The 72,089-nt window shown below is 39.1% G+C and overlaps 1 long non-coding RNA gene across 1 annotated transcript; it reads left to right on the forward strand.

The window, feature by feature from the left end:
- The first annotated feature begins 26,631 nt into the window (after positions 1 to 26,631).
- On the forward strand, positions 26,632 to 56,518 carry LOC139678492 (uncharacterized). The gene is made up of 4 exons (XR_011699036.1): positions 26,632 to 26,972; positions 28,965 to 29,191; positions 52,407 to 52,567; positions 55,183 to 56,518. It is a non-coding gene; the product is annotated as an uncharacterized lncRNA (long non-coding RNA).
- The last annotated feature ends 15,571 nt before the right edge of the window (positions 56,519 to 72,089 follow it).

Genomic DNA, 72,089 nt, shown 5'->3' on the forward strand with positions numbered 1-72,089 from the left:
CAACATGCTCCAGACTGTGGAAAGTTTTGTACCATCTGGTCTGTTCACTCCAAATACAATATCCTCTGCCTTGTTCACTCCATCTTAACACTTGCCATTCTTCTGTCCTTCCATTCGGAGTTTGTTCTCCATACACAAGCATTCCCAGTGTCCCTTCTTCCACCACTCATTCAGTCTGTCAACCTTACTTCACAGACACTGGAGATGGGAGTAATGTCAACTGGCTTTCTGCATAAGCTTTTTGGATTTCTGTACTTGAACTAACTATCCTTTAAACTCAGTTGTGAGGAATGTGCATTTCTGGGATAAGACTTCTAGTGTCAATGTAGAAAACTAGCTCAGACACTGTGTAACTGACCTGGGTATCAGATCTTTGCTTTCTTTCCCAGTCTCACTGTTTAACCCAGTCCTCTAGCATGAGCTTCTTGACCAGCCGTCACTTTTCCAGCTCCTTCTTCAGAACCCTATGCAGCAATTTCCATATCCTGTCTCACAGTGGTGTTATTCATTAAGCCTCTTGATTTCCCTTCTCCTCCTGTCTTCACTGTGGCGCTCCATCCTACTCTCTCTTAGTTGCTTTGCCAAGTCAGTCTCTCTCAGCTCAGACCGATCAGGGTGCAGCAAGGGCTGGCTGTGGGGCAGGCTGGGTGGGGAGCAGAGCGGCAAACCAGGGCAGGAACCTTCCTGAGTGTCCCCATCCAAACATGCCTGGAGGTGGTGAGCAGAGCTGGGCTTGGGACAGTGACCCCACTTGGTACTGCTCCCCATGACGAGGCAGAGGGTGCTTAGGTGGAGGCAGCAGATGTGGCTCCTCACATTCCCTTCTCACATCTTGGCTAATTTCACAGAAATAAGATCTGTATCAGAGCGGACAATGAGCGTGGCCAGCCAGGCCTTGTTTTGGGCTAAGATACATAACTGGGGAGGGCTGCATTGAGGGCTCTGTCTCTCATACCTTTTCCAGCCTTCCTTGACTGAATCCTTCTCTGGTTCTCCATTTGACATTCTGTTCCTTAAGATCTAGCTGTATCAGTTAACAGATCTTTTAGGATTTAAAATCTATAAAGTGATGAACTCTCCAGTCTCTCAATTCAATGGTCTTCTTTCTACTCAGACTGAGCTCCCTGTGTTTGGTCCAGGTCCACCTTCTCCACTCTGCTCAAGTCTCAACTTGGCAGGTTCAAGTCTTAATCTTTGTTCCTCACTCCCACTTTCCTTCTTCATTTTATTTCCCTTGCTCCCTAGCAGTTCCACTTGTTTCCCCCTTTGCAATTAGATTTTGAAGTTCCTCCTTTTCCTGACACAGTATCAGAGCTGTGTCAGGCACCAGGGCTGCAGGTGATCCTCATGTTCTGCTCAGCCATACTGGTGTGCCAGTCAGACAGAACAGGGTTACAAGCCAGAGTATGCCAAAGATCCTGTACATCCTATGCAGAAAGGTTTCCTTCCTGTGAAAAGCAGGAAACAGGCTCTGATTTTCATTCTTGCATCTGTTTCATCTCAGGACATGGCTGAAGACCTGGGGTGCAATTATGGGGCTTGCAGTTTGTATTGATTTGAGGGAATGGAGAATGGGAGTCTCCCTCTTCTCTGTTCTGCTTCTCACAAGCCGCACCTGGCACCCATATTTGCAGGAAATGGCTCAATTCAGTACCTCGAAACTTAAGGCTGGAGAGCCTTAGTCCAAGAAAATTGTTAAGAGATTTTAGTCTTCAAGTCTGTACAAAGTATGCAGTACCTGATAACCTGGCACATATTGGAGAACTCTCACTCACAGGGCAAACTTAAGCTTTCCCTGCCCAATTTGTGACCCAGCCATAGCACAATGGAGACATTCAGTCATTTTAAAATGCAGAACTAAAATTTCCCTGGCCTCATTCTCAGAAATAACTGAATCTGTGCTAGCTGAGACTTTCAAACCCAAAGGAAATGAAGCGTGGGACAGACAATGACATGGAAAATTTGAGTCCAAATGGTCAGGCATAGTCTTGCTGATTTAAATTAAAAGTACCTTGTAAAACAATGTACCACTATAAAGGGCTGAAGGGCAGTATTAGACAACCTTTTAATGAACCTTGTGAACGGAGTGTGGTTTGTATATTATTGTAGCTACTATTATTAGTGGTGTTAGTAACATTAGAAGTAGTACAGCTGTTTAAACACTTCAATATATATGAAATATTCTTGCCTTCCCTAGGTAAGTGTTACCTCAGACAACTGCAGCATAGCTCAATCTTTAACAGAGTGGTGGTGGACATTGCTCTTTTACAGCTGTCAGAACTGCTGTATTGCTCTCTAGGTCAGCCTCTCTTCTCCCTGGCTTCTTGTCTAATCCAGATTTCTGCCGTGTCTGTACAGTGCTGCTCTTCCCTTTTAACAACATCACTTATCCTTTTGGCATTTACCCTGAAAAAAATGTAGCTAACTAGATGCTAAGCATGGGGAAATCATGCTTCCCATCTGCATCTGGTCCTGTCCTGTTCTCTGATTTACCTAAGGCAGGTGATGCCTGGCTTGCAATATTGAGGTGATCAGACATGAGGCACTTTGGCCACATGGCAAATTACATCATGATGGAATGCACAAATTAAACAAAGGTTTTCCTGTGTTGTCAAGCTGTCCCCTCTCCACTGTGTGGCATGAACAAGATCCTGGGCAGAGTGTCTTTCCTTCAGACAGTAAAGCTACAGCAGTTTACAGACACTGAAAAATCTGATCCATTTTATGCAGGGCATCACCTCAGGTATACTGAAATACATTATCAGTTAAGAATACTGCTTGGTAGTTTTAAGGACTTATACTGTGACATTACCAAGATAAAAAAGTGACTTTGCATATGCTTTCTTTTCAGACCAGAAAATTGTATCAAGCTAGAAATTATCATAAAACTGTTTTCAAACTTTTAATTGTAATGTCATTGAAGGTTTTAATAAATATTCTAATCAAAGTGAGTACTAAATTATTAACTAAAATATTCGTGCTTTTTAAAAAATGGCCTTTTAGAAATTGAAGCAACATTAAGTTATAAAAAAGGGCAAAAAGAAATTTCTTATTTTCATGCCCATTCAGCTCTTACAGATAAGTGTGTGTTTTAATTATATTTCAGGTTCAAACTGAAACTGTGATTTTTAGATCTATAAGCAGAATCAGATTTTTTTTCTTTAGACATACCAAGAAATCATTTGAAAGGGAAAAGAATAATGATGTTGTATCTTGTACAGATATCTTTATTACAAATCAATAAAAAATGCAATAAAATTATTCATGAAATTTGTCAATAGCTAATATATTGTCTTTGAGATCCTTAGTATCCTAATATAACCCCTTGGAACTGTTTTATATTGCTGTGCTGGGATTCTAGCACACATTGGAGAGCTATGCAGAATGTAAATGCAGTGTCAAAGATTACAGAAAACCACAGGGGAAATTAAGAGTTGTTTCTTATATGGTGTTATAGACCTTAAGCTATTTTGTTTTGGGCATCTTGTCGCTATTGTTTTGTATTTAAGTCTTTGATGGTGATAAGTGATACATTTTGAAGGCAGGAATCACTCCTGTGAAGTTCCAAAGGGATTATATTTAAAAGGTTGTCTTTTCTGAGACAATTTTCTCAAAGATCTGCAGAATTACAGAGAGAAATAATGGAAATGTTTGGGGTATCTTATGTTTGTGTGTAACTTCATTACATTCTAAGGATATATGAAACTCAGTGCATGTCTGAGAAAAATTTCTGCTAATTTTGGTAAGCACAGGTTGTTAGGTTGCCATTCATCCACACCTCTATGCAAACTCATGGTCACTACAGTTGAGAGTTTGCCAGTCATGCTGCTTCTGGAAAAGAAAAAAATGGTTTGGCAGTTTTCCTAGTAAAAACTTTTTTGTTTACTTTTATTTTTTTTCCAAATCAAACTGACATACAAATGTTTACACATTTTTCTTCCTTGTTCTCTGTATTCTGTCTCTTTTTCTTGCCTCTTTGCTTCTGCAGGTGGACTTGAATTTTTTTTTCCTTGTGAAACTCTGAACAAGAATATTTCATGTTTCCAGTAGAAATGGGAAAACACAATGTAAGGGAATGTTTCTCTGTTCTTCAACAATTTAAAAGCAAAGTTTAAAGATTGCTGCTGTTTAATTCAATGACTGTCAGAGGACATAAGACCTCCATGTCAATACCATACTGAACTTCCTATCCACATTTTCCAGTCAAGGTAGCTGATTACCTTTCTCATCATAACTTGTTACCAAACTCAGCATCTTGGCTGTACTGAATGCATTCACAGTTATAATGAGCAGTGATGACTAATGCCTATTTCTGTGTGAAGGATATTTGAATGAATCTTGAGAATACCACCTGTGTTCACAAAATTACTGTGCTCCAGAGCTTAAAGGGGTTCCAGTGGTTGGCTGCCTGCAGCTGGGGCCATGTAGTGCCACTTCCAGGCTAGTGCAAGGGAAAGCTGTAAATCTTCAGACTTTCTGTTCAAGTGGTAACATGTGGGCACAAAGTGAAAGCAGTGCTGAGAGCACAGCTGAGGGGAGCTGGAACTGAGGGGTTTGCCAAAAAGCAGAATGTGTCTTCTGCACAATTTTGTGGCAACTGTATGTCAGTATTTGTTTTAATGGTCATTATTTTCTGTCCTTATTCATGTGGCTTCTGAAGGTGGTTGGCTTCTAACACCACTTAAGCAGAAATAGTTTGCTAATCTGCTTCCCCAGTACTTTTTAATTGCTGTAGATTCTAGGCGTTGTTGATGTAAATCACAGTTAATATTACCAGTGATTAATTAATCCATTGATTATTGATCTGTTAAACCTTTTTCATTTTAAATTACAGGAATAAAGATTATGCTGCAACCTACATTTCAAAACCTCCATTAAAATTTTAATGAAATGTATGTAATTATGGAAGGAAACCATGATGAACAAATAAAGGCTTGGATTTTAACTCCCTATTTTTTAAAGTCCTCTCTTCAGATGTTCATGGTTTCTTTTAATCTTGGCTACTTCTACCACCAGTGGAAGAAAAAACAGCAAGTCCAAAAGGCAATTTAGGTTTTTTCCACGAAATGTGGAGGGATTGTAATTGAGTAACTTAGATTAGTTTAACTAATTCACACATGCCAAGAATTGGGCAAGGTGAATTTAATTCTAAATACCCTACTTCAAAAAATATACTCAGGTCAATTCCCAAGACACCTTTTCTTATGAACTAATTAAATGCTGAAGCAAAATAAGTATCAAACTCTCATTAACAGGTAAAAGTAGCAAAATATTAACCCAAAAGAAACTGTCCAACATTTTTATATTGCCACCTGGAAAAACAGGCAGCTTGTAACAGGAATGCTGATAGAAAGTAACCCTGGCAGAACAAGTGAGGGAGGCTGAAATCAAGCTGCACAGGAACTGAACAATGAAGGAAACCCACGGAAAATGTCACAAGTTTCAGTCAGTGAGTCTGCCCTGACCTGGAACACCCCAGTGGGGTACATGTGGAGCAAGCAGGACCATGTCCTGTTAGAGATCTACCCGGTCACTAAACACGAGTTAGACAAAGGCATATTGATAGAAGGTATCATTTTCTTAGAAGTTGTTAGGAAAAATGACCGGATAAGCACAGCTTCTTGGAACATCCATTGTTTGCTGGAAATATGCTTTAATAATAGGGTAATTTGTTTCTTCCACTGAATTTGCCAATTGACTGCAAAAACAGTTCTGTAAAAGTCATCCAAGCAAAATAACGAATGGGAACAATTATTCTTCTTGAGTAGACTTTCTAAATTAAGACTCCAGCAAAAAGGCTGAGATTGCTTGCTTTAGCTAATGCTCTCTTCTTTGGTTTTTTTTCATCTATAGAGTATATGTGGTTTTGCAGTGCACAGCTGCTAAATGGTGTATTCTTAGTTTGTTTAAATCTCTCAATCTCTGTCTCTCCCTCTGTATAGACAGATATAGATTAACAAGATAGGTTGATTGATTGAATTGCTTGTGAAAGGAAAACCATAGTTAGGAAAGGTCATTCCTGCTATTTCTTTTAAATCTGCCGTTTGCATGTATATAGGCACACAAATATTTATAATATAAATGTGTATCTTCATAGGTGCCCTTTTTACTTGAGGTCAGTGTGTTAAGTCTACAAGGTATTGTCTTTCCATCTACTGCCATGGCAGTAGACACCTTCAAATAAATTAGAATTTGCCTGACCTGACTTCTTGCATATGTAATAGGGCATCTGGGAAAAACTGGCAAGGAGCTGATGGTAATGAGCTTTTGACTTTCACACATGCTTTCTTTGCTATAAATTAACAGCACTAACACACTTATCTCATAGCATTTCTCAAATCACTCATTATGTAGGTGAGCTTTACCCAGACATCTTTGAGAATGTAATTCTTAAAGTAGATGTGTCCTAGTTCAGCAGGAGGGACCAGCTAACACTGTGTGGGGGTGATCAAAGCTGTGTATTCTACCCCCTCTATTCATTCCCCAAGGTCAATGGGCCATTAGCAGCAGCTGCCCAGGGAGCCATTATCACTTCACACTCAGCCTGAGGGGGGCGGAGCTGCTAATGGGCCATCAACAGTTCAATACCCCCTGGCTCCCAGAGTTAATCACCCATTGTGTGAGTCCCCGCCCAGGGGGAGGGACTGGGTGCTCCCTGAGGGTACATAAGTGGTGGGTAAGAAGACCTCAGGAACTTCTCGTTGGATCCAGAGGAGCAGCAGGACCTCGACAGGAGGAGATCACCGCTCTTGCCCAGACCACAGCCCTCACCTGCACCAACAGGTTTTTCTTTTCCTTTTGCTCTGGACTGGGGGGAGCCACAGGGGTCTCAGCACAAGGGCAAACAAACCCCCTTGAGTTTGTGCCCCAGGACACTGGGTTATACTGCTGGGGTTTTGTGAGTTGAAAGCAATTTCCCTTGTGTGTCAGTGTTGTTATTGTAATATTATTATTAAATTTTAGCTCTGACTTATAATCTCTCTTGTGGTGAGTTCATGTCCCCTGCTGGTTCGCCTTTAAACCAGCACAAGATGGTACATGGCTAATACATTCTGTTCTGGAAAAGCCATAAGTCATGAATCTGCACAGAGCCCCAGTATTAATTTTGAGCCCAGAGCACACAGAACTTCAGTCTTAGCTGAGGACTCTTAAGTTTACCAGTATTTGTATAAATACACATGTTATTTATACATGAACTGAAGTATAAAACAATGACTAGGTGAGGTAATGCCCCTGGTGAGGTAACCTGACCAAATAACTATGTAGAACAAATGAAGCAATGGTGACACTGTAAGTGAGTTGAGCACACCCTGATGTCAAAATTTAGTTTAACAAGAGGTATTTCATTTCTCAAAGCTGATTTCACTGGACATATTTGCATGAAAAATGCTTTAGAGGTTTTCTAGGTCAGCATTCTGAACCTCACATAACCCAGTAGTCCACTCTGGTTTCATCTTCTAGCAGAGAACTGGGAACTGCCAAGGCAACTTCCAAGGAAAGGGCAAACAAGCATTATCACTGAAACCTGCCAGGGAGTAGGGACTGGAGCAACCCTGTGGTCATTGATTTCTTGGTCTTTCTATTTACACTGCAAGGAACAGTGTTACCTACTACAAAACATGCTGGCACTTGGGAAATGCCACTATTTTCCTTGTCCTGCCTGACAACTGAGTGTCAGATCACAAGACTTTCAGGGGAATTTTGAGGCTGCCTCAGTTACCTTGTTCCATATAGAAGAAAAATCTAACTATTAATCCTCCGAGACGCTTATTTGTAAGGAGGCATTTAAAATCACAGTGGGAATAAAAATCTGTGTCATGGCATGTGGCACTGCTGTGTGCTAATTAGCTGTACTTGCATCACTTGACATGGTTTCAAGTGTCTCCTCACCCTTCTGCTGCAGACTATGATCACTGCAGTACTCCCATGGGTAGATGGGAAACGTTTACAGGAATCTGCTTTTACAGTGTAGGTAGTGAACCTCATTGCCACAGTGTAACAAAAATGAAGATGTTACCTTGTGCAGTGCACTAAGAAATCTTGTTCCAAGCCTGAATTTGGGCAAGATGAGCAGAGAAACTCTACCTGAATTTTATGTTATATGGAGAATAAAGGCTGCTTCTTAGCAATGTCAAAGTGAACAAATGTTTTCTGCACGAATCCTTTTCATTTCACAAAGCTCCTAGAACTCTCTAAGAATTGTAGATATGCCAGAGGAGAGATATGGCTGGAGCAAAATTGCTCTTATTTTTTATCTTTTCTTAAGCTGTATGTTTATTTTGCAGTAGGTAACATCATTTGGAAAAGACTTCATGGGTACAAAGAATTGTAATTTCTTCCCCAGAAAGGTAGCAATGCCAAAAAGGAAGGTTTTGAGGGTTTTGGGGGTGTTTTTTTGTGTTGTTGGGGTTTTTTTTGTTTGTTTGTTTTGGTTGGTTGGTTGTTTTTTGGTGTGTTTATTTGTGGTGAGTTTTGTTTTGTTTTTGTTTTGATGAGCCAGTAATGAGGGACATTAGGGACAGATCCTAAGATCATAAAACCAAGAAGAGAAAGTGATGATAGATATGGGCTTTAAAATGTGTATCTTCTTTAGTCGTGTTTGTTTTATTGCATAATTTCTCTGCTGTTGCTGATTTTCGCACAATTATTATAACTAGTCTGTAATTTTTTTTATACCTTGCTCATGAGGCTTTGACTATTGGCCTGTGTTTTTCTCTAGCACTGATTTCAGTTGAAAATGCATTCAACCTTCCTCCTCCCATTCTTTTCTATCTTGATTTTTCCTGGTGCATTGGGCTTGTTTATGGCTTAGTGGATAATTTTAGGTAGTGTTTGGGATTTTAAAAGTGGTTCCTTGGCTAGATTCCTTCAGTGCTGCACGGTGAAGTTGGGGCTTTTTTAATAGGATTGCCTTTACTCTGTACTGAATTCCTATCACACACAGAGACATCCTGCAAGTAAAATCCAGCATTTCTGAGAATTGAAGTTCTTGGTCCCCTACCAAGCTGTTCAGCTTGGAAAATGTTTTTATGATTTTGGCACCCAAAGCTGTCTTCTGTGAGACAGGGATGATAACTCTAATATATCTACATAAAAATAGCAATGGTCTAGAAATCAAAGCAACACTAAATAATATTCATTCATAGATGAAGCTAAAATCTACTTATAGTTCCACTCCTCTCTGAACATAATTTAGTCAACTTAATGTTGTCTCCATTCAATCATTGTCTCCAATGGCTACATGTCTGGTCTTTTGCTTGTTGTTTTTATATTGCTTGCTTGAGAAAACAGATTCACCTGCTAATTTTTTTCTTGCTTACTGACTAAATTCATGACTTTCAATACCTTGGAAATTGGAAAAAACTTTAATGAATAAAAATTAAACCAGAATTACTTCTAGTTCAGTTTGAAGTAGTACCTCCCACTTAGCTTTCAGCTCCACTTAATCCTAAATCTTTGTTCTCTGTATATATTTTTCTCTAAATGTAGTCTGGGTTTGGTTTATGACAAGCACTACTACATGACAGTTTTATATGAATCTTGTCATGTGTGAAATATGAATTTTGTAGATGATGACACCAAGATTGGAAATGTCTCACAAGGAAAAATAGAAAAATCCTCCTTGCCAGTTTTGCCCTCAAATAAATACAGTGTTTAAAAAGATGTTGGGCTGATAGTGCAGAAGAATGGTGTTTATTTACCTGTGAGAACTGCCAAGCACCAGTGACAACAACATCTTCTTCCTTGTTTCCATGCTGATGGACTTGACTCTGAGGTGAAGTGCCCTTGTCTAATGAAGCAGCTCATTAGTCTCTCTAGTCATGGCTTTCTAATGTTATTGATTGAAAAGGTACTGATGAGTTCCCGGTATGGATGTTTGACCATAGTAAAATTTACACAGATCAAAAGTACATTTTGCAAAGTAAATGAAAAACCACTGGGTTGTGGTAAGTTGCATTAGTACCAGTGATTTAGGGAAAGAGGATTTTGCATATCAGAAGCATTTTTATGATCTGTCAGGCAAATTAACTTTCTATAGAGCTAAGCCTGAAAACTTTGCTAAAGTAATGAATAAATACAACCAATAAAACTACAGTGGAAAGCTCTCAGTCAGTGGAGTGTGTCTGGAACAATGCAGGCATCAAAAGCTCCCGTATTCATCCTGAGCTGGAAGAAAAGATTAGGTGCTAGCTCAATTTTGGGTATGTACTTGAGTCGGTCCCTGTTCACCAAAGCACCTGTGAATTGCTTGAATCCCATAACAATCAGTGGGATGTTCACATACTTAAGTACAAACCAAACAACCCTTGTGGGCCTTATTGGGTTGTAGTGGTGTGTGGCTCCTGACTCGAATACACCACATAATAAAACCTGATTTTGCAATAAACTTGACTATGCAATTTGAAACTGTAAACCTGAACAACAGGAGGAAACTTAAATTTATTTTGTAAATTTGTTTACCCGTTTGAATGTCACATTCCAGAAAAAAAAATCACCAATTCAGTGGTCTGGGTGATTTGATTTTTTTTATTATTGGTGAGGCACTGGAGTGTTAAATGAAAAACCCACAGCTGGAGGAAAGAGGGAGAAACTCCTGACTGGGGGAGAGGATGAGAGGCAAACTCCTTAATTATAACAGAAATGGCTCCCAAGGAAGAACTGATCAAAGAGCTATTCTGTACAGTACAATGAACTTGTCTAACAAGGTTACAATTCAAAAATTGACTCCCTTCTTTATCACCACAACTATTGATTGCTTATAAAGTCTAGACACCCCATGGCAATCTATAATAAGATAGTCTGAGCTCATTGTTTACCAACTCCTTCCACCATTTTTATTGTATTATTCATCACAGAACATCAGATGGGTAACATCTCAAATGTCCATACGATGTTCCCCACCCATTCCCATCTTCTCACATCCATATGCTGACCGTAACAGCATCTGTGGCTTCAGAGTCTCTGATTTCTGAAATGAATAGAGGTATATATATACTTATTGGAAGTGTATGTACTTATGTTTGACTTTACAATGAACATTTATGTATATTATGTGTGTATGTGTGTGTGTGTATGTATTCTTATTGCTGGAAAGACATAAACTGATCAGGAGACTCACTTGCTCAGTCAGTAGCTGAGTGACAGCTCCCCTTATGAACAGAACTTTGTCTTTCTAAGACCAGCATCACCAGTTCTGTGTAACATGGTTTGCATTCCTGATGTGGAACCTTCTGGAGACAGTGTCTTGAGGGATCATGACAAGGTATCTGCCCAAACATGGCGACTCACAAGCATCCATGGCTGCATCTCTCCTGTGTTGGGACAGAGAAGCAATCCTGCCTGGGGAACACCAACATGGGAAGCAAGCACAGTGCCAGTGAGTGCATCAACTTTAACTCTGTGATGTTTTACAGTTCATTGCCCCAAGATTGAACATTGCCATTAGTTTTGATCTAATGAAGGAACAGAGTGATAGGATGTACCTAAACTACTTTTAGCTTTTTAGAATTGGGCTTTTTTCTTTTCATAATTTGAAGTTAGTTTTATTTTCCCACTGTTAACTTGAATGAAATATTTATTAGTTTTAACTGAGAAGAATAATTTTGAGATGGTTGTAGGGAGACTTGGTTTTACTTTGTTCTTTGCAGTCAAAAATCCTAAGGTTTCAAGAGGACTATCTTCCATGAAAAGAAGTGGATAAGGTTAGTTTTCTCCCCTTTTAATCCACATTAATGTGTTTATGCCTTACCACTGAGAGGAATAATACTGTTTCTTAATTGACTTGATTCTATTTTGGTTATTTTGGAGATATTTTATAGGATACCAAACATAAACTATGATAGTATTTTATTGGTTACTCATAACAATTTGATCATAAAAAATAATTGCCAGAGCTTGGAATATGATTTACGTATGTATTAAGGTAACAGAGAGAGTGCAGTCTGCACAGGCACTTTGGTTTTCAACTCCTATTTAAGTACCAACTCTGATTCAAGCTATTAAGATAATGACACACATAGGGAAGACACAGGAATTTTGTGGCTCCAGCCCTTTCTGTTAAGCACTGCATCAGAAATGGGTTCCACCTCTGTGTCTTAGAGCATTCGTTGCAGTGTAATACTGCATCTCCTATTAAAGACTACAGGGACTTGTCCCCAAAAACTACCTTAGTAGGGTTCAACGACTGGCTGTGGATTCTTTCATGAAAAAGAAGTGGATAATGACAGCATAAATTCAGCTTTTATATTACAGCCTTGATCTTGAAGCCTTTTCCAAGAAAGCAGACTTACATCCTCCTGAGCGTGAGATTATCAATATAAGCAGCCTGGCTTTTCAAGACAGCAATCTACTCAGAAGGCTAGAAAATTCAGGCATTCCCTGCTTGCCATTAGTGGGAAAATTCTAGACCCTAATGACAAACAAGCTTGAAGGATGTTGTAGTTTAACCCCAGCAGGCAGTTAAGCCCCACACAACTGCTTAATGTAAAAGAGAACCAGAATGGCAAAAGTGAGAAACTAATGGGTTGAGATGAAGATGGTTTGATAGGTAAAGCAGAGCTGCACACATCAGCAAAGCTAAATATGAAATTAATTTACTACTTTCCTTCTGCAGCCAGAAAAATTTGACAGAAAAGTAGGATTCCATCATGCATAACAATGACTTGGGAAGATGAATGCCATAACTCCAGATGTCTCCTTTCCTTCTTCTGGACAGCTTTTATTTCCGACCATAAGGTCATACAGTATTGGATATCCCTTTGGCAAATCGGGGTCAGCTGTTGCCTCAGTGTCCTCTACCAATTTCTTGTGCAATCCCAGCCTGCTCATTGTTGGGGCAGTCTGAGAAGCAGAAAATGCCTTGATGCTGTGAGAGAGCTGCTCAGCAACAGCTAAAGCATCAGTGTGTTATCAACATTGTTTTGATCAGAAATAAAAAACATAGTGCCATAAAATTAATGTAATGAAAATTATCTTCTTCCCCACTAAAACCAGTACAAAGAAATCGGACTCCTTAGGCTAGAGATCAGAATGGTGACTTCAGGTGGGTCAAGGTTCATCTCCCTCATCCAAGGACAGCCTGTGCAATAATGTGTTGCTAGATGTAGGATGCAAGAATTTTGGGAGAAGCACTAGGCCACCAAATCTTCTTCCTTCCCCCTGGCATCATAACTTCTGTGCTACTTTCTTCACAATGACCCAAATTCAGAGGTGTCTGCTCTGGTGTCCATAAATCGAAGATATGCCTTAAAACTTTTTTTTTAATTTGGGGTGAAATTGTGATATGCCTCAGGATCCTGGAATAATAACTAAGCTGCCTTGAGTTATGCTCTGCAATTTCAGTAGACAAGTAATACAAAAATTTGTTGGATAATTACTTGGTTAAATCAATACTCTTCCCTTATTCATTTTCAGTCTTCATGCTTGTGGTTCACAATTTTGTCTTTTCTGCTTTTTCAATAATTGTGAATCTTGGAAAGAGTATTCACATTGCAGCTCATTGTGCAATGCAAATTTCCTTGTATGTGTTAGCATTAAAAATGGATAATGCCATTTTTCCAAAGCAGCATTAGCAGTATCAAGTAAAATGAGTAAACTTTCTTAAAAATTTTGTCTTCTGAAGACACTGTCCCTTATGCGAGTTTGTCAAAATGTGTCCAGCAACCCTCCTGGTGCTAAACTGAATTTCAGATGCACAAAGTTATCCACCCAAACTGACACCTTTTCATGGAAATCTTGTTTCCTTTCCTTTAGTGGTCAGCCAGAATACTTTAGTTTCTAAAATTATTTGTGATAAACCTGACAATCTGGGTGCTGTTTCCTCAGTTGCTTCGTGTGTTCCTTCAGTGAAAGCCACTCAGAAGCCTTCTCTAGGGAGAAAGGGCCTGGCTGGGAAGAGAGAACTGCGGCTGAGTGAATGGAGATTGGGTGCTGCCAGACTGTCCCAGTAACCAGCACCCTTAATCAAGCAGACAGCAAGGTCTCTGAAGTGGTGGAAAGAAAATTTTTCAAAGAGGAAGAGGGAAGAGTACAGAGTTTGCTGCAAGTCAGAAAGCCACTGAATTGTCTCAAAGCAAGCCTGGAGCAAAGACCTACCCTGCAAGGACGTAGCCTGCAAGGCAGAAAGCCGCTTACAAGGTTATTTGTATCATGTTTGTCTCTAGACAGACCCATCTGAATGTTCTGGATGACAGAGGTCACATTGCACAGCATTTTGCCTGTTCTAAATTTGACTTTAAAAACTACTGAGAGTGTGAAGGGGCTTTGCATCAAATTCTGGTTTCATGGTTCAAACAACTTCTGCTTGTTGAGCAAAACTGCTTTACCCTTCCCTGCTGCCTGGAAATTCATGACCCCGAAGCTGCAGCAGTTTTGTAGTACATTGAGGTAAACTGGACCAGTACAACCACCTCCTGCTAGTACACAGGAGTCACTGGGTCTCCACTCTATCAGTCTGGAGAGTCTGGTGCAAAAGGCTGAACTGTAAACACTTGTTCTGTTGCTCTACAGATACTGTGGACAGTCCTTTGTAATCTATGAATAACATGATCATACACTTTCTCTTCTTTAAAAGTGATGGCTTCCTATCAGTCTATAACTCATTTTGACTCCACACAAAAACCAGATTTGGTTTCTGTCATCTCTAAGTGTGCAGTGAATACACTATGCAAATGTACAGGCAGCATGAGCTCAGACATTCATGGTTCTATTTGGCCTTTTTTTTAGACTAACTATAAGTCTCTAAATTCAAGTGTAAATCAACACAGAAATGTCATCAGTGTTAAGATCCAGGATTTTTTCTAGACTTTCCTCCAGAGAATGCAAAGGTGCTTCCTGTTCCACAATTTTACATGTGTCTTGTTTACTTTTTTAGTTTCCATTCCACATTTTGAAAGGGCGGGTCTAAGGAACACATGAAGAGCTCAAAGCTCCTGGCTATATGGATAGCTGGTGGTGATGGTGACAGCACAGACACACATGAGCAATGCAATGAGTAAGGTCCTGTGCTTCTGCAAAGTAAAAAAGGTCTATACGTCACTTTACAGACAGACAAAAGGGGCTACTACTCCTCCCCAGGATAATTTCTATCACGGTTATTTTGCAAGCAGCTGCAGAGCAAACTGTATTTCCCTAATGCAATTTGGCTGTTTTGGCCTAATTGTGTTTGTTCTCTGTGTTGTTGATGGGAAATTGCATAGTGGGCACATGTTCTTTCTTAAATGTTGGTTACAATTGGTAATGCTGTTCCTAAGGGGTATATGGTTTATTTGCTTTTAGTTTTATTTGCTTTTTTTGTTGCTGTAGCTATGTGAAATGCAAGTTGTGTTTGAGGGCTGTTGCTATTAATTCAAGTGGATAAGCACAACATTATAATTCCTGGCAGTACTGCTGTGTCTTCTCTATATTGGGCTTATGGACTGATAGAGGAAATGTTAGAAATATATTGCTCACTAGTTGCAGGAAAAGTTTTACATTGAAGTATGCTTAGGGAAACTTCCTTGTATTTTCTTGAAATTCTCAGTGCTTGAAATTTCTTCAGTCCATTTCCACCTTAGTCAGGTGGGGTGTGTCTGTTTTTCTACACTGTAAGAAAACACTAAACACATTAGCCAGTCTCCAGAAATAAATTGCCTCAAAATTTCCACTTTAGTAGTGCTGAATCAGACGAATCCACATTCTTTAAGAGTTGGATCTCCTTCCTCCTTTCTGAGTTGAAAGACTGCTCCCTGCTTCTTTGTATTACTTTTACAGATTACTAACAGCCTTAATAAAATCCTCCTTTTTGCAGTCAGGGCACAGAGCCTTTTACATTCCTCTGCCCTTCTCCCATCTCCAGAGGTTTGCTTTGATAGCAGGAGTGGACCATTTTTGCACTGCAAGGCTCTTGGCCTCCCAAGGGACAAGCAGTCTCACCTTCCCGAGACCCAGAGTTCCCCAGATGGTCATTTTCTTTTCCTGCACTGGTGATGAGAATATCACTCCGGTCAAACAAACAGTCCTGGTATTTGAACATGATAGCTCTTATTCCACCTCTATTTCATTTTCTTTTTTTCTTAGCAATCCAGTCAGGTTAAGACACTGGCTCACTGCCCTGTTGATTCTCTGCTTCTGATCACAGTAATGTTGTAGACATGTGCACACCACAATGCTGCTCATGCTGCTGCATGTCACACATTGAAACCAGCACACTGCTGTGACACTTTAGCATTCAGAGATTTAAATGTTTACTTCACTACAGTGACAGCATCATAACTCTGCATTTTAGCGTCCACAGCTTCCAAATTTTTTATCATGAATGAGTAAGTTGTGTAAATTGATCCCTGCTGAGTTAGATGATGGCACGTTGGTGCCTTCACTGCTACTGCTGGTGTGAGTTTGCTGCAGCCTGAATGTCCTTGATACTTCATACTCTTCTAACACAGGCAGCATTGGCCAAAGAGAGAAAGGGGATTCTTTTTTTGCAAAACACTCTTTTTCAGACCTTTGACTTTAGACAGTTAAAATCTTGACTACCTAGTGTATTTATTTTGCTGAACTCAGGTGAAGATTTACGTCTACTGTTTTTCTGAGGGCTTAGATCATACCTGCCTGGCAAAGGCTGGGCATGTTTTTAAGTGTGATCTGTTCAGTAAAACAATCTTTTCCTGGGGGAAAGGTCCCTCCACCTAGTTTTTCATGCACACAGCTAAAGGAAAGACTCTTCATAGTTACCTTGAGGAATGTCTCATGGTTAATCTTTGCTTTCTGTATGACCCAGTGTATGGACGTTAGTCCCTGACGTGGTGCTCCTCCAGAGGCTCCCACATCCATAGGGTCTGTCAGAGCCAAGGCTGTAACTTTGTAACAAATACTTCAGATTTGCTTTCAGTCCATTTTCTTCATTACAGTTCTTATCCTTGACCTACCTTTTCTTGGTGTACGTTTCTTGCAGAAATGCTATGTGATGACTCATATGCTTTTTATTTTTAAAACATACATATGCAAATATGTCTGACAGGGTAGTGTATGAAAAATACTTCTGGAGAGTATTAGAGGCTTTTTTTTTTTAAGCTTTCAGTGATTTCTTCTTTCTAACACAAGACATGATTTTCTGCAGATTTCTGAATAAAAGTGAGTTGTGAGTCCCTGGAAGTGAGGATGCTGTGGTGAGAGGAAAACTCATGAACATGTAAACTCCATAAAAGTCATGAAAGATTCTGGCAATGCAAATGATGAGTTCAGCATTCAAGGCATCCAGGGTTAAATCTGTTTTTGTCTATTCCCCTTTTTTTGTGACTGGAAGGACTCATGTGAGCAGAGCTTCTCCACCTTCTTCCATAAGAAGTATACAGTAATCTTTATTTAATCTATAGTTGTACTGTAATTCCTTTAGTCCAGGAACTGTCCCAACTCTATATTTTTGCTATGGCTAGTAAAATCAGGAGTCCACAATTTTAGATTGGCCTTGGATATTTCATAAAAGAAGTACCCAGTAATGTTTTCACACTGTGGAGGAGGCAGCCATCAAGAGAGGCTTCAAAACCAGTGAGTTCTGCTCTAAGAGCAGAGCATGCACAGGGTGCCCAGGTGTCTTTATCTGGCATCTTGGCATCAGTGACCAAAACCTACTTCCTTCTTTAACACCTATATACTCTTCAGAGCGTGAATGTATCTACTACTAAGGTATTCTTTTTTTTTCTTTTCCTTTTTCTTTCCTTTTTTTTTTCTTTTTAGTGGCTCACATGCTGACACATTATCATTTCCCCAAAAAATATAAAAATTATCTATAAGATTAGCATCAAATTACATGTTTATTAACCTGAGGCCACATTTGATTTTCTCTCACTATAATATCCCTCAAACTATACTGAGAGCTTGATATTCCTGATATAGAATAAACACTTGTAAAAATCCTATTGACCCAAAATTTGCACACCTGTCAGCTCAGACACTTGCTAAATGTGTTGTATTGGTATTAGGTTATACATAAAAAATGGTGCATTTCTTTGTGATATTTAGAATTAATAAGTATTTAAATATACCTTAAAAACCATCAAACATACTGTAAGAAACTCCCAAATGTGACACAGAAAACTTGTCTGAAGAGATGACAGAGACCCAGAGGGAGATTGGGTGGGCCATCGTGGTGGCTCCTGACGTGTTATGAACAGTCCTGACACAGGGCCATGGTCTCTTTTCCGCTCCCTGAGTTCCCTGAGGCTGAAGAGATGTTCTCAGATCCTGGTGAAGGGTTAAGGGCCAACCCTGGCTGAGAATTTTCAGAAGCTCCTATCAACTCTAGTATTCTTTTCTATCCTTAATTTTAGGACTGTGTACAGAATACCCTGATGATTCTTAGGCTGTGCATCCTGCATGGATATTTTCCTATTTCCTATGGCCACAGTCTGTGGAGCTCTGTAGACTTGCAATTCTTGATGATCAGTGGATTGGTTACCCCTTTACTTCCTCGAGCTCACCAAAACTTTTCTGTTACTTTGTTTCCTTCTACTACATATAGAAACAAACCAGTTAAATTTCAAGGGCTTATACTAATAGATATGGTAACCAGGCCTAGTTTGTTCTTGCTGTTGATACATTAGGTTATATAGATTATAATTGGATTAATGATGTGATAGATCAGACTTACAACTAAATAAAACACGCAGTGCTCATAAGGTAAGTGGAGATAGATAGAAACAAGTTGTAATTATTTATTCATTTCTATTTGTTTTTGAAAAAAAAAACTTTTCTGTGTGGTTACCTCTCCATCTACAATTACCCATTTAGCATATCTGAAACCCCTTATTTTGCATATGCATCTACTTTGGACACTTACTAGCTGCAAGTTTAGTTCTCAGAGTTAATGTGCAGTTAAATAATCAGTGGTGGTGATCCTTGTTTATAGTAAATTTCTAGACCTTCAAGCCCCACAAAATCAATTATTTTCAGCAAAATATATATGAAGAGACTACTCATAATTCACATGAACCAAAGAGTGTTATCTGAGAGGATGTTCATTTCTTTGATTGGGTATATAAATGCTTCATGGTGTTATCAATTTTCTCACCTTCTTCTCTATCATGAAATCTAATCAGCTTCCTTTCTTTAACGTTTCTACTTTTTCCTGTAAAAGGGATATTCTCATTAATGGGAACCCATTTTGTTTTTCTGAGTTGTGGAGCTCCATGACAGTCAGGTCTTATTTTAAGGTCTTCATTGCAAAATTTCCATGGGTACCTTATCTATAGCATGACCAAGAAAAGAACATGCCACAGAGCTTATCTATAACATTAGCATGAAAAGAACAGATTTTCTTGACCTAAGGCAGAATGTTTGGGAAAGAAAAAGCCTTTTAGGATGCCTCAGAATATAGTCATCCATCTTTATTAACACCTAGTAGAGTCAACCAGACTTTTAGTATAATGGAAGGTGTTTTCTGCAAGCAGTCGTGCAGTTTTGTTACTTTCACTAATGGGCTTCCATACTTCTAAATCCTTGGTCTGCTCATTATCTCCTATCTTGGCTGCTGCAGAAGCTCTGGTTCTGTGAAGACAATTTCTCTGTCAGTTCCCAGATCCCTTGAAAACCTGGAGCTTCTGAAGGCCTTTCTCATAACCAGGATTTCACAAGTTTAACACTGTCTGTTCCAGATGGAAACAGTGCTCAGGTCATTGTACTGTTTTGTTATTCTGGATCAAGGGAGCTGATGCAAAGTACCATGTATATCTCTGGGCTTCTGTCAGGCTTGGATCAGGGTGATATCAGGACACAATGGTAAGGAAATAACTTTTGTTTTCCTAGTTTATATTGGATGTGTGTTTTGTTTTCCTAATCTGTATTAAAAATTATGTGGGGCAAAAAGGGGATAACATCAAACATGTATCACCAAGGAATTCAATGAGATGTTGTAGCAAATTAGTTCATTACACATGATTGCATGATTAAAATGATAAAAGGCTTGGCCTTGGAACATAGAAGTTAGTCTGAATAGATGTGCTAGTCTGAGGGATTGGGTTCATTATGGTTTAGGTTTAAGTATTGTTTATGTGAATTTTAGAAATAGAATAGTGAAACCTTTGCACATCTTTGAGTGACTGTGAATTTTTTCTTGTTTTGTAAGGGAGTAATTATGATATTATGAGTTCTGTCACATGTATGTGGCCTTGAATAATGATTTATGCTATTGACGTGTTTTAAGCTTGTGTTATTTTTGTATGTTATATGCTAAAGTTTGTGTCATGCAGAAATGGCCTGCTTGTGAAGTGAGATCATGTTTCACTGTGAAAAGTCAAAATATTTTCACCTCTTTCTTTTGTAACATTTGCAAAAAAATATATGATGACACAAATAGTTCAAGCTTCCCATTAAACACCATTCTACTTACTCCAAATGAAATGATACTTCTGATCTGATGAAACTACAAGAGATATTTATTCTCAGTCAAGAGTAAATTTAATGCAAGAAGTGTTGAGACTATGTGATGAAAATGTACTACATTCAGAGTTCACACTGGCAGCTACTCAGATTCTTCCTTTCTCCTTTCATCAGAGTCCTGGCAGTTGAAATATTTTGCATATCAAAAGTAAATTCTATTACATTAAACAATGTGGACTGAATGTTGCAGTCCATTAGGGCAGAGAAAGAAAGTGTAAGTAATTTTATTTCCATATAATTCGTCTGGATTTATCCAGCATTAATTAGATAGGATTTAGTCACACGGGATGCAGCCCAAATTTTGTTATGCATTAGCATTTTTTCCAAGCTGCCAGTTTTACTCTTATTTGACTAGTTAAAAATTAAAAACAAACACTTATTAAAATACAACCAAGTACTCTTATCCTAGTATGTCTTGGTATTCTGCTTGCTTAAAGCCAAAACAAGTTCTGTCAATGTACCTACAGAGAACTAAAAGTTCATTTCACTGTGTAATTGTAAGAGAACAGGGAAAAGTGGCAGTGTTCTTTTATAGCCACCTCCACTGAACAGTATATGGGATGCCACAGTATTGTGCTGTAGGATTCTAAGGAAATACCTTATCAGTACTCAAGATGACTTGTAGACTTATTAAAGTGAGTTAGTATAGTTCAGTTCGGATCAGGCTTTGAGCAACCTGGTCTAGTAGATGTCCCTGCATGGCAGAGGGGTTTGAACTGGTTAAGGTCCCATCCAACACAGACCACAGACGTGGTACTTTTGATTCAGTTGCCTGTTACAATTACAACCATAAATGGTAAAAAATTTCTTTATTTAAATTACTGAAAGAATCCATTGAATGGATTACAAATTTACAAATGTATCTTCATTCTTGGAGTACCTTGGAGTCAGCTAATACATCTAAGCATGCAAATAAGAGTTGATAATCATAAACATTTGAGCTTCTAGTCTGTGTTATCAGACTCAGTGACATACTTTGTTAAAAGCTATATTCTGTCTCCTTGCAGGAGAATAGATGTCTGTCTGAGAATGAAAATCACTGTGCTTAGACATACAATAAATGTCTGTGTGTGGCTCGTCTTCGTGAATGAAGATTTGAGAAGGGCACCACGTGGGTGTGCCCTTCCAGCCTGCGCAGTGGATTTCAGGTGAGGCTCAGCGTGCGCAGAACTGGCCCCACCGTTTCAGTCCTGAGGTTCATCTGCCACGGCCGAGCGAGCTCGGACAGTGCCAGTGAAGTCCTCAGGACTAGAACCTACAGCCCCCGGCATTTCCCAGGAGGTCTCCCATCCAAGTACTAATCCGGGGCTGACCCTGCTGAGCTTCCGAGACCTGACGGGATCGGATGGCAGGGAGGCATTTAACTGCCTATACAATAAATGTACAGCACTCCAAAAGGAGATGAAATTCTTTTCCTGTGTCACAAGACTAGAGGTTGTGTATTGTAACCAAACACCATCCTAGGTCACAGAGCTACCAGTGCAACTCTTGCAACAGGCAGAGATGATCATGCTTAGCATTAGCTCTGCTTTGGAATGGTGGCTGTTGCATCCACATATTAATGACCACAGAAATCAGTCTAACCTGCTGCAGCACACAGAGGCTTATATGTATTTAGTCAGAGGATTTATTTGAAATCATTATAATATTGTAAAGATGCTGCAGGAATACAAAGGGCAGACAGAAGAGCTTTGGGGAATCCAATTAGTGTAGATGCTCACCTTCCCAAGATCTTCCCAAAACTAAATGAGGCTCTACCAGGCATGTGAAAGGGATCCTAACAAACTTTAACCCGATTTTTTATACTGCCATCTAGAATGTGGGATTTTGCTACAAATTCCTTCTGTATGTCCTTGGAGTGTGGTACAAAACCTTTTGTTACATGTTGGAGAAATGTGTGTTGTTCTGAATCTTTAATCCTTTATGATATTTTTGTTATGATAGAGCTCCTGTTGCTGATTATCATATAACTGAATGGTTTCTACGTGAAAAAGGAAAAATGAAAATTGAATGCATCTTAATCCAGAATATGGTAAATACACGAGTGAACATTTCTAATGAAAGAATTACACTTAAACAAGCTGCAATGTATAAAATTACTGTTACAAAGTAAGGCATATCAGGGGTTAAGGTGTAACCAGTAAAGCATCCTCACTATGTTGTTTTTGGGGGTTTTTTTAGGAAATCAAGTGACTAAAACAGCAACTACAAAGAACTCAAAAATTTACACTTTTTTTTAGTGTTTCATATTTAACAATACCAGTCTCCTTTCAGTCTTTCCTTTTCATTTTTATGTTTTTTTTTTTTTTTTTTAATATTTGTCCTTAAATTCCATTACAATTTGTTGTCTCTTCTCCCTGTTCAGTTACTTTTCCCAAATCCTTTTATGTTTTATCTTTTTCTGATCTGTCCTGCTGTTCTGCTCCTTTGTGATGTCTAATAGAACGTAAAGTAGAACATCCTTTATCAGGTTTTAATTTGATTATTATCTAACTATGGGTATTATGTTTAAATTTTCCATAAAAACATGTTTGGTTAGTTGCATTTTATGAACTGAAAGAAAAAGAAATCACTTTGCAGCTTGCTGTGTGAACAGAACAAAGGAACAGTGGCAAAGAGAAACGAACCAAAGGCTCTTCATAAGCGCTGCTTTAAAAGTCAGTTTCTCAGGCTGCCCAACAGGACGCCCAAACTCCATCAAAACATGTGTCAGGCTGCATGGTTGACATTTCAACACTAGAAAGAGCTTACTATAGTTATAACACACAGAAAATGGATTATATCATGTCACAAGTGAAATGTGGAGCTGAGTGAGAGTTTGATTACATCCTGTAATAAATCTGGTAGTGAACTGACTTTCAAAGTCAATACTGATGTGCAAATTAGTGATGCTTAGCCAAAGGCACAGGGGCTGCTGCAATAGAAAGAGAGTGCTTCTTAACTAGTTCTCCTTTCTTACAAATAAGACTTAGAAATAAGATGATTCCATTAGCTAAAATTACCCTATTTTCTGTGAAAGCAATAAATACTACCTCATGTGTAAATCATGGGCTTGTAACAACCCATCACATTGCAGGTAGGAGAAGAGAAGCCAATTATGTTTTCTTTTCTTATAGTTCTTCCTCTATAAAAATAATATGCATGTCTCAGTAGTGATGAAGTACAGAAGGAATGCTTCAAATTTGACCAACATTAAATATTAGAGTTGAATTTTGTTCTGTATAAAATATTTAACAATGTGAGGGTTTCTTTTGATATCTTAGGAAATTCTGAGATTTTCTGCTGTCTTGCTCATCAGAGCACAGAGGACTGCAGTGGACAACAGCCTGCCCCTCAAAGGCTTCAGAGGAACTGAGCAGCAGAGATTTTGGTACATTTGACAATATTTCTGCTCATCATTCTGTCTGTAAGTAGCCTCACATCCATGGCTACCCACAGGTGAGTCCAATAATGGTAAATGTCAGGCCAGAGGATAAACAGTAGGAGTGTGTTCTATCTCTCACAGGCAAATCTCACTGCTAAAATGTTTTGCTGATGCCCTTTCAAAATCACAGCATTCCTCAGGGAAGACTTAAATGCTAAATCCAACTAAAATACTTATGGGAATCTTAAACCAAACAAACAATACAAATTCATGTGTCTGTGGTCAACAACTTTAGCAGATCTGCTTTTCCCAGTGTTGTGAAAAACTGAAAGGTATGAAACCAGAAGCCTCGAAGGCATAGGTTCAAAACAGAGCTATTATTAAACAGACTGGACAGAGAAAGAAGAACACAAGTAAGCTCTTTGTGGAAGCAGTAGTTTGAAAGTGGAATTCTGCTGAGTCATTAGCTGTAAATGTTTTGCAATGTTGTATCCTGGTTTTATCTCATTGTTGTTCTCCTCCATGTTCCCCTATCTGTGCACACACATCAGAACTTACAGTGACATAAACATGAAGAAGTTACTGGGCAAGAGCTGTTTAAATCAGTGGTTAACAAGGGACCAAGACACAAATCATAAAAAAAAAAAAAAAGAAAAAAGGTGGAGGGAAGATGTCCATGCTTATTCTGGAAAATAAGAAACTCAAGCAAACAAAACTCTCCATGTGGAGAGTCCACCTACACAGATTTGAAGAGTCTTTTTGGAAGGTCACCTTATAAATGTAAAGTGCCTTTAAAATACAATGTGTCAGCTGTTGTGACTCAGGAAAAAATATGGTCTTTGTCTGAACAAAATATTTGTAAAATATAAACCCCTTTAAAACCTGAATGATCAAGATAACCTTTAGATTCAACTCAGCTCTGAACTAAAGATAAAGCCACCAGCACTTCTCCCAGTGCAGGATTTGAAAAAAGCACAGTATTAGAAGGTTCACTTAGAAAAAAGTACCCTTTTTTTGTAACAGTGCTTGTTTATGATTAGTCAAGCTGGGATTTATATTTACTTCAGTGACAGCTATTTGAGTCATCTTATTATCTTACAAAGAGGTTTAAAATGGTCTAATACAATATTTTGGATTTGCTTAAATGGTGCATTATATGTGGTAATTTCTAGTGGAATGTTTTCAGTGCACCTCAATTAACATTTAGATTTGAAATGTGCGGGATGTAAGATTTTATGCATTCTAAAAGAATATAAAATTACTGGTGAATTTATACAATTCTTCTTCCTTATACAATCAGACTTCAATCTGATCTTTCTCAAAAGCATAAAGTGCAAAAATTTCAATTTTTGAGCTGTAGAGCAGTAAACTGAGTTCTTTCAGAGTTCCTTTGTGATGAGAAAGAACACCTCTTGTCCTTCATATGGTATCACTAACTTACTTCCTGTAAGTAATTTTGGAGATATAGACTAATGCAGGAAATAAATAGGTCATACAAACACAGCTCCAGCTGACTATATATATTTAATAATTAGTGCCTACTTTGACATAGTGCTGCTTGAAACTCAAGTTTGGAATAAGATTGATTTGCTACTTAAATGGGTTGAAATGCACCACCCGATATTTTCCCATCATTTTAACTGTCCCAGTGTAACTGTTGAATATGATGGAGAAGAGGAAGAAGGGATTTGTGGATATGTGAGAGTGGTTCCATGGCCCAGGGTATTCTAGGGCAATCCTTCACACCTTAATAGTGTTTGTGTAGCTTTTCAGTGTGAGAACTCTGTTTTGACTGACATAATGAAGTCAGAACTTTTGAACAGCTCTCACCTTTCCACAGAGAGCAGCTAAGTATGGACTGTCAGTCTGACTCAGGATTCCTACTACCACCAAATTATTTTGTCCTGGTAGAGCTTAGCATGATTGTTCATTGTGGTTGAAATGACTAATTCTTGTTTTGTTTTTCAGACTCTAGAGGGAGGAATAAGAGGACTGCATTTTGGAACTTCACCAAGCTCCAGAAGAAAATAATTTTTTTCCCAAATAAATAAAATTTGGAGTGGATATAGATGTTCTTTATTTTAATATTATTAATATTTAAAATAGATGAATAGTCTATATTTTTTTAATACAATAGAAGAACAGTGAATGCAAATGTCTGGGGTCTTAGAGAAGATTAATAACTATTTATATCACATTCCATATCATGCACCTGCGGCTGGGAAGGTTGAAAGGTGCAATGGACTGTTAAAAACAACTCTAAAGGCACTAGGTGAAGGAACTCTGAGCAACTGGGATAAGCACTTAGCCAAGGCCACCTGGTTGGTTAACACCAGAGGCTCTATCAATCGAGCTGGTCCTGCCCAAACAGAATCCCTCCACACGGTGGATGGAGACAAAGTTCCCGCAATTCACCTGAGAGGCATACTAGGGAAATCTGTTTGGGTTACTTCTCCCTCGGGCGAAAGCAAACCCATTCGTGGGATTGTTTTTGCCCAAGGGCCTGGGAATACCTGGTGGGTGATGAGACAAGATGCTGAGATCCAGTGCGTGCCCCAAGGCAACCTAGCCTTGGGGAAAACCTAATTGTGTGCCTTGAGTTGTGTTTTGCAGGAAACCAGACACCGGATGAGAAAGATCCAAACAAAGCTGATACTGGTATCCCATGATGTCCAACGATAAGGCAGCCCTAACCTGTGAACCAGTCCTGAACTTGGAACTGTGACTGTAACCAAAAGGCAAAGGACCCAAGCTGAACTGATGCTGGTGCTGATCCTTGATGAAAGGCCACCCGCCTCGAAAGACTGCATATGGACTATACATATATGCATATAAGCGCGGAAAAAATAAATGATTACTGTGGGATATGGGCCATTGACGTCATATGATATGAAATAAGGGGTGGACGTTGTAGTAGTTTTGGCTTTAGTCAGCATAGGTCCCCATTTAGGCCTCAGTTTTTAGCAGGCCTCAAAGGTTGTGACACAGATTAGAGGGGACAGGTATCATCTGACTTAAGCAGCCATAGAGGTATTTCATATCATCTGACATCATCAGGAAGTGTCGGGGAGTATAACAAGCAAGGTGGGAGGAGTCTCTGGGCTCTTCGGTCCATGCTTCTGACCAGGACGGTTCCCGCTCCCTGACTGCTGATATCAGGCCTTCCTGCCGGTCCCACGTCTGCTTAGCCGGGGACGTGAGCACATTCCTGTTAATTCCTCTTTCCCTCTTGCTGGGAGGTTTCCTTTGGGGAGGGGGTTTGGTTGGTTTGGAGTTTCACCTGTTAGCTGGGGCGACCTTGGTGAGCCTGTTTTTGTTTCCTGTCACTATGTGCTATTTCATATTCTGTGTTAAGCTCTCCTCTTCTCTGTATAAATATAAAAACCTCACTGTGTTTAAAGCCTCGTTTCTGCTGTTTTCCCTCACTCTCCTGCTCTGGGAGTGGACTTTGTGACTGGGTACCAGGTAGTTGGCATTTTGCCAGCTCAAACTATAACACACACCAAGGAATTAATATGAAACAGAGTCAGCCACATCAAACATGGAGCATGTTAGTGGGTTCCTCTCTGAATACAGTAAACCAGTGCACAGGAATCAGGGTGATCAGGAAATACATGAAAGACCATGGCAAGAGAAGCTTGAGCACATACATGGAGCTGTGCATAAGTGTAAACAAATATAAATGGAATTTCTCTGTGTTACCTGCTACATGAGCTCACTTGTCTCAGGAGAAACCTGAGAAGATTTTTATGTCACTTGAACTGTATTTACCCACACTAATTGTGAGAAAGAAGCCATAGGTATCTCTGTATATTTCATACCAGTAACTATCCAATCTATTCAAACTAAATAAATTATTTCCTGGATGAATATGTGAAATATTCTGGGAATCTAATGATCAGCTGCAGAAGAAACAATGAAGAACTAAGTTCCAGTTTTAATTGAAAACCTTTGGATTTATTTTGAAATAAAAGCACTTTTTATTTCTATTTCACTATCTGTTTACAGTTTGAGTAGTGTGCTCTTTTCTGGCACCAGACAAAAGTAATTCAGACACTTCTATGCAATCCTGAGATCAGTTGTGTATTCACCACAAATGTTTTGTTTCTGACAGAGAAGTTAAAAACAGCACTTCCCCATATCTTTCTTCTTCATTTACACTCTGGGGTTACAAATAAATGTACTCTTTGTCATATTCACAGAAAGAGGGTTGCCAGGTCAGGGTCTTTGTGATGTCTGTTTTCCTTCCTCATTATGTTAAGATCTTTATTCAAAGCAGTATCAGGGATCCATAGTGCCCTACTTTATCTCTTTTGTTTTTTAACAACTGTTCCCAGAATAATGTTTAGTTCAATCTTTATGGGGGATTTTTTATTGTTTCGGGCTTTTTTTGCCCCTTCACAATATGGGAAGGGCTTTTACTTTTAGGATTTTAAACCTTGCCTTTTCCAAAAAAAACCAAAAAACAAACTGGCAGAAAAGTCATTCTGTGGAGACATCATTCACAATTTAATTTTGTCTTGAGCATATTAAGATTTGATGACCAAAGCCTTACAATTAACTGAAATAAGGGGAGTAGAGTCACTGTAGGCATCCTAAATATTCAGTGAACAGAAAGACGGAAAATAGATGAGAATGATTCTCCCCTGTGGTGGGAGGATTAGGAATGGGATTAGTCTCCTATCTTCAGTGCTTCACAGAAATTGCTAGAATCAGGTGCATTTAATCTGGTCCATTTCATCTGCTCCCATACTGCCACAATTATTCTCTGTATTACTACCATGGATAACTGGTTTCACTGCTAGAAAATTATGAATTCCATCTGCATTAAGCAGTCCTTTCCTGTGAGAACTTTTGATGTGCTGTGCTAGGCAAAATGGATGCCTTTTTCTTTTAAGCTGAATATATTATGGGTAATTAAACCACGGAAAGTTAATTTGGTATAACATGAAGCCAACTTGATAATAAAAGAAGCCATTTATTTCAAAGCCTTGATTCCAAAGAAGGGATGAAATATGCTTTTAATAGAAAACAATATTTCAATTTAAGTGCTTAAATACTGTAGTTGTGGACCTCTTAAAAATTCTAAGCATTTTAGTATGCAATGTGTTTCTACTTAACTTTTTTCCCCCCTGTGTGGTCACTCCTCCACTCTCTCAGCCTCACTGGTGCCTTTCCCTCATTTCAGATGTTCATAATGCCCATGCCATGAATTCTGAATGAGGCTGGATGATAAAATGTCCCATGCTTTCCCAGAATAGCCTCTCTCCTTTGTTGAGTTGACATGGAACAGAAACCACTGCAGTAAGGAAGGAGTGAGTGTCCTGGTGTTGCCAGCACAGTGGGACTGGCATTACCAACCCAACTAAAAGAACTAATGGAGGAGCAGAAATGGACATGAGGACAATACAACAGGTTTGTGCTGGGCTTCAGTGTTATCATCTAATGACTAGATATACACTTGAGCAGCAGTTTTAGCTTATAACCACTCTTTGTTTAAGGAAAGGCTGAGAAACATTTAAGTAGAAAGAATATATGTACAGGGTCACACTGTAATTTATCTGTCAAAACTCCCAATTAAGTCACAAGTTTTCTTCCAGGATTATTAAATAATGGCTTCTAAACACCAATGAATTTCACATGGTAATTATTTTGGAACTGTTGTAGGTGTTACTGTTAATGGAACTCAGTGGTTTTTTTTCCTTTGCAGCAAAGGAGGCAAAGGTTCTGCACCCACCTTCTCCCTGCCTTCCCAAGAGTTTGCTACTTAAGAACTTTCCAACTCAAACAAATTTAACTGCAGTGCTTTCTTCCTTCTTATTTCATGGGCTCACAAAACAGCACAGAGCTGTAAGACAAGAATTCCTCTCAGTTTCCCTCTGTGCCTCAAGGGAAATGTAATAAACCTCCAGATCAACTTTGCACCCAGGCAATAAGGACAATAATCTCACCTAGCTCTCTTTGAGTGCAGTAATGTGAAGAAATTAAGTGTTGACAGTTTTTTTCAGTTTGGGAAATTTGGGATCAAATCTATTCCCTTTACACCTCTTGATGAAATCCCTCCTTTGCAGGCACTCCCAGTAAAAGGGACTACACATAGAAAAGCAGATTACAGTGCTCTGTACAGTTTAATGTGTTTTATTAATAACTAAAACTGCACTTCTTGGTCTTGCTAAAAGAAAGGAAATTGCAACTGCTCAGACTTGAATTTTTCTTTATGACCTCCTTGTCATTTTGAACAAGGCTTTTGAGAGAATCAGGAATTTTACGTGGCAGACTAGCTTCTGAAATATGCAGAACATAAACAAGTATCCAAAATGTCCAGGGTGAACATTCCAAACCAAGAAGCTGAAACATGTAATTTTCATAACTCCCTTATCACTGGCATTGAAAAGCACTGGCAAATCTGCAGCCTCTAGAGCAGTGACTGTGGGAGCATCACTAGTCACATCCTCACACTGTCCAGGTACTCAGATCGTGGCAGTGCTCAGGTGCAAATTTGTCACTGCAATGCAGCATTGTCAGTCTTTCCACTCATCTGTCAGTCTTTCCACTCATTCAACCTGCAGTGAGCAAACATGTCTGTGCTGCAATATGAGTCAACTCTTCCCAAAATATGTGCATTTTAACAGTTTTATCTACTTGTATTGCTGTTTGATACAGAATGTTGTGTCAGCAGCCAGCATATGATGTGCATATTTTCTTATTGGTTGGTCAGGTAGAAAAGATGACTTTGATCTCATTCTGGCTGTTATATAAATTGGCTGCTCCTGGAATATAATGAGACTGGTTTATGTTTCGTATCATTTAATATACTGGAGTTACTTCCAGAAATAACTATCTTAATAACCTGAAAGTAATGATAGCCATTCTTCTGTTGAATAAAGTACCACCAAGAAGACATACAAGAGTTTAATTCCCTGGGTTTATGGCCATTGAATGTATCAGGTGCACAAAAACTTTCATTCCTATCTAGTCTCAGGGTAGGACTGAAGGCTTTGAACATGAGTGTGCACTGAATCTTGGGATGCCTGCTACCTAAGTGCAGTGTTTGTGGCCTTGGTTAGACAAAAAAATCTATATATGTGATATAATTTTACATCCTTGCAAGCACTAAAGAAAAGTGAAAACTAGTACAGCAAAGCTTTCATTGTAGTCATTATTATACATGTCACTGATAGCCATGCTTACAAAATGCTGAGAGACTTTCAGGTTTCTTGATCAGCAATACAGAGTTATAACTGAGCTAACAGAATAATCAATTCAATTAAACCAATAAGAAAAGATTTTAACAGCTGCATCCTCTACAAACAAACTTCTATTAGGTTCTCATTCAGTCCCCTGAAGTTCCCAACAGCTTTCAAACAATATTTCAACAGATGTGAAATAACTAAATGTGTCCTCACAGGCTCGTTCTCATGGCATGGACTGTTTGTTTAAATAGTTGTGTTGCAGGTCTACTTCAGCACAGCATGCCACCTGGGTCCACATACTCAGTCAATGTCCTTCCCAAATTTTCCCTTCAGTAACTGGCACTGTCCTTCCTTCCCTTCAAATCCCATACACAGTGAACAGTGCAAATCACTCATTGAAAATGTTTGTTCTGCCTGTCTAAATGAGAGTTTCACTGAAAGCAAACCTCTCTACCAAAATACCAAACAGTGATGCTTTTTGTATGACAGCATCACTTTGTTACTCTCAAATCAACCATTTTCTCTAGTATTTTCCAAAATAATGGCTAAACTTTGAATATTTTCAGAGTGTTTGAATTCATCCACCTGGGAGACATTTACAGCAGTCTCCCAGTAGATAAAGGGGGCCTACAAGAAAGCTGGAAAGACCCTTTTTACAAGGGCTTGTAGGTGTAGTACTTTGAACTGAAAGTGGGTAGATTTTGCTTAGCTATTAGGAAGAAGTTCTGTACTTTGGGGGTGTTGAGCCACTGGAGCATGTTACCCAGAGAAGTTGTGGATGCCCTGTGCCTGAAAGCTGAAGGCTGGTCTAATGCAGGGGGGTTGGAACTAGATGATCTTTAAGGCCCTTTCCAGCCTAAACCTCTCTGTAATTCTTTGAGCATCCCTTTAGAAAAAGGGAATATAACTGTAAATACTGTATTCAGGGCACCCAAAAACCCTTCTCAGGGTTTCTTTAAAACAAAATTGCAACAGGAAAGCAACCATAAGCAACAGAAAAATAAAACAAAATTTGTGTTAAAAAAACCCACTGAAAGATTGAAGTATTTCAATATTAATTTCTCTATGTAAAGTAGGTAATAATCTGAAAGTAAGAAATCAGATAGCACATTATACATCTGATAAAGTTATTCATGATGGGAAATAATTATGCTTAAGACACTTTATTGGTCTGTCCTTAATAACCACTAGGTGAGAATTTTTCTTTCCTGCCTGCATGGAAGAGACACGAGTATTAAACTCTGACATTCTGAACTGTCCTTTAGGCATCTGAATTAGCTCTAAGCAGATGGGACAAACACCTTTGTTCTGCAGTCTCTGAGGGCAGAAGAGAAACTTCAGCACTCGCCGTGTAAAACTTACAGTTGATGAACAAAGGTGATACTTTGGTGACTAAACCAAGAATTAACACAGTTAACATCAGAAACTAAATTCTGAGAGTTACTGAGACTTAAAGGACTCATTGAACACAGATTATGATTTGCTGAGCTGCAAGACAAATGGCTAATGAAATGAAGCATAGAAAGGGAAAATAATAATGAATATGTGGATGTTATTAATGCCTCTTGCTCTGGATTCAGACTAACACAGCCACAATGACTGAGAAGATGACTCGTGTTACGGGCAACTCTTCTTAAAAAGAGATTCAAAGTGTGGAGTATTTTTCTATGGAAATGAAATGCAAATAAGATAGATATGTGAAAACTTCTCCATGAATTAGTGAGGAAAATAAAAGAAAGCAGGATTTCTGAGAACTTGGATTTTCCTGTACCACAGCATAAAAAGGAGACTTTCCACACAGGAAGAAGCTGGAAAACTTTGCAATAAAGAAACAAATATTTTTCCACATGACAAAAAGATTAGATGGTGGAGTAATCAGGATGGGCCTGACTAGACCAGGGACTAGATATGCAGTCCTTTATTTGCAATTCTGTTAAGCAGAAATTGGAGAAATAAGATACAAAAGTGACAAATTGCACCCATGCCTGTTCCTGGTATTCTCAGAGCCTTTTCTGGAAAATATGGAATTACAGGGGCCTTGGTTGTGAATCCCCAAGGAAGTTTTCAGCTCCTAGATATGGAGGCAGAAAGCCAGGTGGAGAACACATGGGATAGATCTTGTTCTCCTCAGTATCTACCGTCTCTGAGGCCTTTTAGGAGAGGTCCCACTACAGAGGGGCAGCTAGGACACTGCTGGAGGAGGGACAAAGCATTAGATCCTTCATTAGCAATCACCTTATTTCCTGTTGCTTTGGTATTACATGCATTTGGGAGTTGTGTCAGCTCCGGCCCTTTCCAAGAACAAGAGGCAGAACTACTCTGTGTCATGGCACTCTCTTGGCAAACTTGCTACTTCAAGCCTTCTAAATTGCTTCAACAAATCCAGTAGGTTAATCAGACCTCCTTAGCAGCTGATTTAAACCCATATACACATTCCACTGTACAATCTTAAGTAGATCAATTACAGAAACAAACACAATAACCATAACAATTTGGAGAAATCACAAGAGGGTGATTCATTTGTATTTGTTTTGAAGTGCTTGAAGATGGTAGCTGGTTGCTCATAATGATATTGCTTGCTTAAATTCTTTGCTATTTCTTTCTGAATCTGTTATTTTATGTGAAATCTTTTCTGAGAGACAATGATCTTTACTAACACTTGCTTAGTAGATCACTCTACTCTCCTGTCAAGCATAGGTAAGCCTATGAGGAATTTCACAGTTAGTGATCTCTGAGAGAAACCCTCAAAACTTGAGCTCTGGGCTGGACTCATTTACTGAAAGTGTCATGATTTTCCTTTTATTTGTGAATCAACACATTAAATCAAGGCTTTTTCATGATTTCAAGAACAGCAATCACTGTGGTGTCTTCTTAGTGAGTTACAGGTTCTCCTGTAAAAAAATCCTTTGAACTGGCTTTCTTTATTTTAATATTAAAATAAGTATACTCACTAAGTAGATGGATTGCACATATTCTGCTCATGTATCATTGGCCCAATTTTTAAACTGCTGTAAGTTGGCATTAGCCCACTGGATGAGGCAGTTGAGATCTGTCATCATAATTTGATTTTTGTCACCTATTTCTGATATATTAAAAGTATCTTTAAACTTCTGTTGCCATGCCAAAAAATAAGAGGCTTCCTGCTCCTCTAACTACTTTTTAGGTGGTATTTAGATCATTTCACTCACAGAAATAAAGAATTATCCATGGCAATTCTTCCGCATTGGCACAGATTTATTTTTTCTCCAACAGGAAGTAGCCAAAACAATATTGAAAGTGCAGAGGCAGTCATAGGAAACAGGTGCTACAGAATGACCAGCCACATCCATTTCACAAAATCTCTCATCTCGACTTGCAAGCCTTACAACCTCAATGTTCAGCTTAATATCAGTTTGTCACTTCCTTTTAATCTCAGGTGCATGTTTTCATTTGGAAGTAATGAAATCATAGCAGTTTTTTGCCAACTGATGACAGATTTCAGGTATTTCAGGTAGAAATGCAAGCAGATGGACTAGCCCCATGTCCTAGTAGTGGTGTATCCTGCTACTCAAGTTCTTCTCTCAGGGTGAAACTCAGTCTTGTGCAGAGGGACCAGACTAGCCAGGTAGCCTGGAGTTTTCAGCTAAACCAAGGACATCAGCATTTTCCTGACTCACTTTGCAGGAGGCTACATTGTTACCTGGGTTCACCTCCTTATCCAAAACTAACCTGCATTTATAAGAATGTTACCCTGAGGAGTCCCATCAAGGGCAGAGCATCAGGCAGATGCCAGTCTGGCCCTCACGGATTAGGGTATAGATGGAGAGACAAACAGACGAATCAAGATAAAAATGCTACAAGGAGGAACTGGCCATTAAAATCTGTGTAGTACCTGCACAATGAGCCCTTAATCCCTTCCCCAGTATACATATTATAGGCATGTGACAATATACTAACATTCTGCACAAATTCCTTCCGATGTGGGTATCATTGTTGAAAACATTGTTTCTTTCTTTAACCTTATTTCTTCCTTGTTCTTAATTTCTTCTTTTTCTTTTGGTGTCCCCTTTTAAGTGGAAGTTTTGAAGAACACCTTGAGCTGTAACTGAAGTTCATTCCAGATCTCTAGGGCCTGTCCACACTTAATGAAATAAAATTGCTGGTGGTGGAACTTGTGAAATGAATTGGAATAATTTAGTCTCCCTGGTTGTTGTGTGTTTCAGGAGACATTTAAACTTCTCCAAAAGGTGGACTAGATGTTTATCCATATAGGTTGCACTGGGAGTGGTGCTCCCCATGCTCTGCCAGCAACTGCCTTTTGATGAACACATAATTCACGTAAAATATATTTCTATTCTTTGAGCAAATCTGATGTACTAGACAATAAACCCCTGTTGTTTAGACAGCCTGTTTAACCTTGGCTCTTGGTTTCATGGGCTGTTAGGTTCCTAGTAATGATTGCAATTCTTCATCTACTAGAGCTTGTGACGTTGTAAATGCAGTTGAGTTAATAGGTCAGAATTTCCCCCTTTTTCACTCCCTTCTAAATGCCTGGTACAGACAACAGTTGTGACTCTTTGCTAGGTCTGCTTGTAGCATTGTGTCATAACTCTTTTGCATATGCTCTAGCACAGCACATGAGTAGAAGGGCACTGTTAATAAGTGTTTAACTGATGAGTGACATAATCAGACAAATTATTTTAAAAATTTGATGAAACAAATAAAAACAGTAACATCTTGCTCTGTGGTATATTTGCTTTCAGTACAAGTATCTGCAAGCTGTTTCACCTTTGTGATATGGAATCCTGAAGTAAAACTGAAATGAAACACTGATATTTTGGAAGAAGGCAGCAACTTTGTTTAAGGCACTGGCCTGGGATTTGGAAAAGCCATTTTTAATTATCAGTTTTGCCATAGTCTTTTTGACTGAACCATTTATCTGCTTTTAGCTTCTGGTCTACCAGGCATGATGGACATTTCTTCCACCCTGTATTTTTCTTATTACTTAGATTCTGACCATCCTGCAGTCAAATACTGAATGTGGTTAGCAAAATGGAAATTAGTTCTTTATTGGAGACTTTATGAACTGTAGCTATAATAGCCCATAAAGGTGAATAAATTATTATTTAAAAATCATTAATGATTAGGAAGATGTGATGGTTTCTGCAATGAGATATGCTGGCCTTTTAAACTGAGTAAGGGAGGTTCTCAGGGTTATGTTACCCTTGATCAATCATGCTCTGGCAAGAGCCAGAAAGACTGCTAAGCCTAAGGAAGCTGTGTTACAGGAAGAGTACAGTTAAATAAATCCACATGGCTTAAGGTTAACACCAAAAAAGTGCAAAGGGACAAGGCAATGCTTGGCAGAAAACAGTGATGGGGCAGCTAAGACTTGTAGCTTATCCCAGGTGAAGCACAGTGGTTGAAGACCATGGGCTTCATGTGCTTTGCATTTCCCTAGAGTAGAGGAATTCAAGCATGATTATATGCACATCTAAAAAAAATCCAAAAAAAACCAAACAAACAAAAAAAACCAAACCAAAAACCAAAACCAAACTGAAATCTTCATTTGGTAAACTGAAAGGTGCTCTTTTTGTTTTGACTCTTAGAATAAAATGTTTTGGGCTTTAGATTTATACTGTAACTATGTTCTATGCGGAGTTCAATATCACAATAAGAGAAATCTGGCATTGCTCTGCTCTCTTTGGTTCAGCTATGAAAAATATTCAGATTCCTGCTTTTCCATCAGTGTTCTAAATGCATGTTCTTTCACCACACTTAGCACCATGTCACCTGCCACCATTGATAATTACACACTATAAAGACAATAAAATCTATTTGCATATTTTTTAAAAAAGTAATAACTTCTAGCAGCCCATTGTATCCCAGTTACTGGCAGCCCTGATACAGCTTTGTTTAGTTGAGACAGGTGAGAAAAATTAAAATATACAAAACTATTATCATCCTCTTTTGTCATGGGTATTTTCAAAGAATAACTTTATTTAGACATCTATTAGTCCTGAAACAAGCTGTTCAAACAGCTTGTTTGGTAATTCCTGTGTCTAAAAGATGGAGCCCCATGAGAGAATATAGTTCACAGAACACACTTATGCCTCTAGAATAAAATAAAAAATGTACCTGAGACAGGGAGCAACCTTCTCCTGTGATCCCTTTTCTGTTTTTAACCAAACCTTTGCACAATCTGAAATTTCAGCACAGCATGTCTTCTAAAAAGCCAAAACTTCCTTATGTGCTAAGAAATTTGGACAATGATGTGAAACAGAGACACTGAGTGGCTCTTTCTGTAGTAGCTTACAATGCACTGATGGGACTAAATGCCCAAGCCCAAATTCTCATCAATCTGACAAATGTGATCTACATGACTTGAAGTTATATTCATACAGCCTTTTGAAAGGAAAATCCTGGTGAACACTAGAGCTTCTTGCAATGAGATATTGCTTAAGCAATATAGTCTTTTAAAAGCACATATTATCAGATACTTGTTCGTGTTAAGAATCTTGAAGTGAGGCCAAAGGCACTTTATGTCTAAACAAGGTCAATTTCAGATAATATTCCCCATTAACGATCCAAGAGAGCTGCATAATGGCTCTGCCTCTCAGCTGCCAACACAGTAAACACTCACCTGCCCCCTTTGCCTGCAGCCCCAGGAGAGAACAGGCTGGCAAAGGTGGGAAATGGTGAGCTGATTATATCACTACATATACAAACTAGCCTACTTGTAGAACTCTTAGAATAAATATAAATTTGTACTTACAGAACATTTTTTTCCTGATTGAACTAAGGGATATAGTTCAGGATGTATTTCAAGGATGTATAACAGGATGTGTTGCAAGAAAATGACTCTTATCTACAGGAAATTTAGAATCCAAAGAATGCTTTTGTGCAGAGTATCAACACTATAGTTATGGAGTGAAAAAACAGCAGGACAAATTTTCTCCTATTATCCATATTATTTACATTTAGAGCAAAAAAAGAAAGTTGGAGGGGCTTTTCTATCTTACAAACCAATTTTAACAGTTCCAGGGTTACACAGTTACCCCTACATAGTGGCTTCCAACACTACACCTACAGTTTTCTTGTCAACTTTGTGCTTTTGCACATTGTCATATATATGAATATATAAGCATATACATACACCTATAAAACACATATATGAAAAAGAGGTTTAATTATATCCCCTACTGCTACAGCCAGACAAAACAAAACAAAACAAAACAAAACAAAACAAAAACAACAAAGAGGCAGTTCAGTAACATTATATGACGGAAACAATAAAACTAAGTGAGTGCAAAGAAGTGCTCATGCATAAAATAAATAAAGCAGAACACTACCCAAAGTAATGTCTTCTTTGGTTTCTGAGGAAAGGGCCTTTTGGGTTTTTTTGAGAGGAGGCAGGGAGGCAAAGGGTGAAAACATTTTTTATTGTTTCCTCTAGGATATTACTGTAAACTTCTGAACTCATCCACAATCCATTACCATGGGATAAATTATTTTCAAGAACAAGCCATCCTAGAAATGATCATGTAATGAACACTTGTTCTTTTCCTTCAAAGCAGCCCTGAAATATGGTGATGTTAATATGAAGTACTATGTATGCGAATACTGAATTATGAGTTTTACCAATGAGCAAGTGTTGATTGCATTTTTGAGTGTTTCTTATAAAAGCAGTTAGTGTTTTAACATACTGATGATTTTAGCTGTAAGTTACAAAAAACAGCTGCAGCCTATTACCCTGGGATGACAGCCACAGCCAACAAGTGGCAGGGCATTTGTGACACATGCACCACTGAGGAAAGACTGAATGTCTCAAGTAATAAAATTCCTCATTGAGTCAAAAGAAAAACCAACCACAAAACACCCAAAACATTATTCTCTGGGAAATCATCTGGGTTTTTTTGTACTAGGGGATTTAGGAATTACAAGAAGTCATGAACTAGATCTGTAAAAGGTCATATTTAATTTGCTTTCACTGTAATGCAAGGGTATGACCTTGTTGTGTATTTGGGGCACTACATCAGTCTCCAGAGAAAGGTTAAACAAGGAGGAAACTTACCTCTGGCAGCTAGATCAAGCAGTTTAGATTTTAGACCATCAGCTCCAGCACACTGAACTAGATTAATAGGCAGGAACTCCTCCCATGTCTATTCAAAGCAAAGGAAGAAAAGGGCAAAGCGGGGAATTAAATCATTAAGGCCTGCAAGAATGAAAGGCAAGTATTCAAAATAAACAAGTATTTATTAGCACATAAGGCCAGTTTTAGAATTAGTGAAATGACACATTCATTAGCAATGTTGGAAATATTTTTGGAAAGACCAGTTTCTGCATGCTTGCATGCCACCCACCAGACCAGTTTTCTACTCCTGGCCAGCATTTCCATGTGAAGGGTTTAGGGATTCTCCCTCTCCCAGCATCTGGAAGTTATCTTGTATCTTATTATATCTTATGACACATTGACTTTGATCTGAGGGCAATCAATAGTAAGAGACTATGCTTGACAAAAGCCCTAACTTTCCAGACCTGGTCCCAGATGATGTTTTACAAACATGGTCACCAGTTTCTGCAGCTACCACTATATATTGATTTCTAAAGTACTCTCTGAGTGTAACAAACATTTGAGCAGAGTAGACATCAGGCAGGACAAAGAGTATGAAATTATACAAAGATAGGATAGAGAAGTCTTTTAAAAACTGGCTAAAAATGAGAAAAGAACACACAGTACAAAGGTCAAGTGGATGGGAAACATACTTCACTTGAGACAGAGGTACAAGAAGTAGCCTGGATCTCATACAGATGAGGCAAAAAGCAAAGAATCCAGCTCATAGTGGGATGTTTGGGCTGAAGTTTAGTGAAGAAGGTGAGAAAAAGTCTACCTGTACTTAAAGCTAATACAGACTTCTATTCTGAAATATCCTAGAGGGAAAAGTCACAAGTCCAAAATTTGTAGTATGTGAGTTCATACTGGGTATAAGACTGGTGAAAGGACATATGCACTGTAAAAACAGGAATAAAAGTTGCTTAACCCAGGAGTTTGTCTCCAGCAAATACTGAGGGGTGTTTTTTGTTCCCTTGATTCTCTACTAACATCTATAATTGCTTTATTAGGCATGTTTGAGAATGCTGTGCTGCCCAAGCCTTTTAATGTCTTGCAGACCTGCTGCCCATGAATTTATCCAATCCTTTCCTTAACCTTCTGATATAAATATCTCTATCTACAGCCCCAGGGGCAGAATGTTCCAAGAAATCTCTATTTTTTCTGCAAAAAAAAAAAAGACAAAAAAGCAAAACAACTTAATTTGGTGGTTTAAACCATTCTTTTACTACTTTCATCAAGTTAGCTCAATTATACCTCAGTCGTGATATTGCAGTGTTCAGGAGCAAGAGTCCCATGTTCACCTCCAAGGCTTAAGTTGGGAATTCAGTCTTTATGGTAAAAAGAACAAAACCCCTCTTTGACTTCATCACTTAGGCTAAGAAGGACAGCAGAGAAAATGACTGTGAGAACTGTTTTGGTTTAGCTTTGCAAAATGCCAACTTGCCCAATAGTCTGTCAGAGTCCTCCCCTTAGGGAAAGGGAGGGAGGAGGGAAAAAAAAAGAAGAAAAAAACCCAAAACCTGAAATGGCAAGCTTCTTATATTTATACAGAAAAGAGACAATTAAAAACAGAATATGGTATAACATATATATACAAATGTGGAAAAAACAACAACAACAACCACGACCGAGTCACCCACCCAAACAACACAGACAACAACATAATGTCATCCACCACCTCAGCCCCCAAAAACACTCCAACAAACTCCCCCCAAAGGATACCTGGCAAGAGAGGAGAAAACCAATGACAAAACAAGAACAAAGTACTTCCCAAACTAAACAGCTGTGAAGTGGTGAGAAGGCCCAACAACCCCAGCATTGGTGATAGCAGCACCAGGCCAGGAGGTGGAAAGAGAGCTAGGCACCTCCTACACCTTCTCTTATACTTTATTTGATGTCAAAATGATATATCTCTTTTGTTGCTTAAGTTAGTTGATGCTTGTCCCCTTGAATCTACGTCACACTTCTGAGCCTGCTGAACTGAGGCCTAGCTGAAACTAAAGCCAAAACTACCACAATCACTCACAAGGACTTAATAAGAGAAAAACTTCCAGGGTGCTCTAGAATTTATAATGGGAAAGTACCTAATATAGCTAAAAAAGTGATTGTCAAGATAATAGAAAAGTAAAACTTTTCACTTTTTGTCAGTTTGGGAGGCAATCTAGACTGAACATGGATGATGAGCCTTTGGTAAAGTACAGCCATAGCACAAGCTGTGTGAAAATATTCAGGTTTGGGCTTCCAGTTTGCAAAAGCAGCAAATAATGAAAACACACAGACATCTGAAATATTTCAATACTGCAGTGCAAAAAAACCCCCTGTAATATGAGCCAGTCACGTGAAGCTTCCATAACAGGAGTCAATGCCAGTATCATCGTGCATCAGGCAAGGCATTTTTCACAGATACAGGACAAGGTAGAGATACTCCAGCAGCAGGCACTTGTTCATTCTATCTATTCTATGCTGGCACCAACTACCCTGGTTTTTAAGGTTTGTTTCAACTTAACTGATACATAATTGGGACTAAAAGCATAAGAAAATTTCTACATCTCCCAAAGAAGATGAAGACTTCTTCTGCATTCCAAAAGTAAGACAAAGACTTATCACTCCTTAAGATAGCATGGGTGATCAGTTTATGTGGCTCTTCACACTTGAGGAGAGCTGCCACAAAAGCAAAGGACATGAACACACCAGGAAGCAGTTTGTCTTCTAATCATTCTAGCAGCAAAATTCCAAACTGCTTTTCAATACAAGCAATCAGGACTGCTATATGTTTGTAACAGTTTCACAGGATATTTAAAAAGCAGTTAGACAAAGCTTACATGTCTGTTATTTTCTACCCCACAGGTTGTACACTTCTTTCTTCCACAAAATGCACAACCCCCAGCATTCCTATGTTAGTGCTGCAGTGTGGGAGGGCAGAGTGCCATCCCGAGGAGCAAAGTTGGGCACTTTGATACAGGCTGTGTCAAAGTGCATATGATGTAGTCATTGTAGCTGTGCTGGCTTAATCCAGGAACAAATTTACCCTCTCTTTGATCTCATTTTGAATATGTAACAATACTTTTGAGATGGTGACTGGTGACTTTTATAAAGCTGTACTAGATTGGACCTGCTCAGCAATACCAGCTGATGTGATGAACATCCTCCCATGTGTGTAGATAAGGCAGCAAATGCTTTCTTGTAGAAAAGGATTTGAACTAAATTCTGCCCCAGTTTCTACTTATGAGAGCAGAGTGGCATAGATCGAATTCTGCTGGCGATCAGCACCTGTTGCTAAGGGATAGCGGAAAGATGGAGTAGATGAGAGGAAGCAGGATATCAGTTTTCAATTCAGTCATACAAAGTAGGTCTCATCCCAGAGACACAAAATGGGTGTTTATTTCATTACAACTAGCTCAACTCATGACTATGATGATGCATTTATTATCCTCAGTTACTAAGGAAAATGTTGATCTTTCCTATTAAATGTGCTGCAGGAGCAAAACATTGTGTTCCAGGGTGAGAGAATAGCAGACATTGTATCTGTGTAAAACAGGCAGAGTAGTATTTCTTCACATCTTTTTATTTTGTTCAGCTTCATAACAAAACCAGTTCTTTTTCAAAACAAGTTGGTGTGTGATTAGGTAAGTTGCAATACATTTACGGTTCTGTTGGCAGGAAAGTTTGAACACAATCATATCTGTTCTTTTTGTGGGTTTTTTGGTGTTTAATTCCTTCAAAATACTCCTGATCCAGTTATGTAATTTCCTATATATGCTGTTTTATAACCATGGGTCTGATTCACCACTGCATCACTCCAGTCTTATACCACTGCCAGTCTAGTTGATTGATTTTCAGAAGGGTTATATCAGCATGAAACTATAGTAATGGTGTTGTGAATCAGACTGAAACAGGGTGAGGTACTCCAGGCAGAAAAATTATTTGAAGAAACCTAATTGTTAGAAATGATGACAAAGCCACAGTACAACTAGATGGTTTTCTGTTATCTCTGGCAGAGACAAAGTTTTTCCTGGCTCCTGCAGCTTCACGAGCCCACTGAAGCTACAGCTGCAATTACCAGCACATGAGTTTCTCCCACCCACATCTTCTCCAACTTGGCTCATTTTTAGCCTTTTGCCAGGAAGGGCTGGAAGAATGAATCTTAATAAGTACTTTTTAAAAAGATTGTGTAAATTTAGAACAACCATGATAAAATACTTTAGCTGAGGGTCTAGCCTTTCCTAAAGGTTTTGAGAACTGCACTATCCACAGCAGAATCATTTTGCTGGCTACTACATGGGACTGAAAGCTTTTCCACCCATATCTTGTGTAAAGAGCTGGTCTGGGATATTGGAGTTCAGTTATTATTTCTATGTGTGTCGTGGTTTTTGGGGGTCAGAACTCCCCTGCCTGCTGTGCCTACAGGCTGAGAGGGGCCCTCTAACTTGGGGGATGCTGCACCCTCGCCCCCTTACATCATATGGAGCAACAACTGGCAGCTTTGTGGGGTGTACTCAGAGAACACGAGATCATGTGTTAGATTACAAATCATTCTCCTTCTGTTGCCAATCTCTGTGTGGAGAGACGAACTGAAAACGTGCCAGTGTGATCAATCAGATGCTTTTTAAAGAATCTAATACTGCAAGAAGAGACAGAGGCAAGGAATCTCTTATCTCTCAAGCATCAGACAGCTATTATAATTACATATGTTTATTTTCCTCTTTACCAGATTTGTTGATGAGTTTGCTTCACCTTTTTCTGTTTCTAACATAAAGGATTAGTGAAGCATTTCCACTCAAGAAAAAAATCATGAAAAAAATGAACAAAAAAGAAAAAACAAAACCCCCAAAAAATTAAAAATAGCCCCCCCTAAAAAAAAACCAACAAGAAGTCCTTCTTCTCTGTGGTTTAAGAAACATATAATACAAACAAAATTACTGATCTCTCATTTTCTGCAATGTTCTTTTCTGTATCTTCACAAGCAATAACCCTGTCTTCCTAAACTTTCTGATAGCTTTCAGTTGCTGGATGTTAGAAAGGACCATTCTTGTGACCTTCACTCCAGTCATGGGAACCAAGAGTTGATCCAACTAATTACATGTCACCAGTGCACACCAAGGAGTATTAGTCAGTTAAGGGCAAGACACCTACTAAATAGTTGTCACTGAAAAAATATTTATCTGCTTTCCATTTGCTCACAGTATATGGTTCAGACTTTCTGCTTAGTCATGGTTTGTTTCTTTGTGAATTCTTTTGTTTTTGAAAAGGTCCAGTGAAAGGTTTCCTTTCCCATTTAGATTCCTCCAGCTACTCTGCTTGTCTTCTTAGTCCATACAAAGAATGCATTTTGGAGCTCTGAGTTTCCAAGCTGGATTTCGGACTAGTTCATAATGTTTACAAAAAGGCTTCCTTTCATTATCACCATTTCTGAACCAGTCTGTAAGAGCTCACCATTTCTGAACCAGTCTGTAAGAGCTCGCTCAGTTAAGAACTGCTGTTGTGCAGAAACAGCAAGCTCAGTAGGAGTCAGCAGTGCCCTGGCAGCCAGGAGGATCCAGGAGTTGGACTCCATGATCCTTGTGGGTCCCTTCCAACTCTTGTGATCTATTATGTAGTCTCCCATATGTCCATCTCCATCTGCTATCGCTCGTCTTATACATAGTTGGCAAGGTCTTTGTATTTCTCCTTTATGTTTATGACTGAGCAAGATAAGACCTGGCACACTGAAGTGCATGTAAAAGGAGCCTGCCCAAGACCCCTTGAGCCAGTGCTTAACAGTTAATCTATACAAGGCCAGTAAGTCCAGTATCAGACAGCACACAGGACTTGCTGAAGGATCAACTTCATACCCTTTGGATTTTATCTTTGTGGGTTCAGTCATTCTATGTCTGGGAATTCAAGTATCTAAGAATCCAGTACGTGGTTAATATTCTCTTGTAGCACTCAAAGTTGGGAAAAGAGGACTTTCCAGATAAAGCTCTAATTTCATCAAGGGAGGCTCAATCTAACCCAGGGAAATTGATATAAAATAAAGTAAAATAAAATAAAATAATAGAATAGAATACACTGTTGCCCATTTGTTTTGATGTGAGTTCAGAGAAAGACAGACTTTCTTAATAGAGAGCTATGTTTCCTCTTCGAAGTCTGAAATAAAAGCTGAAAAAAAAACTAACAGGTTGCCTTAGTTTACCTTTTTGGAGTAACAGACACTGCAAAATTGTGGCATGTTTTTGAAGAGACTTCCCTGACATCATGTTGGAGAAAGTTTTCAATTAGGAAGGCACATATATTTTGTGCAATAAAAATTATATTTTAAAAAATTAAAAAACTCTGCCCTCAGTGATGATATATTACATTTTCAGATCATTGTCGTAGTAAAATCCTCACTTTTTATGTTGATTCTTAAAATCAATTCCTTTTGATTAGAAAACAGAAGAATTCTGATGCTTTACATTTACGCTTTCTCTTATTCCCTTTAATCTCCTTGAATGAGTGCACTAAAATTTTCTACTGTTATTATCTCAAGTACCTTGAAACTTCACAGGTTCACCCCATTGCTCTTTGAACTACTGCAGTTGGATGAGAAAGAAAGGTGGAGGCACACGGAGGAAGTCACTAACTTAGGAGATGAGCATCCCTTATACAGTGAGCAAAATCACCTCATTAAAATGGCTGACTGTCAGAAAGGGACATGAAAACACTTTTGTAGCTTACATGACACTTTTGGACAAAAGAGTTTAAATGCCAGTTAAAAAGAAACTCTGAAACCTTCCCAGCTCTCCCTCAATTAAGTTCTTCTTTGGTGTTAACTGAAGAGAATCCAATTTGGTTTTCCCCGAGGGCTCTCCGTGAGTTGAACTAAAGCTCAGTAAGTGGAGACAATATGGAGAAGTAGTTCAAAAGCACAGTCCTGATGCAAACTAAACTGCTGTATAGACTCCCCCTTAGTTTAAACATGACCAGAAAAATTGCAGAGTCCTAGGGGGAACTCAGTTCACTTTTAATTCTCAAAGCTTGCTGGAAAGACTCCAACAAGACCTAGCCTGCAGAAAGTGCAGTTACAGCTCTTGCTTTCTAAAGATGGGCAATGTTGTAACAATGCTCCTCTCTCATTTGGTTACTTGGCAGTTTAGCCCTCAGCTCTCTCACTTACCCACAGTGTTCAGCTCCTATTTTCTGAAGGGATTAAGTCTGCATCTCCCCACAGACTGCATATCTTGAGGGCAAATTCACCTCACTTTTTCCTTATCCCCTTGAGGATGTGGTTATGATGCTCTCAGGCCTGAAATGGGAAGGGACTCAGTGATAGCACCATGTTCCATTCTGGCTGTACCCCTGCTAGCAAGGGAAGGTATCCACTACTTCCCATGGTCCTCCAGGCCATGGAAATAGGCTTGACAGCTTTGGTGTGGTCTGGACAATAGGTTTATTGTCCTGCTGTACCTGCAGTGAGGAAGTACAGGCCTGCCTGGCAGGTACCCTTGGGTAACCACAATGACAGCTTTTAAATATCTTGTTACCCTGTTTTCCACCTCTTGATACTTGATACATAGTCTTGATCCTCACCATCATTGCCCCTCTTTCCCCTGCCCAATCCTCTCCAGACAAGCAATCCACCTCCACTTACTTTTTCACTAATGGTTCCAGTTTTTCTAGGTCCATAACCCAGTCAGTATTCCTGATCCCATTACTGACACAGGTAACCTCAGCTTTGTAACCTATGGCTGATATGCTTACCAGGATACTGTTGGTTTTGCCCAAGGTCCTGAAACTGCTTTTCAGGGAGGTTTATCTATCTCTTGCATCACTCCTCTTGAACCACCTGTGAAACTCAGACATTCCTGATGGTGCTATTGGTAACTTCTGTCAGCTTCTGTCATTGTTATCTGTCACATCAAGGATTTCTGACATCACATCCAGCAGTTTCTCAGTTAGTTCAGTCAGCTGAACCTGAGGCCAGGGTCGGGACAGTGTCCCGCAGCCCTGACAGTCCTGTCTGCTTTCACTGTTAGGGGTGATTTACCAACTCCCATCTTGGACTGTAGGGCTTTAATCCTTTGTTATAAGTTCACATAATGCTCACCAGTCTAAAACAGGAGCCTCAAGTCATCACCACTGTGCATCTAATGAAAAATAAGAATTTGTGGAGCTCTGTACTGAACTGGCTTAAGAGAAGATGGGAAAATAGAATGGTGCTTGCTTTTTGCATGTATCATATGTAATGGAGGAATCGTGTTGTCATTACAAGCAGCTTTAGCATCCAAAAATTAAGACTGCCAGAAGACCTCTTAGTTAGTAGATTACAATCTCAAAACAGTCTGTTAGAGGTAGGAGGGAAAACACCATACTTTCAAAGTGATACTGGAGGGGAAATATTTGTGTACCCTTGGATATAACAACTCCCCATATCCTGACAGTCCTTTATTTTTGTTGAAGGCAGAACTGGAAAGAAAAAAAAAGGGGGGGGGTGGCGGGGGGGTGGAGGGTGGGGTGGTGCAGAGAAAGCTTGAAAGCTTTCTTGTCTGTCCCCACTGGCAGTTATAGTAGAGAAACTGTTACCAGGTTTGGGAGCCAAGGCTTCCATATGAAAATGTTTATTGAAAGAAAGTACTCCATTGTATCCAGCACAGCTGAGGTGAAGACTTGTGCTTTGGTCTTGAAATTTCTTTACTCCTGCTGCCAGTGAAGACATCTGCAGTAGGATCCCACCAGTCACCAGTCCCACCAAATGTAATCATACCACAGAGAAGATTGAAAAGACATGGCTGTTTTCATGGTTCATTATCAGTCAGCTGGACTCCATTGCAAAATAATGACATAATGCAGCTACAGCTGCTCCACCCTCACTCCTTCTAAGCCTTGTCATTTCCCATGTAGCCCAAACACTGAGATTCAGCCAATTTCTTTTGAGTCCAGTTTAAAGTCATCTATATTTAAAGGTCACTTGCTGGTTGTAATTCCGTTTCAGCAAAGAGAGTGTGACCTGCCTTGCTACAAGTTACAAAGGTATGAGAAGGTAGGTAGAAGCATTGAACCAGATGCCATCACACACTTCATCTTCCACTGGGGTTGGCTGCCTTGCAGGATTGCTGTTGTCATAGAGGATCATGCAGCTCTTCCAAGCTCAACTTATCTGCTGTGGTGGCTCAATCAGCCAAGGCTCTTACATATCACAACAACACAACGACATAGGTAACGAGGTTTAGCACAGGTATCATTCATCCAACATGAACTGAGTTCAAAGCACTTCCTCAAACAGTTTCCCACGTGTCCTGCACTGAGGACTCCTACTGAAATGACAGCTTGAGATGTTATATACGGAAAGGGTAAAATTCACTAAATTACTGAATTATTAGCAAAAAAAGATCGTAACCAAAGTTCTGTGTACTTACCCTTTTAGCTAGCACCTGTATATTTGGAAACTCAAGAAAGTCCTTTACAAGGGGAAGACATCACACAGTGGAGGAAGCATATCCAGATCCAAGGAGATCTGGATAAATCTAAAGCATGCAATGAAATTGTTTTAAGCATCATACCCTGACAAATAAGGAAAACAAAAAGAAACAGGGTCAAAGCTTTCCAGCAGTCAAATTTCAGCTTGGACTGAGGAGTGATTAATGTAAGCTCTGTCATTTTTTGTTGTAATTGCACAGCTTCATGAACACACATCCTCAGTAACTGCTTGGTAGCTGGTGTAGAGGAGAAGGGAGAATGAAATTCCTTTATTTTTTATCTTTTCAGGTTTCACATACCAGCAGCTAGAAGTTTGGGTTGCTGTTGGTTTTCTTATATGCTTCTGGGTCAAGAGCCAGTATCAGAAATTATTTGAACAGTCATTCATTTAAAGGAAGAAGACACCCAGTGCACTGCAGTACAAGAAAATGTGCCTTGGAGCAGCTTACTGTGCAAATGCAGTTCTATCACAATGATTGCAATAAGAACATACTTTATTGTCCATAATTACATCCATATTAGGAAGGAAAAATTAGCTAAGATGTTGTTACATGCCAAAACTATTTCCTGAGGGATATTTATTTTGATTAATGTTAGGGCAAAAAAAGAAACCAATCTGGCCTGGTTTTAAGTACTTGATTTTTCTTTTATGTCTGACTGAGAGAAACAAAAAACCCAAACAATTTATGCAAAGCCACTGCTAGGTTTTAAGGTAGCAAGAGTTGTTAGTGTAAAAAGAGTTCCTCCCCCTTGGCAAAGAGATGGAATTCGTAATTTCAGAAAGATGCAAGGTTACTGTTCTCAGGGAGAGGTATTTCTTCCCCATCTACTGCAGCACTTTTCTGTGGTTTGACACAGTGCCAGTATTCACTGGGACAAAATCCTGTCTCCTGAAGTACCAGCTGCTATTTGGCTCTGGGTATTTGGAAATATGCTCTTGTTGCTACAGTGATCTCAGTATAAATCTGGTTTCTTGCCTACGTTCTATTTCTTCAGTTGCTGTTTTTCTTAACTGCAGACTAAAATAACAGATCATATTACTCCCAAATGAGATAAGCCATAACTAGATATTCTTAGGGTAAAGGCACAGGGCTGCTATCAAACTGTTGGCTCACTGTAATACTGGCTTGTCTTTAAATTTGTGCCACCAAATTGTGCAGTGAATTAGAGGGAGAGATTTATGGAAAATTGAGTTCCAGTGAGAATCACTGGCTATGAGACTACAATTCAGATTTAGTTTGCCTTGAAACTTTTCCTTGCTCTGAGGCTCTCCTCTCTGAAACAGCTTTCTAAAAACAAAGCAACCAAAAGAATTCGGTCTGACCATTGGACCATTGTGAACTTTGCAAGTTGCTTCTGCAAGTTACAACTGCATAATTGCTGTGCCTGCATGAGTCCTCCTATCAAGTAGTTTAAAACAGAAAAGTATTGGAATGGTTTGTGGTAAGACTGAGGATTAATATTTGGTAACATGAAAAGTAGAAATTTCTCAAAATTTAGGAAGCATATTGCAGGAAAATCAAGGCATTTTTATCCCCTTTTCAGAAATAGGTATTGAAAGTCCTACATTCAGATTATTTGTTTCCTATACTCTGGTTATGAAGTCCACCCTCACTACAGCATATATCATTATATGTACCACTTAATCAAAACACAGCAGTGTCATAGGTCTTCCCCTCTTTCATTATCCCCCTCTGACAAACAGTTTGAACAGTTATGTTGCCATTCAGAGGAAAAATGTAGTTTAGAGAAATATGCTCAAATACTACCTTTTATATATTCAGTTACTTCTTTTTCAGAATGAAACAGTCTTTTGTTCAGAACAGTACATTCCGAGTAAGATGAACCAACTTATTTGTAGTAACTATGTAGCAAGTGTAGACAATGTTTCAGTATCTCCTGACAACTATTTCAATGTCTGAAGGTCTGACTCTTCACACAGTCTGCTGTGAAGGAAAGGCTTTGCCCCAAAGGGGACTAAGTAGAGTGTACAGTAGTGGGATCAGTCGTAGAGGATGCCGCATGAACTGACCAGTAAGGCATCCAGTGCTTACAGGGCTGCCTACGGATGAAACCCCGTTACACAGGAAAGCAGGAATCTGTCTATGGTTTTCCCAAGAGGACAAGACAGCAGAGGAGGGGGGATTATTTGAAGAGGACAGATCATTTCGGAGGAATAAAAGCTTGATGATGGCAAGAGGAGTACCTCAAGCTTTGAAGAATTTGGAAAAGCTTTGGTGGTTTTACAAACTTTTGATGCTTGATTTGAGACAGATTCTGAAGAGGATCCCAGAGAGACCATTCCATCAGCAATTGCTTTTATTCAGCCTTGCAAGTGAGGGGAAGAGTTCAGAATCTAGGCTGTGGGCCTATTTTCCAAGCTCTATTGAACTAAATAAATATATGGGTAAGAATAAAAGAAGTCCACTGGAAGGGTAATTATGGGACTGCCAAAAGCCAGTCTCAGCCCTGGACACAGCCTGTGACAAGCACTGTCCCTGTCAAACTGCAGGAGATTAGCCAGAATGTCACTGCGCCTGGGCCAGTGCTTCATGCTGGACAAAGCTGGTACTGCATTTGCCAAATCCATGTCTCCTCCATTGGCTTTACCACCTGTGAAGGAGCATGGCAAGTTTGGAAAATATTAACTCTAGATGTTGCAGATTTTCAGGAAAAAGTTGTTCAATTCAGGGATGAGGAGACATTAAGAAAACAACCTCCTAGAAATGTGTGTCTTTCCAGTGCATAGGAATGTATGTGATGCTATGACTGTGACAACAGTTGTGGCCAATATCCCCAAGCCAGGATTCTTCCCCAGAGATTGATCATTTTGTTAAGAGCACTAGACTGAAACTCAGGAGACTGGGCCAGTTTCCAGCTTTGTCACAGATGTCCTCTATGACCTATAACAACCTGGTTATTCTCATTGTGTGGTACTGCAGAACCGGAAAAGGTGATGCTTCTCTATACACATTAATGAGTTTTGTGCAAAGATTGTTAATGGAAAATGGGATAGGGGTAAAACTGGACAGGCAGAACATCTCTGTTTCATCTCATTCCTCATGGCTGGCATGACTCCATGGGAAATTTTGATTGTTCTTTCAACCCAGGCTTCCTAGGAGGATATTAAGCCAGGTGATGCCATGAGACAGCTTCTCTTTGCCCACCTTCCTTCCTCTTCCTCTTCCTTGCTTTTTTGTTTTCCTGCCTTGTCATTCCTCTTTTTCTTTTCTTATCTGTCTACTTCAGGCAATATTTTTCATTACTGTCCCATTTTCTTCCTCTGCCATTTATTCCTTTCCAGTCTTTCTTTTTGCCTAATAAAAATGTGCATTGGACTAAGAAATAAGGAGTTTTGCTCATCCCTTGGGCTCTCTTGTCTGCCTGCAGAATGAACAGAAATCCACATTGAAGTACTTATCCAATCTTCTGTTTAATGCACACTCACATTATAACAATTAGTTTAATATGAATTCTGCTGTGTTTCAGAGAGCTGTTACCTGAATGCTGATACAATAAAAGTCTATTTATCTGGCTAACATTGTGGTGATGTCATTCAGAGTTATTATGTGCACATATGCTGAAATGCTGGGTTTGGGTGCATGGGCAATTCCATTGTTGGGAGACAACTATTCGAGAGAGAGAATATGTATTTATGCTGGGAACTTGTCATGTTGAAATGGATGTCTTGGCAAATCCTAACAGATATACCCGAGGGCAACCTTCCCCTTCCTATGTGCATCTTCATCAATACCTTAAGCACTCCTATCAAGGAAGAGGATTTTACCTCTTTGTCACATGGGACATAAGGGGGAAGAGAAGATAATTGAGTCAGTTTTAAATGCCTGTGTTTTCTTAAGCGAAAATGAAAAATGTCTTCAGCTACTTCAGCTGTTCTTTTCTTGGTTAGTGCATCTTTTAGGAGGTGGCAGTGTGAAACAGCCTGACCAGATGGAATTCCACCTTCTCAATACTTGACTGGTTGTTTTAAGGCACTGCTGAGTCTGCAGTGCTGTGCAGGGATGGTGTGTCTGCAAAGTGGAGAGTGAGAGAGAAAACAGGAAAAAGTAGGTAAGTGGTGTGTTCCCTTGCCTAATAACAACTTACATAGAAATAGGGAAACAATTATTTAATAATTAGTGACCTACCAGTGGAATAGATAGGGCTACTAAGTTAACTATTACTGCTTGTTGTTAAAATGAATGCTGAGACTCTTCAATGTAGTGTTCAAAGGAGTATCAAAATGAAAGATGGTTCTTCATAGAAGGGACTTGCTTTTCCTGTCTAATCTGAGGAATACCTCATTAAAAGGGAGCAAACAAGCAAAACAAAAATCCAAGATAAAAAAAAGGAAAAAAACCAACAACACAAACAACAAACAAGGGGGGGGAGGGAGGGAAGGAGAAAAGAAAAAAAAGCTTAGGGGAAAATACATAAATCAATAAATACCAATCTGCTATATATTCAGTAGCTTTAGGGATTCTGCTGCTTCTCCTACTGTTACAGGTTATGTGCACATGTTATAACTACGCTGGAAATTTTATTCCAAACCTTCATTCCCTAGTACCAGTGCTCTCAATTCAATATAGCTTGTTCATTCTTCTCTAACTCTGCTTTCTGCTTCAGGTAACTTATCTGAGGGCATGGGCCATGAACATGAGAATGCTGTTCTTGCAAATGATCTCAAATACTTCCTTCTCAGATACTGTATTTATTAGACAGTATATTTTCTTCTCAGATAGTATATTAGTTAAATTTTCCTGGAATAGCAGAATTTGCAAGATTATGCTATTCACAGTGTGACAGAATTAGTTAAGTAACAGAGTGTCCCAATTCCTTTTGAAAAGGAGGAGGAGAAAAGCAAGAAAACCAAAAGGAAGTGTTAGGGTTTTTTTTCTTCCATCATAAGTTCTTATCTTCTGCAAAACTCCAGTGCAAACATCCTGTTCTCTGGCATCCTAAGCAAGTGCAACTTGTAACTGCTCTGTGTGCAACAGCATCCAACACTTTGTGTAGTGCCTGAAAACCTGCAGTTTGTAAACATATGAAATCAAAGTAACATATTCCTGCAAAATCTGTTTAGGAAAAATTAAACTGCTTGGTTTAATTTTGAATGTTTTGATACAAGAGACTCCAAGCAAAAGCCTTTCACTCAAACACACTGACATTTTGAGCATATTAGTAATATGTGCCCTAATTTTTCAAGTACACTGTGTCAGTCTGTGGTATCAAGAATAGGACTCTTGGGTCCAGGGTCCTAAGAGTTTCAGGGCATTCAAAATTTGCATCCTGGCTTTGTGACTTGGCTAGTGTCTTGTTTCTAATGCTGCCAAGATCTGTGTAAGCTGTTTGACTTGCAGAATAAATATAGCCAAATCAAAACCATATCCTCATGCCAGCAGAGATTGTCTTCAATTGCCTTATCTGTAGCATCCACAGAAGCATTACACAAGCTTAATATCTGGGAGATGGCTGAGGCAAGGGAGGTGGGGGTTGAATCTCCCTTTCTCTATAAATTTTACCCAGCTTCAGCTTATAAATCATGTGCATGTTGGATATTTGCTAGCACTGAGGTGCCACAGAAGGCAAATCATGTGGAAAGGGTCTTACTTGCTGACCATGTCTGTGTCATCTGTCAAAAAAAGGCAACAACAAAAGCATCAAATGGTTTTTCTCCTGATTTTTCAAGGGAACAAATACCTGAGCTTCCTGAGCCATCTATGATTCTTAAGAAAATATATTAAGACATAGAAGGACAAAAAAATGAGGCAGTAGTTGGTGGGCTGGTGGTGGCCTTGAATATTTGTTGTCATCACAAGAGCTGTCTCAACAAACTAGTAATTGGGTCTGCGGGTTTCCAAGGAAACAAGACTAATTAGAACGTGATTGTTGTTTGGAACTATGGTCGAGCAGGGCTCTGGCTGAGGAACTGGAAGAGATTGGTGTTATTCCCAGCTCTTCCCTTTCAGAGGGATGTGACTTTGTAAGGGTCAGTTGGCACCTCTGAAGCCTCAGGATTTACAGTGCTCATCTTTGCCCCTGAAGTTCAGCACAGCAGCTCTTCAGAGCAAGAAGCACTTGCACCATCAAGTACAGGGATGTGCTACCCTGCTCTGGCTGTTGTCTCTCTTCAGCACTCAAATGCTGTTTGGATAGTTCTTCTGATGTGATTCTTGTATGCTTTTGTTGAGGACTTACAGCCTAAGACACCTACCCATCTTTAAAACTAGTGACTCTTAGACTAGAGATCCCACTGGAATTTTGCTGCTCCTCTCTTATAGCATGCCTTTACAGTATCACTTTTTGGAAGAGTTCTGGAGCTTCAAATCCCCTCTCCCTGAAGGTAATTCTTGGCTTATAATCACCTGATTCAAGGCATTTGGTCCTCCTCTGCCTACAGTGTCCATGACAGCCGTCCTTGGTTGTCTCTCCTCTCATATAAGAGCAGGCACCACTTCTGCCCTTTTTTCTTCTTTGCTGCAGCCTCAAGACAATATTTTCCTTACTCATAATTGTTGACATGAAGAAGTAGAGAGTGGAAGTCAGCTCTCCCTTGAAGTCCATTGCCTGTAGTACACAGGGTCTGTCCATGTCACCACCCACAGAGGTGTCTGCCTGCACTGATAACCAGACTGGCTAATGAGGGTTTCAGCAACAGAAGTAAATTTCTGTCTTTTTCCTCCCAGTGTAACCTCTACTGACTGGTGCTGGCACGGTGGCTGGAGCTGTCACTTACTTCAGTGAAATCCTTCCCTACAGGACCCCAGCAGTCATGACAGCTGTCTGTCTGAGTTCCAGCTAAAGGAATCCCTGTTCTCAGCCACTTCAACCCCTCTGAGATCAATGAAGAAGAAAATGAGAAATATCACAGCCCTGATCTTTCCTTGGCTTTCCAAAGTGGCATATTCTCAAAAATAAGAAAGACTGCAGCTACTTCTGGCAAGACAGTGATGAAGTGGATAAGTGGACAAAGAAAAATGAGCCACTAGAGAGGTGGTGAAGAAAGGGATTTAATATCCAGGATAGGAATGGGATACTTCTCAGCAACAGGTTAAAGTAGAAGAGAATAAATGGAGAAATGGTTAAGCATAAAGACCAGAGAGGACAGAGGGCAGTAAGATCAATGGGGCAGATTGGAAAGTTAATACCCCATGGCAGAGGATCAAGGGACACCTGACAGGACATTGCAATAGGCATGATACTAAAAGAAGAATACTCTGCTTTGTATGTCAGCCCTATTTCTACCACACTCTATATGTACTTAATAATGGGATTTCCATTTATTATTAAATATCACTAAGCAGTGTTTTGAATTGTTTTGTTTAGAATTGTCCATGTTTTAACCAGTTGATCATTGGTAACAGCTCCCACTGGTTTATCTGTGCATTACTGTATTTTGTTTTCAAATGCTTGTCACCTATGAAGAGACCACAGCTGTCCAGGCCCCAATAGAAAGGCTCAAGTGGCAAGAAGCTGCACTTTCGTATGTGTAAGTACAAAAGTAAACCACAAAGTCACTGTGATCTTGACAACAAAGAGAAGAAACCTTTACCAATGACGAAAACATGAAAAGGAGACAGGCTGATCAAACCAAAATGTAGGCTCTCAGTTCATGACTCAGGGAGGGATGTTTTACCCTCTGGGCAGATAAGGCTTTACTGGGCTAGAGCTCCCAGGGCTACAGTTATTTGCTGTAATATAAACCTAAATATTTCTGAATGGTTTGACAAGATAATCTAGCCTTTTCTGAATAACCAGTTAATAATTCCTCCAAACACTCTGTTTCTCCTTTAGCAAAAATAAAATAAATGCAAAATTTGTTCGTTCTCAAATTAAATCTGTGTAATAGATCCTCTATTTTAATAAACAGTTTACCTATAGGTGCTGCTTTGTAACTGCTTCTCTGCAGGTGTTCTCTGAAAATAAGCACTTCTATGCTGCTTTTTCAAGGTATAATGATTCTGTGTGAAAATAAAATGTCCTACAGATTTGCAGTGCCATCTCACCCTCATACTACTGATCATTTATTATAATGTTACATTATAACAGAATTGTAATGGAATTTTTGTAGCAATGCATATGACAGTGACAGTAATATCACACGAATCCATTATTATTGGTATTATTATGATGAATATGAAATTATTTCACTAGGCTAACATACTCTTTCTAATGATTAGTTAAATTACTGCTTAGCTGCAATAGAAGTATCATGACATTGAATATGACATCCACATGGATACAACATAAATTAATAGTGGTTAGTTCAGTGAGTGATTTCAGATAAATCAGAGATAAGGCACCTAAAGCATCACTGCAGTACACTGCAAGTCATTATTTCTTAGTTGCAGAAACATTTATCATAGTCAATTTTTCATTCTGAACTAATTCTTTGATCCACCGGAATTCATTCGGCATAATACAAAGTCTTTTCAGGAGCCTGTGAAATTATGATTTGATAAATTTCTGCCAGAAAAACAAGACAAACACAGATGCTGCTAGAGGTGATTAAAAGCAAATCTTTCCACCTCTACCACTGTGTTCATCATTTGCAGAGGGAAAAACTTTTGTAACACCAGAAAATTCCACCACTTGAAGACAGTGAAGTCCCTGCTATGCAAATGCTTTTACTTTGAATTTGCATTGTGCTATAATTCAGATACAGGTGCTTATCCTACAGACAGAGCATGTCTGCTCACAGTTCTGCTCCAACCTGGAGCATTGAAGATGTGTGGGCTAGCTAGGATCAGGAATGTTAAGTGCTAACAATGCAGAGAAGTGACTGTCCCTGAGATAAATCTGTTACTGTTGAAGTCCACAACAGTATCTGGTGAGACTCTTCTCAGAGCTGCCTGCTTTTGCTGCTCCCTGACATAACCTGGGAATGGTCCTGTCCTTAGATTGCTGTCAGAATACTCCAGTAGACTGTATGAAAGATACTGAGAGGTCTCATTCCTTCTATTCAGTCTGGTATTCCACCGTGTTCGTCATGACAATATGTATTGCAGCAGTGCTGTATAAAATCAAAATGAATAAACAAATAACAAGGATAACAGAAATAAATGAATCACAAACAAAAATAGCCTGTTGTCCAGACTGGTTTAGAAAATCTTAAAGCTAACCTAATTTTTCTCCTTTAGTATTAGGATTTAACTGCATAAATAAAAGAACTGATGGAAGTATGGCATTAAGTTCTGTACCAGCTTCCCTGCAAAACAGGAACTGCCACCTACAGGGGATCAGAAAGACATTATAGAAGTTGCCAATAGATTTAAGATACAAGAAATTTACCTTTCAGTATTTCCCATAATTTAACTTCAAATTCTCTAGACTGTGTGCTCCTTCCAAGGCCTCTGTATGGCAGGATGTTTAGATAATTTGAGAAACAAATTCACTTTTTCATTGTATGGTTTATCTTTCCCAAGTTTTTCTTCCTGTATTTCCCATTACATTGTCATTAAAACTAGGGACACTAAAAAACTAGTGTATCCACCATATCTTTACTGAGTATGCAGGGGTTTAGGGCTGTCACTCTTAAACCCTCAATTTAAAGTTGACTGAAAATGTTCAGGGGTTGTAACAAAAATAGTACTCACAATTTTAAATGGACAGTAGGGAAACATGGGGTGGAAACCATTGGCCATGTGGGTTCTCCATGGGCTCACCTTTTTTACAATAATGAGTTGACAGGATGGGAAGAAAAACTGCACTGCAGTGGCACAAACAATACCTGTAAAAACAGGTTGATACCAGCACTTTCTAAAGGATTTGTGTTTTTCAGTGTATTGAACGTTTACAAAACTCAATCTGAATATTCAGCAGCTTCATAGAGGGGCATATTGCTGTTTGTATGAATATTAGCCTGGAGAAGCCAAACAGACCAATTCTCATTTTGGCTAAACAGGTATAAAACTGGAATAACATGATTGCACCAGAGAGGAACTTGATTGTATCAATGGGAGCTATATTTGTTTATTGCAATAGAATTTCCTAGATCATCATCTGTAATGTGGAAATTTGGATGCTTCTTTTTAATGTGTTTCTTCTGTAATGTGAAAACATGCTCTACTAATAGCAGCATATTTGACAGCAGTGTGCTTAGGGAAGGCTGATCAGACTGAGACTGTTAGTTCTACAAGATATTCTACAGCACATTTGCTTTATACTATTATATAGTGTAAGTTGTTTAAACTCAACTCACCTGTCAAGATAACTGGAAAAATGTAGTCTGAGTGGGTTCATTAAAAGATTCTATTAATGCTTTTTAGGTATTATCTTTAAATAGACCGTTAGTAGACTCCACAACCCTGTGCCAGAGAAGGAGGAGGAAGTCTGACAGCATGACTTAGCAGTGCATTCCATAAGGATGATTCCACCACAACATGGCCTATATACACAGCTCTTTCCTACCTCTTACAGTCCCACTAATTGCACAATTGTTAGTTTTGACTGTTCCTTAAATACAGCTGTAAAATAAACAGACTACTTTTGTAATGCAATATACTTAAAATAAATCAGCCTTTTCCCACCAAGTTACAAAACTCATCAAGAATGTTAGAAGTTCCAGTCATTGGTGCAAAACATGACGACCCTACTGCAATTAATTTTTGTGCAATACAGTGAATGAAACTAATATGTGAGGCTTATATTTTCCATCATTTTATCTGTGATAGTTTTTCCACTAACAGGATTGGGAAATGGAAAGGACTCATAAATATCCATAGTTATTTATGCCAGGTTAACAGAATGTGTGAGACGGTTCTACATGTTCTGTCAGACCACAAATCTGGCAAGCACTAGCTATAAATCTGTAAGGTATTTGTTAGTATGTATAGACTTAAATTTGCAGCTTGATTTGCTTAACAGCCTGCTCATCCCCTAAATGAAGAAGAAACTGGAATTCTTTAACTGGTAAATGAAAAGCACCTGCTTTCTGACCAAGGAAGCTCTTCCCTGCAAAGCTGTGCAATCACAGGAAGCTGCAAGAACAGTCTGTATCCATTGTCTTCAGTGTCAACATTTATTAAGTGACAGCACTCTGTGCCTGATTTTTGCAAACTCTTAAATGACATAAATGATACTTTAAAAGCTTCATTGCATAAGAGAAACTGTGCAAGGGAACAGGGCCAGGTGGTTTAGGGGAAGAATTTCTGACTTAGATGAGTTCTTGTTTAATGGTGTTTTCAGGAGAACATTTTACTCTTGACTTTTTAGATATTACTGCCTGAGACAGTTCTTGCTAAACAGTATTAGTTTCTAGGCATGGAACATCTGCCTTCACACTTACAGGTCTTGGCAAAAAGAGAATGTATTCAACCCAGAATAGAATCAGGAAACAGCTCTCAGATCACATCTACCTCTCATCAAATACAGCAGGGGATACAGCCAACAGAGATAAGCCTTGAATGGTATTTAAGACAGTTTGGTTTTCTGAAAATGACCCAGCAAAATCTGGATTTAAAGTGCACTTGATTGATATTGACCAGATTGCTTCTGAGGTCCTATAAAATAACAAAGGCAACAAAGAAGTGTTCAGCAAGTATCAGCAATACTTTGAGTAGCAGATATGTAGCTTGTGGGATGGATTTGTGGCTTTGGTTTGAATTCACAATGGGATTGAGTTCAGAACTTCACTGTTTCATATTTCTTGAAAAAATATCACTAAAATGTAGAGTTCAAACCCAGACTCCAGAATACCAGGCAGAGGTGGGCTGATGCAAATGCACGATAGATACAAGGAAGTGAAGCCTGGCATGAACAGAAAACAAACATAAGCCACAGAGCTGCTGATATGTAGTAGGAGCAGGGATAGAGCCTTATTTAATGACTATGCCTTGAGGAAAATTAGTGTTTCTGTCAGTCCTATGTAAGGGGCAGAAAGAGGCAGGACACCCTTCCTGAGAGGTTAAGCAGGTGTTGATGGGTAAGGACAGACAGTGCCCTACAGTGAGTCCATGCCAGTAGGAGAGTTGCTACAAACTGCCAGAGAGAGGAGGTACCTTGTTGGATGCAATAGAGGAATGTACACCTTCTGTGCCTTGAGCTAAGCCTACAGAGAGAAAAGCTGTGCAATTCCTTATCTGTTCAAGCGTTTTAGAGCCACATCAGCACCAGAAACAAAGAGACAGCAAGAAGATCTCTGATGGCATAGTAACTTTTCTGGTAAGGAATACACTATAGTAAACTCTTCTCGTGAGTCCCAGTATCTTCTTGTATAGATCTTTGAGCCCCTTGAGCACTTTTGTTCTCCTCACTAATTGAAAGAAAAGGAACAGGAAGAGCTACGGCAGTTTTTGAGGGCAGATTTTCTCCTTTGGAATTTATTTATATGGTTATAGAAGAGATGGAAGACGATTTCTGGCCCGAGAGTATTTTATCTTGGTTTTCCTTGTCAGTGACAGCAATTTTTCATTTGCTGTGTTTGAATCTCTGGCCTCTACTTACTTTAAAAGATAAAATTTGAATCTCGTAACTTTTACTTTTTCTAGTGGAACTACATTATATCTACAGAGCTGTATTTTGTTGTAGTTCTTGTGAAAAACTTTGTTAAGTTTTCATGGCACAATTTTTCACATTCAAAGTCCGAAAAACTCATCTTGATTTTCAAATTTCAGATTTGGTTCAAAGAATTTGTTATTAGGAAGATAGAAGGCCGATATTCTTTTGCTTGCAAAGTAAAAAACTTTGATCCATTAAGAAAATATGCAAGGAGTGAGTCCTACAATAGCTACTGCAGATGCCTTCTCTTAAAACTATACCCTTTTACTCCTTCTTTCTGAGTAAGTGAATATCATCACTGCAGCTTTTGCCAAAGTGCTCAGTGGTTAAGTATAAGGAATATTATACTAATGTATGAAGACATGTGAATTGTGTGTTAAGATTATTTAGTTACAACTTTAAGACAGTCACACAACTCTAGAGCATTATCAGTATTGTCTGTGCAACAAATGAAAATCCAGAATGTGAATACTTTTTCCTGGGGTATGTAAATTACAGCAGGCGTGATATGAATAATGCATCCTGTGCACATTAGCACGGTTTTCAAATGCAAAAGAGATTCTATATGCACAGTGAAAACGGGCTTCTCTGAATGCCATTTGGGAGGAAAATCTCACTTAGGCAGTGGAAAGAAAATGTGGGACCATCAATACAATTTGACTCAAATAAATGTAGAGATCTGAAAGTCCTAAAAGAAGAAAATCCCCATTTCAGAAATCTGAAACTAGTTTTTTATTTGGGATGTCACCCAGTAAATCCTGCTTCTGATTTCTAATGGTTTTCATGCTTTTACATCTGCCAGAGGAAGGTACCTATACAGGCCTAGAGACCCTTATTATAGCAATTGTTAATAGTGTAGGTGCAGAAAACATGTGTCAGTGTAATACAAGGATTGTCCCTTCTATTTTCTCATTTCTTTGTCCTTTTGGTTCACTTTTTATATGAAATATGCATGTGTTTATGCAAAATTAAAAAAAAACCAACATCCTTCCTATTTTCTATTTTCAAATCTAGGAAAAATAAGAACATTTTGAATCATTAGTTTTAGCTAGAAAAGGCTTAAATTGCAGGAGATCTTCCCCTTCTGGAAAACAAGGTAAAAGAAACAAAATGTGACAGGTACTAATGGTATTGCTTGATATTCACTGAAGGACAGTCACATGGTGAGAGAGGGTGTGCAGTGAGATTAGGGATAGAAGAATAGAACAGAGGGAAGGATCAGAATGGTAGGAGAATCCAGAAGAAGGAACCTGTGAGAGACTGTGGCAAGACTGAAGTGTATTTAAATGTATATATTTTATTTCACAATGTTTTAAACATGTAGATTTTCAGAGAGTATTTTGGGAAACTATTTTGACTGTTTCTGACTTTATTTTTCTCACTTGTATTTTCCATATTTCACCTAATTTCTGCTACTTGTAGAGTCGTGTTATAGCTCTTTCTTCTTGGACTCAGACCATCCCTTCCCATGCTCAGTTTGGGCCCTGGAGTTCATACAACAATCTGAAGGATTCCCAGACAACTGTGATGGAGCTGGTTATAATTTGCCCAGTCCTACATATTACCCAGGGACTTGTCTCTCACCACTTCTGTCACCAGAGCCATGTGATTTCATGAGGACATATATCCAGGATCCAGTTTCTGAGCAGGTGCAGGGGACAGAGAAAACTTCCCTCACAAGTCCTTTTGTTCACCATTCATAGAATCCCTTGGAAGGAGCCCATAAGGATCATCATGTCAAACTCCTGGACCTGCACAGGATTTTAACTCAGTGAACTTTGTAATCCTTGCTACTCATGTCAAAAGTCCCTCTGAAGGCTTTTAAAACTTCCTCCATTTCTAGAATTTTTATATGCACGATCATACTGCTTTGAAATGCAATCCATTACTGCTGGTTTTACTTTGTGAAGACATGTGGAGGTGAGTGTGAGTGCATCTCTTAAGGAAAGCTGTTTGGAGTTCTACCTTAAAGAGAACAGAGGTGCCTGGAGCATGTGTGGTGGCTGAGACCAATGAGAGGCTGTGATGGATGCAAGGTGAATTGGTTAACCAATAATGTGATAGCATGTTGGATGTGAGAGTGCATAAAAGGTGTGGATATTACAGCATGAGAGTCAGTCAGATCTAGATCTACTGTTGCAATAGGAACTAACTTCTATTATGTGCTGTGAAGAACTGTTAATCTATCTTGAATAAACTCCCTAAGTTGTGAGCCTTCTGATCAAGCCTTCTGATGCCTGCTGTGCCTGAGCTCTTCTGACCATCAGTCCACAGCCCAGCTCAGTATAAGAGGCTCCCCCTATAAAGACATAAATTTTTAAATGTGGTATTAAGAGGTTCATCATCTCTAGCTGCTACTTCATCAATAATAATGTCTAAGACAGATTTACATCAGGCTGTCTCTTAGGTCAGAGGCAGGATCTGATTTTGCAGTAGGGTTAGAAATCCTATAGCAGTATGATTAGAAATCCTATAGTAAGGTCTAGTGTGTAGGACAGGAGTCCTTAAAACAACTCAGTATCCATGGCCCCATTCTGGAATGAAACATTCAAGGAAGGACAAGGCAGAACATGACAGTCCAGGTCCTCTGACCCATGGAATAGGAATGTCACAAGAGAGCTCAGGTTAGCAGCTCCCAGAGAGGAATGGGAAGATGGAGCCAAGCACTAACCTGAGAGATGCTGTCAGGGAACATTGAATTAATATCTGTGCAAATGCTCTGTGGACCTGGGATGTGAGCAATATTATGTCAATTCAAGAAAAAATACCAAAGACAATGGACTATCAGGAAAGATATTGTGACTATTTGTGCAATCAGTCAGGTGCAACAGAAGTGAAAAAAAGAAAAGGCAGAGATTTGGGCTGAAACTGATTATAATCTTCCAATTTACTTATATGCTAAATAAGCCAGATGATTCTTTAAAAAGCCTCAAACAACAACAAAAGAAAAAAAAACATAAAATAACCATATATATATCTACTTTGAAATTGAAAAGAAGCCACATGAGAAATCTCCAAGGTAAAAACCACAAGAGTTAATCTGCATAGGAGAATCCCTGGAAGTATGACAGTCATCTTAAATAAACCATTTGCATCCCTAATTTTATCATTCTAATGTACTTATTTAATGTAAAATTGCAGGTCCATGTTCTGATTTTGAAGTTGTCCCAAAGTTTAAGGTCATCGCAATGTTCAGATGATGTCTGCCAAAAATAGCACATTTTTATCTCTGCAGCATGAGGTGTGAAAGTGAATGTGAAGGGTGTATATGGGTTGGGAACAGCCTCCCTGTGTCATGGCAAAGCTCGAATCTTTCCATACAGAGGTTTGGTTAATGAGATTTTAGATGCAATTTAAATCCACAAACTAAAGGAATGATCTAAAAGTGGTTTGTGGAATTGATTTCACTGCAACAAGATTACATTTAGATGTGGTGCATGCTCCTTTCTTTTTTTGGTACAGTAGAAATACATATTTCTTTTTTTTTTTACTTGAAAAATAAAGAGTGCTTCTAAATTTATATTTATGGAGTCACTGTTTTTTACTCAAAAAAACCCCCAAACAACCAGATTGAGACAGATCTGTAATTATTAGACCTTAAATGTCTTTGCAAGGTGTGTTTGAAAATCCAGTACTCCAACAAATACAGCACTAAATTCAGACTTCATTATAAAATATGGAAGGTAAAATATAAAAATTAGTAAAATCTGTTCACCATGTCTTGTAAAACCAATAAGTGTGCAATAATGTCAACTTTTCAAATACATTCAGTCTTTACAAACACAAAGATATCTGTTTGTCCTTTACCTCCAAATTAACTGTTAGAGGAAGTTTGTGCTGAAATGCTGATTCCAGAAAAGAATTTGGCTTTTAGCTGTGGTGCTAGGCCAGAAATTTCATTTTTGTAACCAACATCCAGGCAGAGGTGAACTGCTGAGCCCAAATGCTGAGAGGCCAGCCAGGGATGGATATTGCTGCTTATCAGCTTGGGTTGGGTGAGTTGCTTTCTCAGTGTTTGTGCACATTGTGAAGAGCACTTTAACTTTTTTTGGCACATCATAACTGAGAAATTATTTTTGTCATCTCCCTTTATCTTTCAAATCTTGTCCCTTCCCACCAAATCTCAAAGGAAAAGAAATTAAAAACCTCCTTTTATTTTTACACAAAATGGGTACTCTGGCTACAAGTTTTAGCCTATTTTCATGCATTTAACAATAGGTGCCAAAGTTAGTTTTGGGCATCAGTTAAGTGGTCAGTGAAGGGATGTCAGTGTCTGCATAAGACAATGCAGAGATCTAAGCTGAGCAACTAAGTTTTCCTCACATATGTAGATCTCTGTCCAAATCCTTGTTCACAAAGCCTAACCATGATGATGATGGTGATGATGATGATGATGATATCTCTGTATAGTATGTAACCATATCTATGGCTTTGCTAGCAAAAAACCTCAAATGTTTAAATTAAGTCAAGGAGTCTAGACAACATATCTAGCCTTACTGAGTACTGAGAATCCACTTCTGGCTTAAAAAACAAACAAAAACCCCAAAAACCCAAACAAACAAAACAAACAGAAAAAACCCCATCCATAAGTTGAAAACTGTTGTAAACTTTGAGATTACAATGGGGAAGTATCGAAATATACTTCTATTGTTTCCTAGAAATCTGTATGGATGTTGTTGGAAACAGAGCTGGGTGTGACCTCAGGTCTGATCTGGGACAGCTCTTCCTCTGCATGACCTCGTACTATCAACATTCTCTCACTGGAGATATGCTAAAGACACAGAGGGGAAAAAAGGGGGTCACAGGAATTCTGCTTGTACTCAGAATTTCCTGGCTTCAATGTGCTAAGGTGTCACAAAATCCTACAGCTCTCCATGGGTCCAGAGATTTTCCTAGCCACCATTTGTAGGAGTTCACTTAGAAGAGCTGTAATTGACTCTGCACTCACCAGACAAATAAATATGTGTTAATCCTGTTTTGCCCAGATCCTCAATTATAGTCCAGAATGTTCAATTGTATCTTTCAGCTTTACTTGTTAGTGCTCTGGAAGACTTGTGTTCTGCCTTGTTATTGTGGAACAATAATCTCATGAAATGTTTTAATATCTTATTATTTGTTGCATTTCTTTATCATCTATATTAAACTAAAACTGTGTAACTATATCTGAAAATGAAGGATATGAGAATCTTTTTCATTTGCAATTTAATGAGGAAAAGACTTCAGGACTCAGGGAAATGAAATTTTGATCAACCAGCCAAAATAATATGGTCAGTGTCCCTAATTTTACATTCAAAACACAAAGCACCAGTGGCTTAGGGCTAAGGGAGAATTGATGGCTTCAGGGAAAAAAAAAAAACCCAAACAAACCAAAAACAAAACAAAAAAAACCCCACAAACCAACACACAAAACATGAAAAAGAGGAAATTCTTAAGTACCTTCAAGCTGGAAAAAAACATGGGTTGGGTTCTGTTCTTACCTTCAAAGAATTTAAAGTAAGTCCTTTCCTACAATTATGAGGCTGGAATTGAAAATGCATGTGTGTCACAAGCCCTGCTGTTACCTTCCACAGCCCAGCAGAGTGCTTTGAAGGAAGCTTAGTCTGCTGCCGCCTCTGAAGTACAGAGTTCCTTGAATAGATTCTTCTCTTGAACAAAACATCCCTGTGAATTAATACTAGTTACACTCTGTAAGTCAGCTTATAAAGAGCTCTCAGGGCATTTGCTCAAAAGGACGTCAGTGTGTGCTGTCATGATAAGCTCTGCTCCTCTGGGATCTTGCTCTTCCCTTAAGAATACTAAACAGTGAGCCACCCTATTGTCATTTCAGATTTTATAGGGAAGAGAGCCAGCAGACATGATTAAGTTTAAGATATATTCCCTCTCCCCAGAATGCTCAACCTGCTAATGGAAATGAGTGTTTGAGGATCAGTACTGTGGCAGCCCTCACAGCCTGCTGATGTGGGAGCATGCCAAATGCTGTGTCAGACAGGTGCTCAGTCCACACGTGAGCCAGAGGGAGAAAAGGGGGGGATTTTTGTTTTGTTGTTGCTGATTCCTTAAACCCTTGTAACTGCTGCAATGGCTTAATTCTTCCAACACCAGAGGCTGTCTTTTATTACTGCATTATTAGAACATTAGAAGCATATTCAGAGTGCATGCCTATGGCACTGGAGAGGCAGATTACTGCAGGGGGCTAGATTCAACATACCTAAAGTTAATCTCTTGCTCCAAATCACCCAGTGAAGGAGCCTTCATTACTTTAGGCCTTAAAGGAAATACAGCAGACTTTCTTCCCAAGGCTAATGTTAACCTTTATGAATATCTTTCTTTGCTTCCCCAGAGAGACATCATTTTAGATCACTCTTTTAAATGGAAGCTGATTATTTTTTCTGCCTGTGAATGCAATGAATGAGGCAACACAGCACCTAGCTGCAGGTTTTTTTCATACAATGTAAATATTTGCTTCCAAGTTATGGGTTTTTCAGTCAGATTTTAGTCCGAAGAAAGTATTTGCAAGCAAGATAGCAACCCTGAACATAAATAAGATTTACAATGGAAATAACAGTTCTTACTCTATGTCATGATCACATACCTACATAAAAAAGGTGCAGCCTTCCTGTTGTATAATCTACTATTGGTCCTGTTATGTGACCTAATTAAAACCCTACCTCAAGGATGTCCTTGTCATGCCTGCCAAAATATTAGGGTAATTTAGGAGCTCCCCAAGGAGGGACCTATGAAACTGCAGATAGAAATCAAATGCCAGCTTTCACACAATAAGAGGACTTACTTGGAAGTTGTGAGAAGGTGATTTTCACACTTCAGTGTAGAAATTACTCCTGTTTCCATCATGGAAAACAGCTCACATCAGATGTTTTGCCATGGTTTAACCCCATCCAGCAGCTAAACCCCAAACAGCCACTCACTTGGTCTTCCCTGGTGGGACACAAAAGACAATTGGAAAGGTGAATAAGGTAAAAACAGTTTAACAGGTGAAGCAAAAGTCCTGCGTGACAGCAAAGGAAAACAAGGAATTCCTTCACCACTTCTCATGGGTAGGCAGGTGTTCCTCAAGACAGCAGAGCCCCATCACATGGAACAGTGACTTGGGAAGACAAATTTCCATCACTTCAAATATCTCCCCTTCCTTATTCTTTCCGCAGCTCTATAAGCTGAGTATGGTGCCATACGATATGGAATATCCCTTTGGTAAACTGGGTTCTGTTGTCCTGGCTGTGTCTCCTCCCAGCTTCTTGTGTACCCCCAGATTGCTCACTGGTGGGGTGGGGTGAGGGTAAGAAAAGGCCTTGATGGTGCGCAAGTGCTGCTCAGCAGTAACAAAAAACCCCCTGTTTTATCAATGCTGTTTCCAGCACACTTAAAACATAGCCCCATACGAGATGCTGTGAAGAAAATTAACTCTATCCCAGCCAAAACCAGCCCATGCTTCTACAAAGGATTTAGCAATTGACTTATACAATGAAGATGGCCATAAAGTCTGTAATAAGTGGAATCACATAGCCAAATGCCCAGGATCCTGCATCCAACCTTTCCACAAGAAAGCAGGACCTGATTTCTGCTCATGGTATCTCTATGCCACGAAACTCCTGCCAGTGAACAGGTGCAGGACCTGGTAGGAAAGGATGATCGGAGGTACTGGGGATGCATCAGACGTGCAAGTGGGGAGGAATCAGGGATGGAGAAAGGCAGCAAAGGAGGGGAGAAAGAATCAGAGGAGGGTTAGGACTCAAGCAGGAGAAAGGTAAAACAGTGACAGAATCCTCAACTTATGCTAGTTAAGTGCCATAACAATTCCATAATGCCGCAAACCAACCATTGTTTATCCTGAAGCACCCACTGGAGCACTTTGCTTTTCCTTGGGTAATTCTCCAAGAAAGCAGGGGAAACATTGTGCAAATGCAGCTTCCAAGATGTAATTACTGTTTTAAAATTTGTCAGAAAAAAATTTTAATGCTACTGATGGCTTCACCTTGTGTTCAAAAAAAAATTGGTGTAGTTGGTGAGCCAGTTCAGGCTGCTACTACACAAATCAAATAATTAATAAATTAAGGAGACACACAGGTACATGGCCCTGTGCTAATCAGCTGTGTACATGCAGTGGCTCAGATGAGTAGCTGGAAACTGGCCAGCTCTCAACCCTCTAATCACTCAAAAAATAGGGGACAGTGATTTGTGAGTGGGCCACTAATGCTTTAGTGAGCAAATCAAATTAAAATTGAATTCATTCTCCAAAAAATTGTTGTACTGAGCAGCTGAAGAGCTTCCCACATTCTAAAATACATTTCAGAAGGTATTTGTTGATCTTTCCTGGGCATCAATACCAAATGTGTTCAGAAAGCTGAAGTTTGTTCACAGATAAGAAGAAAAAGTACTTAATAGAAATTATCAGCAGTAAATGTTCTGGTTTGTTTTAAAATACATTCATTTCTCTCCCCTCAGAAAATCTAGAAAATTGGAAAAACAAGTTTGTTGTGGGTAACCAGTAGATAGCATGATGTCCTCAGCACTGAATACAGAAAAGGTCAGACTGCAGTGAGGAGTTCTAGGGGAAAGAATTTCAGATTTCCCAGAGCTAAGTTGCTGCTTCTTTTTGCCAAGAGGAGTTAAAAATCAGTTTCAGACTCCCCCAGAATTCTTTCAGTGAAGAGTAATGTAAAAATTAGGGTGGCAAAAGCAGTGCTGGGAAAAAAGAATCTAATAATTTTCTTTCCAATTCTTTAAAATATACCATGGGAGTTCAAAATCCTTCAGCTTCTTCATCCTCAAGAGGTGACTGTGTGAACAGTTTTTTTAAACTTTTTTTTGGATTTAGACTTGTAACATTTTTGAAGTGCAAAATAGTGGTCAAGAAACTTTACTGTGCAAATCATGACATTACATTCTCATCTAGGCTGCTGCCAGCTAACCCCTGGGATTGCAGCCTGCTGGGCTTCAGTTTGGGTTTTGTTCTTTATTATTTTGATGTGGCATCGCTAATGAGTTGTGAAATTTCTTGTGCTGAGCATTCAGTGCCTTTAGCACATTCCTGCATTTGGCAGTTGTGGAAGAGGGTTATGGCAGAACTGCATCTTGCCATCTGGATGGTTTCCTTTTCAGGGGCCCTGCAGGGACAGGGAGACTGTAAATCTTTACTTGGCATTTTCAAAGGGTTAACAAAGGAATTTAAAAGCTCCATTAGGAACGGAGAGCGATGGCAGTCAACTGCTGTGCTTACATACACTGGAGTTTGAGACAAGTTTGGCACTGAGGAGATCAGAGGCTGAGAGTAAATAAAATGTTTTGCAGGCAAAAATAGTTACCTTAATGAGTACATGGAAAATATTGAAGGATTGGAGTACAGGACATGATTCTTGTTAAAACAATCTGAGCATGGGGGCAGAGAGGATGGCTCAGGAGGAAGGAACCAGTTTAAAATGTTGTATTTCTATGCATGTGTGCAATTTATTTTGTGTTTTGTTTTTCAAAACTATTTTCATCTTAGGGATTCATATTGATATTTACATAGGTCAGAAGCAGATTGGGAGTCATTAAAACAGCTGATTGAGTCTCTTAAGCTAATGAAATAGTTACCACTGTCAGCAGTATTGGTGCAAGCCAGATCCCACTAGAGAAGATAGTTTGGGTCTTTAACCTGTCATGAGGTCCCACCACTCAGGTGGTCCTAAAACAAAGTAATTATTTTGTGTGTGGCCTTTTTGTAGCCCAAAGGCTTGCAAGGAATTGGGCTTTGCTGCAGCTCATCAGAGAGTTCTCTTTATAACATGTAGTGGAGAGTATATATTGCATGCTGTAGGGTGTGGCAAAAGGATATATAGGTGTGTTTAAGGACACAAAACCTGTAGAGATGTTAGAAGACTTTTTAGGTGAACAGGAACAAACAGTGTAATCATCTGCTCAATACTGTCTTTTTGTATCAGTACTTGGAATGGATATTCTATCAGATTTTATGACCTTATTTGAGTGGTCAGTTTGGAGGAGTAGGGGTACAATACTTCAGCCTTTCTCCTTTTATTTTCTTCTTATATTTAACTGTATGGAGATACCCAGAGAAACCTCAAATTATTTCTAAATGTGTTCGCTCAAGCATAAGAGACAGTCTAATTATTTAAGCATGGAACTGGAACCATACTAATTTGTTCTATTTCTTGAACCAACATTAACTTTCCAATCTATGGAGAAGCGAAGCAGACAAGTCGCCATTAGTCTTGTATTGGGAGGTATATTTTGTGTAGTCATCCCTGTTTTGATTTGCATAAAAATTTTCTATCTAGACACATACCAGGTGCACAAAACAGTACCATCCATCCTCTGCTGAATGTGAAAACCAAAAGCATAGGAACTCTAGATCTTAAAAGTTAGATTTTCTGGAAGAATTTTTAAATGCAGAACAACATTTTTCTGTAGCTTCAATTAAAAGAAGAGTTAAAAGAAGCTGCCTAAGAAGGTGGCTGCTCAGCTAACCCCTGCCTGGTGCTCTCTAGCTCTGCCCAGGATCCCTAGAGCAGCAGGAGTCTTTGGCAGAAGACAGTAGTTCAGCACTCAGGAGGTGAGAGCATGGTAGTGGTAAACATAAATGTGCACCGGGTGTCTGGAGAAAGAATATACAACAACTGCTAAGCCAAAATATACTTTGGTTATTCTCCCAAAGAAGGAAAACACTGGACTTGCTGTTATATTGAAACCAAACTGTGATCCAGTTCCCAACCCTGAGTCCAGTATCCTCTAATGGTCTCAGTTTGGTCGGATCAAGGACCGGAACACCAGTGCTTGTAACACTAGAATTATGTGTCTGTCTCTGGCAGTCACCAGTGCTTTGAAATTCAGTCTTTCTATGCAGAAAGAATAAAAGAGGAAAACTTTCCTGGAAAACTCTCTGTAGTTTCCCTAAGCTTCAAAGAAAATATGAAAAATGTCTACGCTATGCTCCCAAGGATTATTTTTCAAGTCAGATTTTTTTTTACAATTATTTCAGAGATTTTGAAATTTATGTTTTAAAATTTAGCACATTGCATTAATAAATCAGAGCCCTGTGGAAACAAATTATGAGACATAGCTGTATGTCAAAAAGATAAAT

The sequence above is a fragment of the Pithys albifrons genome, chromosome 1 (genome assembly GCF_047495875.1).
Source record: "Pithys albifrons albifrons isolate INPA30051 chromosome 1, PitAlb_v1, whole genome shotgun sequence".
NCBI lineage: Eukaryota > Metazoa > Chordata > Aves > Passeriformes > Thamnophilidae > Pithys > Pithys albifrons.